General features: G+C 43.9%; 1 protein-coding gene, 1 long non-coding RNA gene and 1 pseudogene across 3 annotated transcripts; 2 read left to right on the forward strand and 1 right to left on the reverse strand.

Annotated features, from left to right (window-relative positions):
- Window positions 1-2,513: 2,513 nt before the first annotated feature.
- Window positions 2,514-7,707, forward strand: LOC308655453 (small ubiquitin-related modifier 2-like; annotated as a pseudogene). The gene is made up of 3 exons: window positions 2,514-2,550; window positions 7,306-7,444; window positions 7,519-7,707. The product of its transcript is annotated as a small ubiquitin-related modifier 2-like (transcript).
- A 16,395-nt stretch (window positions 7,708-24,102) lies between these two features.
- On the reverse strand, window positions 24,103-39,818 carry CD2 (CD2 molecule). The gene is made up of 5 exons (XM_081307625.1): window positions 39,697-39,818; window positions 39,253-39,558; window positions 33,477-33,707; window positions 30,093-30,212; window positions 24,103-26,974 (listed from the first exon to the last, which is right to left on the reverse strand). The coding sequence occupies exons 1-5, from the start codon at window positions 39,755-39,757 to the stop codon at window positions 26,661-26,663; spliced, it is 1,032 nt and encodes a 343-aa protein (XP_081163751.1). The 5' UTR covers window positions 39,758-39,818; the 3' UTR covers window positions 24,103-26,660.
- LOC308656493 lies at window positions 31,458-34,762 on the forward strand. The gene is made up of 3 exons (XR_014023734.1): window positions 31,458-31,726; window positions 33,194-33,267; window positions 34,022-34,762. It is a non-coding gene; the product is annotated as an uncharacterized lncRNA (long non-coding RNA).
- Window positions 39,819-72,089: the final 32,271 nt, after the last annotated feature.

The raw sequence follows: 72,089 nt of genomic DNA on the forward strand, positions 1-72,089 counted from the left end.
TTTAGCACCAAAAGAGTCTTCCTCCCCAAGAAAGGCTGCCCCCTGGCTTGATTCATCATCGCCAAACCTTAGAAGCAATGACGATTTCTTCCAGTAGGTGAATGGGTCAATAAATTGTGGTGCATCCAAACAATGGAATACAAGTCAGTGCTAGAAAGCAATGAACTCTCAAGCCACAGAAAGACAGGGAGGAACTTTCAATGCACATTACTAAGTGAAAGAAGCCCATCTGAAAAGGCTACCTAATTTATGACCTTCTGGAAAAGACTAAAGTATGAAGAGAGTAGAAAGATCAGTGGTTGCCAGAGATTAGGGGGGAAAGAGAGGTGAATAGAGTACAGAAACTCTTTAGAGCACTGAAAAAATATTCTCTATGATACTACAATGGTGGATACATCGCATCACACATTGGTCCAAACCCACAGGATATACAAGACCAAGAGTGAGCCCGACTGTACACTTTGGATGACAATGTAGGTTCATCCTCAGAACAAATGTGCCACAAGGGTCAGAGATGTTGATAACACAGGAAATAAGGGCAAGAACATATGGGAAATCTTTGTACTTTCCTCTTAATTTTGCTAGGCACCCAAAATGGCCCCCCAAAAAAATGACTTCAAAAAAAAAATACCTCCTTCACTCTTCTGGAAGATTTGTTTCATAGCAGCACCCGTGCTGTTAAAACAATAGTGAGCAGCCTTACTTATGTACCATTTACTTGCCACTGATGAGAAAATGCAAGAAAAACAATACACCGTGTATTCCCAAGGCTTAGAATGCCTGCCTTGCTCAGGGAAAGAACATCAGGGAGCAAACGGGCCTGGATTTGTAGTCACTAAAATGTTAGCATCTGGACATTCATCCTGAAATTCATCACCCATCTGGTGTTTCCTGCATGGAGTCCTCAGTTCTCAGGTGGCTCGTCACCAGTTCACACTGAAACACACGAAGCTTTCATAGCGGAATTTCAGTTATCACCTGCAGCCATGGGATCCATTTAGCGGGCAGCAGGGTTACCTAGAGTCACAGAAATCACACTGATGTGCTCTCCATGGTCCTGCTGAGACACAAATCTCTATGAAATATAAGAGACACTCCTTCCACCTTCCTGACTGAAGCTTCCTAGAAGATTCTTCCCTTGAGAGGTAAGTGATATGACATGCAGATGACAGGCCCACTCCCTAAGGAGCATGGATTTCTGTCCTTTTCTTTCTCCTGCTTTCCTAGGGAACCATGTTTCTATGTTTCTATGGTGTAGCCAACAGTCATCCTTGAATCCCTTCATAAACTCGGCAGGAAGCCCACCTCTCAAGACCACCACCTTGTCCTGTGTGTTAGATGCATATGCGTTTGCTTTACTAGTCTTTCGACCAGTATATGACTTTCTTCTTTGTTCCTTGAATTTTCTACTGTCAGATTTTAAAATTGTTGCTTCAGCTTTCTTTTGGATCATATTTGCTTGATATCTTTTTATTTTAAACCTTTCTATATTCTTTTGTGGTAAAGGCATCTTCTGTAAAGATATTGTTAGCTCCTTTAAAACGTCTGGGATGCTCTGTCATTTTATTGATTGTTTAACCCATTTACATTTATTATAATCACTTTGTATTAGGACAATTTCTTCCATCTTGCTTCATATTTAATTGCTGATACCTTTTTTTAAATTTTTTAACCTGATTATTTTTCACTGAGTAGTTATCATTTTCTTCAACTGACTTAAAAGAAGATATTTTGTTTGGTGGTTGCTCTTAAGACACATATTTGCTTATTTATTCATCCTATCCTATTAAATTTATCAACATCTATTGCTTTCCCTCAACAATTTAAATAGTTTAGCATATTCTCTCCTTCCTCTCTTCCATCCCCAATATACATAACAACAACAACACATTTTACTGATGTAGTCTAGATAGAATTTCAGCTCTGGGGTTTGTGTGTTAGGAATTTAACCCAGGGGCTTATGCATGCTGGCAAGTGCTCTACCACTGAGCTATATGCCCAACCTTTTTTAAATTTTATTTTGAGACAGGGTCTTGCTAAGCTGCCCAATTTGGCCTTAGTAGCTGGGATTACAGATGTGCACCACCATGCCTGATTCAGAATGGTGATATTCTTACCCTTCATATCTCTATCATTCCCTCTTTTAAAATATCTTTATACTTTCTCCTGCCTTCTTACGTAAATTTTCACCATGATCTTACAGCTTCTTAATTTATTTTTAAGGTCTATCTATCCTGCTGATTGTCCCAGCATATTATGCCTTTTGTTTCAACTATTATGTTTTTCATACCTGATAGTTGCAGTTGGTCTTTCTCGCATTGTCTTACTCATATCCTTCCTGATAGTTTTGGCAAGGAACGAACCAAGTTGTACTGCTGGCTTCTTCCTCCAAAAGTGGCAAATTATAGAACTACTGAAGAGAAAAGAGCACGAACGTGATAAACTAATATAAAACCGAGAACCTCTGAGAACACTGTAAAGTCTCCTCCAAGGCAGAAGGGGAGCAAGTGCACATGAGGGGCTGGGGTCCGGCAATTGGAGCAGAAAAAGGTAGGTCAGGGAAGAGCTTGTAAATTCAACTTTGTTTCCCCCTCTATGTGTCTGAGCTACCCTCATCGACCCCACCAACACAGCAGTCTTCTGCCACAGAATAAACAGACTGGTGGTGGCAGTGGTGGTGTGAGGAAAGGTGACCTGAAAGGAGTGCAAGATGAAAGAAATATGTGCACAGCCGATTCTTGATTCTCTTTATTTACAGTTGTTAGCTGCTACAAGCTCACTGCAAACGTTGCAAATACCAAAACATTGCTCCCAGGGGAAACATGGGGTTAGGTTCCTGTGAGCCTCTGATCACAACATTTTCATCAACCGATCAATACACAACTTTGTTTTACACATGTTTCTATTTAGAGACATATTTGAGATACATGGTTGATGCATTAACATTCAACTCATGGCCAACAGCACTGTAAACCATACCTCATGCTTCCGGGAAGCTTGTAGAACATGCATTTTCCTCCATGATGCATAGCATAGTCTTCTGCCCCTAAGACATTGGATAGCAATTGAGTACTGTCATGGAATGGATCATGTCCCCCCCCCCCCAAAATCATGTGAAGTTGTAATCCCCAGGGTGACCCTATTTGGAGATAGGGTACCTAAGGAGATAGTGAAGGTCAAATGGGGTCCTTAGGGTGGAGCCCTAATCCCAAAGCACTTCCTTATGGGAAGGGAAAGGGGCATCTGAAGAGGCATGCAGAAGAAAGACCACCTGAGGACATAGCAAGAAGGAGGTCATCTGCACAACAGGAAGAGAGGCCTATCTGGTGCTTTCATCTTGGACTTGCCGCCTCCAGATATGTGAGACAATACACCTCTGCCCTCTAAGCCACTCAGGCTTGCTGTGGCAGATGAATACGAACTCTGGGTTTCAAGTACAAAATCACCTCATCAACAAAAGAGGAAATGGAAACAAGTTTACCCACCCTCTTTATCTTATCTGGAAAACCCCACCCCTGTGCCAACTGGAGGACTCTCACTCTGTGCCTTTGTGACATCTGCTCTTGACAATCCTCTGATTCAGGATGTGGTATTCTGGGCTTGACTCCTGGGACTCTATCTCATTTTTTGAGTCATTGCTAAAAACCCCACTCAGTCATGCTGGGTTTTTCTATGGGGTCTGACTTCTCTAGCTTGAGGTCCCCTGGAGGGCTGGTGTGGATAGTCTATAATTTTTCCGTGCTTATAAAAAAATCTGCCTTGTTTTTCTTCTTCATCTTTGATAGATTTAATTTTTGTTTTTGCCAAAGCTTAAGAAGTATCTAATTTAAAGAATCGAGAGTTCCACAAAGTGTGCATCTGAGTCCGTTTTGTGGAGTCATAATGGATATTGACAGGGCGATTTGTAAAGAACACAGATTAATTTCTCTAGTTCTAGAGACTGGGGAATCCAAGGAGTTTGGCAAGGGCTTTCTTGCTGTGTCACCCCATGGCAAAAGGCAAAGGGAAAGAAACAGAGAACACGTACTGGAGAAGGTCAAACTCACGTTTATAACAAGCCCATTCTTAAGATACCAAATCCATAACACCAGCATCAATCCATTCACATCCAGATACCACAGGACCTAATCGCTTCCTAAAGGGTCTCACCTTTGAACATTGTTGCCTTTAGGATTATTTCCAACATAAACCATAGCAGCTTGTTATCAAACAGAATCCTATACCGACAGGAGCTTCCTGCTGCCCCCATTCCACATGCATCAAAGAGAAACACTTTCAACGATTTAAACTGATTGTTTTGGTATATTTATATGCTTTCTCTAAATTACATGATTATGTAGTTGCTTCTTGTGTTTTCCTATTACACATTTTATGTAGCCTTTTAATCTCTAATCCTCCTGATAAAGCAGTCTTGTAATTTTGGATATTTTAATATTCAGTGTTTATATTATTGCCAGTCATGTAATTGATATGTACTGCTAAATGGTATGATATGCAAAGATTCCTTGTCCTGAACAAGTTATTACTTTTCCTATGGTTAATCATTGTCTTTTGTTGGTTTGTTGAATAACTTCGTCTACACTTATCACTAATCTTATTCCCAAACTCTCTCTCTCAGAGGTGTAAATCTTTTCTCAGTATGCTTAATACACCAGGTGTTCTATCCATTTCCTCTTCTCCAGTAACTCTCTTCTGGTCCCCTCCCTGTAGCCGTCAGGTGACTTGGTGGCCTCTTTTGATTTGTAGCCTCATTTTGGCAGAGCACATTTACCTGGTGGCTTCCTTGTGAAGGAAGTGCATTAGTAGTAAATCTCTTTACACAGTCTGAAAACACCTCTATTCTGCCTTCACCCCTATTTGACAGTGTGTCTAGAATATAAGGCTGGAAATTCCTTGAAGTTTGAAGGCATCACTTTTGTCTTTTTAGCTAAGGTATGGCTGTTGAGAAGTTCAGTGCCATTCTTATTTCTGTACTTATTTATTTATGATGCTGGGTTGAACCCAGAGCCTCATACATGCTAGACAAGTGCTCTATCGCTGAGCTACAACCCCAACCTTTAAATTCTTGATCTTTGATGTTCTACCTTTCCCCCCCTCTCTCTTCCTTGCTTTCTCCCTCTCCTTTTCTATCTCCTTCCCAACCACCACCTGCCCTATTCTGCTTTTCTTTGTCCCAATGTTTTGAAGCCTTAAAATCATGTATTTTGACATGAATACATTTTCTGTCATGGTGCTAGGTCCTTAGTGAACATTTATTATAATTTTTTAAACAGACTCTTTTTTTTTCAGAACAATTTCAGATTCACAGCAAAATTCAGAAAAAGTTATAAATATTTCTCATGTAGCCCCTGCCTCCACACACACTTGACATTGCACTTGACGAACCTGCATGGGCACATCATTATCACTCAGAACACGCAGCTTATGTTGGGGTTCGCTCTTGGTATTGCACATTCTGTGGGTTTGAACAAATATAGAATGGTGGGTGCCCACCACTGTACTATCATACTAAGTATTTTCAGTGCCCTAAAAATCCTCTGTGCTCCCTCTCACATGAACCCTGGCACATGAGCCCTACAGTTGTTAGCTGCTATAAACTCACTGCATTGTGTCCCCCACCATTTGGCCTTTTCCAGAGTGTCACAAAGTTGGAATCATACAATATATGCCTTTTCAGGTGGGTGCCTTTTACTTAGTAATATTTTTCTCCTCCACATTTCTTTTCATGCTTTGATAGCTAATTTCTTTGGCACTGAATAACATTCCCCTGTCAGGATGTACCACAGCTAATCCATTCACCATGCAGGACATCTTCATTGCATCCAAGTTTGGGCAACTCTGAATAAAGCTGTTGTAAACATTGTTGCAAGATTTTGTGTGGACGTCAGTTTTTAAGTCCTTTGGGTAAATACCAAGGAGTGCAATTTCTGGATCGAGTGGGGGAAAGTATATATAATTTTATAAGAAACTGTCTTCAAAAGTGGCTGTATAATTTTGCATTCCTATCATCCGTATTGGAGAGTTTCTGTTGCTCTACGCCCTCACCATCATTATTGTAGTCTGAATTTCAGCCATGCTAATAGATGTGGAGGGGTATCTCATTTTTTTTAACTTGCATGTCTCTGATAACATATAATATGGGACAACTTGTCTGATGCTTACTTGCCAACTATAAATCTTTGGTATGGTGTCTCATAAGGGCTTTGATTCATTATTCATTTGGTTATTCGTGTTTCTTGTTGAGTTTTACGAGTTCTCTGCTTTGATTTAAATAATAGTCTTCTATCTGCTACGTGGTTTTCTTCTGGTCTGTGGCTTGTCTTATTCTCTTGACTAATTTTTTGCAAAACCAAAAATTTTCACTTTCAAGGAAGAAATTCTTTCTTTTGTGGATCTTGCCTTTGAGGTTATATCTATTTTTTTTTTTAAAGGAGACAGAGAGAGAGAGAGAGAGAGAATCTTTTTTTCCTTTTTTTTTTTTTTTTTTTTTTTTGTAGATGGACACAACACAATGCCTTTTTATTTTTGTACGTGGTGCTGAGAATCGAACCTGGATGCCTCCCATGTTAAGGGCGTGCTCTACCGCTGAGCCAAATTCCAGCCCCTGAGGTTATATCTAAAAAGTGATTCAAACCCAAGTTCATCTAGATTTCCTCCTATTTTGAAAACAGATCTCTTCTAGGAGTTTTATAGTTTTGAATTTTAAATTTAGGTTTGTGATCCATTTGAATTAAATTTGTGAAGGCTATAAGATCTTATCTAGGTTCATTTTATTGTATGTGGATGTCCAATTGTTTCAGTACCATCTATTGAAAATGTGATACTCTGGGGCTGGGGTTGTGGCTCAGTGGTAGAGCGCTCACCTAGCATGCATGGGGCACTGGGTTCGATCCTCAGCACCACATAAAAATAAAATAAAGATATGTGTCCATCTAAAATTAAAAAAATAAATTTTAAAAAATAATTTAAAAAAAGAAAAAGAAAATGGGATACTCTGTCCATGGAATATCCTTTGTTCCTGTCTCAAATATTAGATGATTACATTTATAGGGGTCTATTTCTGGGCTCTCCATTTTTTTCTGTTGATCAATTTGTCTATGTTTTCTTTTTTTAATCAGTAGCACACTGGCTTGATGACTGTCACTTTATAGTATGTCTTGAAATTGGATCATGCCAGTCCCTAAACTTTGTTCTTCAGTGTTGGGTTGTTATTCTGGCTCTTTTGTTGCACCACCTCCTTCTTCTGCCGCTCCGGGAGCTGCTTGTGTGTTTGTTCAGGGTGAACCTGGTACCTCTTTTGTGAAGTGGCAGAGGAGACTCTGGTGCTCACCTTGGCTGACAAAAAGCCTAAGGAAGGAGTCAAGACTGAGAACAAGGATCGTATTGACTTGAAGGTGGCAGGGCAGGATGGTTCTGGGGTGCAGTTTAAGGCACACACCACTTGGTAAACTAATGTAAGCCTACTGTGAGTGACAGGGTTTGTCAATGAGGCAGATCAGATTCCCATATGATGGGCAGCCAATTAATGAAACAGACACTGCTGAACAGTTGGAAATGGAAGACGAGGATACAATTGATGTGTTCCAGCAGCAGACAGGAAGCGTCTATGAAAAAGGGAACCCGCTACTTTACTTCAGAACTCTGTTCTTACAGACCAAGAATACATTCTCAATTAGAAAACTGAAATTTGGTTCTACCACATCCTGATTACCACAGTATGCCAATGTCTTGGCTGGGCACAGAATCACGAGCCACTCAAGCAGGAACAAAACTTTATTTTTGAAAAAGCCGCCAATCCTCCGTACGCCGGCAAGCCAAAACCGGTCCACCCACGCGCGCCTACTGGAACTGGGGGCCCCCCGGACCTCTCCCGGAATTCCCTCCTACTATCCTTCCCCAACCAATGGGAACTCTCCAGGAGTCCCGTAACATGAGTCCCGTAGCAGGCCAAGGTGAACAGCAAGAGTCCAATTTCCATATGAATGTAAATCTTAACATAATCATATCATCTCAGTGGCTAGCTGTCGTCATCACCTTACAACCGAAAGTGCCATGCATCATATTATTTGCTTGTGGCTCCTAGCATCTGCCCCCTTCTGTTTAATTAAGCAACAGGCAATGTGGCTAGGGACCGTGCCTGGTAGGTTGTCCAATTCAACATATGGTTCTTACCCGTCATGGGAGAACTGACCTTTAGGCGTCAGCTTCCTGTCTTAGGTTGAATCCACTGCAATCAGATCAACCCGTCACTGACTACCGGTCCAGCATTCGGCCATGCTTGTGGATAGGCCTATGCACCAGTGGGGGGGTGAGGTTCTTGCCTCACCTCTGTTGGCCCCCAAATTTAGCCTTGGTGCCAGTGGGGGGGGTGAGGTTCTTTGCCTCACCTCTGTTGGCCCCCAAATTTTAGACCAACAGTAGTAGAAGGGAGGAGGATACAGAAATGCCACGACACCAAGCCAATTGATGGCTCCTTTGGAAAAATTGCGTCACTGGTGACACTATCAGCAAAGATATGCCAGCATTACCACAATTAACATGGGGTGAGCTGGCAAGGAAATTGCATCACTGGTGACACCATCAGCAAAGATATGCCAGCAGTACCACAATTAGCTGCACCAGACGATATTTCACAATGCATGTAACTGATATATAGTCCAGGAAAGTTCTGCAGGCAGTTCAAATCAGAAGAGTCTATCAATATGTCCATTTCCTCCCAAAGTAAATCAAGTTCTTGATTGAGCATTACTTGTTGAGTTATATTCATTGATGTATCAGTTTATACAGTTTACTGTGATAGCTATCATAGAAGCTGTAGTTTGGTTTTATCTTAGTCTTCACCGGAACTGGGATGGAGATGGAAATTTTGGCAATGATGCTAAAGAGACATTATCCTGAACAGAATTATTAAATATGATGAAAAGGAAAGGTGAAAGTAAACAAACAGATCTGTTAAACTTCTATAAAAACAATCCTTAACAGCTGTTTACCTAATTTAAATTAAACCATATAAATCACGTGAATAAAAAAAAAATTCGGATCCATTTTTTCATGAGCGCTCCTCATATAAGAAATATGGACATACACACATACAGACATACAACACAAAACAGAAGTGTGCACACAACATACAACACATAAGACAATAGTAAATAAAGGCCTTGTAGCTATACCTAGGTGAAATCTCCATTGCAATGTTTAAAAACTCCACAGTCAAAAAATAAAACACAGTCAAAAAATAAAACTGATCAGAAAAACATTAACCTAGGTTTGTATGAGCTCAAAAATAAAATAGAACTTTATGATGTGGGAAAAATGCAATAATAAAATAGATATTGGAAAAAAAAAACACCTTGGTTAATCACTGTCGCAGATGTAAGAATAGCCAAGCTGGAGTTCTGGATATCAGCTGTTATGGATTTGAGTCAAATCATCTTCTTTTTCTGTAGAAATTATTTTGGTTAATCTCTCTGGAATCCAAATCGGCTGCTGTTCCTCCTGTGGAAAAACACAGACAGAGTCCCGACTCCAGACTATCACTGGATCCGGACCTTTCCATTGTCCTGTTAGAATATCTTTCCAAAGTACCTTAGGCTTATGTTCATTTTTTGGATACAAATGTCTTTCCGCAGCACTATGTCCCGATGAATCCAAATTTAAAAAGTTTAGAGTAAAAAGGGTTATTTTAAGTTTATCTTTGGGGGATATATATCCCTTTCCAATTCCCTCCTTTTGTTTTAATAAGTAAATTTTAATAGTTTGATGAGCTCTTTCAACTATGCCTTGTCCTTGTGGATTGTATGGAATTCCTGTTATGTGAGTAATGCCAAATGATGAGCAAAATTGTTTAAAAGAGGTGGAAGTATAACCAGGACCATTGTCCGTTTTTAACTGTTTTGGAATGCCCACAGTGGCAAAATTTTGTAAGCAATGAGCTATAACATCTTTAGTTTTTTCTCCGGCATGAAGGGAGCCCATCAAAAATCCGGAAGAAGTATCAACTGTAACATGTAAATATTTTAATTTTCCAAATTCTGGCAAGTATGTGACGTCCATCTGCCAAATATGGTTAGGTATCAGTCTTCTAGGATTGACTCCAAGATTAACTTGTGGTAAAAATGTCACACAATTTTGACATTGTTTTATTATATGTCTGGCTTGTTCTTTAGTTATTTTAAAATGCTTTTGTAAAGTATTAGCATTGACATGGAACCTTTTATGAAAATTTATAGCTTCTTCTATTGTGGAGAAAATATGTATGTCATGTGTAGATTTATCTGCTAGTTCATTGCCCATACTAAGGGCTCCAGGCAATCCTGTATGTGCCCTGATATGTCCTATAAAGAATGGATCTTTTCAGTCCCAGATTAGACTTTGTATAGCGGAAAACAAAGAGAAAACAGTAGAAGAAAGTGAAATCCTACCAGCATCTTCAAGGGATACTATAGCATTAACTACATACTGACTATCAGAAAATAAATTAAATACAGAATCTTTAAACATCATAAAAGCTTGTAATACTGCATTAAGCTCTACCTTTTGAGCTGATTGTTTGGGTACTAAAAATGTAAAAGTTTGATCAGGAGTAACTACTGCTGCTGTACCATTGTTTGATCCATCAGTGAATATATTTGGAGCATTTATGATAGGGGTTTTTCTTGTCATTTTTGGAAAAACTATAGGATGCTTAGACCAAAAAGACAACAAAGGATTAGATGGTAAGTGATTATCAAATGAAACACTAGTTTTACACATGATTATTGCCCATGTATTTAACTCATTAGCTAACTCATCAATTTGATCCATAGTATATGGAGTAATAATTTTATTGGGAGAAATCCCAAACACTCCCTTTGCTGCTTTTATTCCTTTGAGTATTAATTGTCCTACAGCCTCAGGATATCTAGTAAGAATAGTGTTAGGAGAATAAGATAAATGTATCCACAATAATGGACCTTCTTGCCAAAATACTCCTGTAGGAATATTTTTTGTTGGTAGTACAATAAATAATAAAGGCAAACATATCAATTCTATCCAAATGCATATTTTCCATATATGTTTCAATGATTTTTAATGTCTTTCTTGCTTCAGGCGTTAACATGCGGGGTGAATTTGGATCTGATGGACCTTTTAGAATATCAAATAAAGGTCCTAACTCTCCTGTTGGTATGCCTAGATAAGGCCTTATCCAATTTATGTCTCCCAATAACTTTTGAAAGTCATTAAGTTATTTGAGTTGATCTACTCATATTTGAATTTTTGGTGGATGGACCATGGTTGAGGATAATAGAACTCCTAAATAATTAATTGGAAGATTTAATTGTACTTTATCTATTGCTATCTCTAGATTATAATTTTTCAATAAGTTTGTAAGTGTGGCATAACATTCTAGTAATGTGTTTTTATCTTTATGTGCCAATAACACATCATCCATATAGTGAAATATTTGTAGTTCAGGATTTTGATTTCTAAGTGGCTGGATTGCTTTATTAACATAAATTTGACACATAGTTGGGCTGTTAGCCATCCCTTGAGGGAGTACTTTCCATTCATATCTCTGATCAGGACCTTCATGATTCAGTGCAGGGATAGTAAATGCAAAATGTGGACTATCCTCGGGATGAATTGGAATTGAAAAGAAACAATCTTTAATATCTATAGCTAAAACATGCCAGGTTTTTGGTAGAGCAGACAATTGGGGAATCCCTGATTGAGCAGGTCCCATAATAACCATCTCATTATTAATGGCTCTTAAATCTTGTAATAATCTCCATTTACCAGATTTCTTTTTAATGACAAAAATGGGAGTATTATGGGGGGATACGGAAGGTTGTATATGTCCTTCCGCTAATTGTTGTCTGACCAAGTCATGGGCTACTTGTATCTTTTCTTTATTCAGGGGCCACTGAGGAACCCACACTGGTCTTTCTGATTTCCAAGTAATTTTGATTGTCTCAGTGGCCCTTTCTGAAAACCCAATCCATGTCTATTTATTTCTTGATCTATTTGAATAGGTGCTGTCATACCTTGTTCTTGTTCTCTTAATCTTTTTTCTTTCCTAAAGCCTTGTTTAGCCCTAGTAGTGGGCACGTTAGGACTGATGTTATTTGTTAATGTCAATCCTAATTGATCTAGGACATCTCATCCCCATAAATTTATGGGAAGATGATCCAATACATAGGGCTGTATAGTTCCTTCACATCCTTCAGGATCCCTCCAATCTAATACCATAGCACTTCTATGGGGATTTTTTGCCACTCCTAGGCCTCGAAGCGTTTGAGTGGCTTGTTGTAATAGCCAATGTTTTGGCCATTCTTGACGAGATATGATGCTGAGGTCAGCACCTGTGTCCAGCAGCCCATTAAAGTCATGTCCTTGAATATTTAATTTTAGCATTGGGCGAGAATCTAAATTTAAAGACAGCATAGCTCATTCTACACCTGTGGAGCCTAATCCCTTGGAACCTCTTTCTACATTACAACTGGAAAATTTATCATGCAGGCTGGGTATTATTAATAACTGTGCTATTCTATCTCCTGGTGAAATTACTGATATACCTCTTGGAGAACTAGCTATAATTTTTATTTCACCCTCATAATCGGGATCAATTACCCCAGGACTTATCATAAGTCCTTTTAGTGTAGAAGAACTGCGTCCCAATAATAAGCCTACTGTTCCCTGGGGAAGAGGTCCTTTTACTCCTGTGGGAATGATGTGAACTCCCATCTCTGGAGTTAGTACTGCTCTGCCAGAGGCGCAGATGTCCAACCCTGCGCTCCCTCTAGTTTGTCTGATGAGGGATTTAATGGATAATGCGTCCTGGGCACTACCTTGATGGTGCTGCTGGGTTCCTCCATTGCCCCATATATTTGTGGTTTTGGGCCCCGGGGCATTGGGCCCTCTAGTCCATTTTTTGGCAATGGAGCTTGATACCTTTCTCCACGATATCATGGGTAAACACTTGGTCCTTGTCCATTTTTAGATAACGGAATACCCTCTATGGTGGTTTGAGAACGGCATTCATTAGCCCAATGTTTCCCTCTATGGCATCGTGGGCAAATACCCGGTATTCTATTCCTTTGATACCTAGTTTTGTTAAACCCTCCTCTTATGGGGCAACTCCTTTTAAAATGTCCTGTTTGATTACAATTATAGCATGTTTTTGGCCTGGCATCTAAAGCCTGTTGTACTGCTGCTAAGACTTGCCCTTGTTCATTAATGTCTCTACATAATTTAATATATGTGTTTAAATCTTCATGTCTCCATGGTCTAATGACCTCTCTGCAGCAACGATTTGCTTGGTCATAAGCCAGTTGTTTTATAAATGGCATTGCCTGTTCTGTATTTCCAAATATTCTAGAGGCTGTCTGAATAATCCTATCTACAAATTCAGCGTAAGGTTCATTATTTCCTTGTATTACCTTAGATAATTTACCTTGTAAATCTCCATGCCCCTGTAAAGTTTTCCATGCCCTAACTGCATCTACAGCAATTTGTGCATATACGCCAGGGTCATATTCAATTTGCTGTCTTTGACCCTCATAAGGTCCCTTTCCTAATAACATATCTATATTTCTTTGAGGGTAACCGGCTTCCGCATTTTGCCTAGCTGTCTCCATGCAAAATTCCTCATTGGCAACCTTCCATAACAAATATTGTCCTCCATTTAGCACAGATCGACACATGTTAGCCCAATCTGCTGGTGTCATGTCCAAGTTGGTAACAGATTCGACCATGCTTACCGTGAAGGGAGCTTGCGGCCCATAGGTTGTTACAGCCTCCTTTAATTGCTTTACTGTTTTGAAATCTAAAGCACGGTGAATTCGTTGCCCTCCTGCCTGCTCAAGTACAGGGCATGCCAATCTTTGGGGTCCTGCCTCAGAATTCCGTCCATCAACTACGGGAGTTGAGGGCCGCTCAGCTGTAGATGGAGTTGTTGGTTGAATTATGCCCTCTGGTGATAGAACAGAGTTACTAGCAACCTCCTGTTGTAATTCTCCATCTGATGGCTGTTTTTCCTCTAAGCTTTCTTTCTTTAAATTTTCCTCTGTCTGACTAGCCTGAGAGACCTTCTCTTTTGTTTGACCTAGCGTTTTTTCTACCATAGTTTGGACCTCTAACAATTTACTTAACAGTTTTTTGGTTTGTTTTTTACTAGATTCTAATCTACTATAAAGGTAACGTAACCCAATAAGATAGGATAAAACAAAGCCGAAGCAGAATGAAACAAAAATGGAGCAGAGAATGGTTGTATCAATTTTCTCTTTCTCAGGGCCGAATAACTTCAAACCTTGAGCCAACCATTTTTCCCAGTTTGCCTGAGAAAATTCTAGGGCTAGGGAGCTTGAAATAAAAGCAAAATAAATCAAAACAAGAACACATTGTTTTTTGAAATGGTCACCCATTCTGTCGCCTTCCCTCAGGGGCGAGCAATTTTACTCACCTCTAAGTTTCAGGCGTTCCCCGAACGGGCCACCAATTGCCAATGTCTTGGCTGGGCACAGAATCACGAGCCACTCAAGCAGGAACAAAACTTTATTTTTGAAAAAGCCGTCAATCCTCCGTACGCGCCGGCAAGCCAAAACCGGTCCACCCACGCGCGCCTACCGGAACCGGGGGGCCCGGACCTCCCCTGGAATTCCCTCCTACTATCCTTCCCCAACCAATGGGAACTCTCCAGGAGTCCCGTAACATGAGTCCCGTAGCAGGCCAAGGTGAACAGCAGGAGTCCAATTTGCATATGAATGTAAATCTTAACATAATCATATCATCTCAGTGGCTAGCTGGCATCGTCACCTTACAACCGAAAGTGCCATGCATCATATTATTTGCTTGTGGCTCCTAGCAACAGTATAGTTTTCTCTATTCTTTCATTTTCCCCTTCCCCATTCCTTTATTGTACATAAAGTGACTGGTGTATGTGCACAAGGATATTGCATTTTTAAAAAACTAAACGGCTGATGATATGTTTTGATTGACATCAAATGGAAATGGAATGGGGAAAAATGCTGGTTCTGTGAAAATTTTCCCCTTCTCCATTAGTGGCAGGCTCATTCAGCCTTATCTTTATATTTCAGTAAGTTATTTTGCTCTCACTATTTTTACAAAACAAAACAACAACAACAAAACAAACAAAAAACCCTAGCAAACAAACAAACAACAACAACAAAACCCAAAGAACATAAAAATCCTTGCATACCTTGTTTGTTTGGAGAATTTTAATGTTTTTCATTTATCATTATAAAACCAAGAACAATTTTATGACTTTTTTGTACGTAGCTGTTACACATAGGACAATCTGTCTTTAAATAAGGGGAAATTACTCTTAAAAAGAAAAAAAATAATTCTACATAGGGAAGAGTGGTGGGAAAGAAAAGGAGGGGGCAGGGGATTAGCAAGGATGGTGGAATGTGATGGACATCATTATCTAAAGTACATGTGTGAAGACTTGAATTGGGTGTCAACATACTTTATATACAGAGATACGAAAAATTGTGGTATATATGTGCATTAAGAATTGTAATACATATCTCTTTTGCATATAAGGTATGTTGACATCCAATTCAAATCTTCATACATGTATTTTGAATAATGGTGACCATCACTTCCCGCCTCCTTGCTAATCCCCTTCCCCCTCCCTTTCCCACCCACCCCTCTTCTTTATGTAGAAATAATCTTCCTCCCATGCTCTCCCTCCCTATCCCACTTTGAGTCATCTCCCTTATATCAGAGAAAACATTTGACATTTGTAATGAAAAAAAAAGAGTACATGTATAATGGCATAATTTGACGTGAACACACTTTATATACAGAGATATGAAAAATTGTGCTGTATATGTGTAATAAGGATTGTAATACATTCCACTGTTGTTGTATACTTAAAAAATAAAAAAATTAAAAAAAAACAATTGTAATGCCAAAAAAAACAACAACAACAAAGTACTGTATAAAGGCATAAACTGGTGTGAACATACTTTATATACAGAGATACGAAAAATTGTGCTCTATATGTATAAGAATTGTAATGCATTCCACTGTTGTATATTTTTTAAAAATAATAAAATCAATAAAAAAGAAAAAGATTCTTAGTTTTCCCTTCAAGTCAAGCGTCTTGTTATTTAAATAAATTTCTTGTTTAAAATGAAAAAAATAAAATAATACACCTTAGAATATCCAGAAAATAACCTGCTGGGATCTTGACTGGAATCAAATTAAATTTATAAGTCAAATTGGTGACATCTTGACAAAATTGAGTCTTCTTATCCACAACATGAAGTATCTCCCCATTTATTTAATTTTTCTTTGATTTCTTTCATTAATTTTATGTTTTTCTTTTTATTGATCTCATAATATTTTGTTAGAGTCATACCTAAGTATTTCACTTTTTTGAGTTCTAGTATAAATGATATTTCATTATTCATTTCAAAATGCATTTATTCATTATTAGATGTAAGAAAGTGATGGACTTTTCTATTAACCTTGCATCTTGCAACCTTAGTATAATTTCTTATTAGTTCCAGGAATTAATTTTGTTGATTTTTCAGATTTTCTACAGAGAGTCATCTATGAAAAAAGACCATTTTATTTTTCCTTTGCAAGCTGTGTACCTTTTATTTCCTTTTCTTGTCTTATTGCATTAGTTATGATTTCTAATATGATGTTGGAAAACAGGGGGTAAAAGGGATATGTTTACCTTGTTCCTAATTTTAATGGGAAAGCTTTGAGTTTCTCACTATTAAATATGATGTTAGCTATATGTTATTTTTTTGTAGATACTCTTCACCATGTTAAGGAAGTTCTCCCCTAGACCAGGTTTTTGAGAGTTTTTACATAAATGAGTATTAGATTTCATCAAGTTCTTTTTCACATGTTTATATGATAATATGATTTTTCTTGTTTAGTTGGCTTATGTGATGATTTACATTATCAATTGTAAATGTTGACTCAATCTTGTATAACTGGGATAAGTCTCATGTAGTTTTGGTGTATAACTCTTTTCACACATTGTTGGTTTCAATTTGATAATATTTTGTTGAGAGTTTTTGCATCGGTGTTCATGAGAGATATTGGTTTGTATTTTTCTTTTGTTATAATGTCTTTGGTTTGGCCTCATAGATTCATTTAGAAAGTTGATTTGATTCTGTCTTCTGAAAGAGACTTTAGAGGACTGGTATAATTTCTTCCTCAAATGTTTGGTAGAATTCATTGGCAATCCTTTTAGACTTGGTACTTTCTGTTTTGGAAAGTCATTAATTATTGATGCATTTTTAATGGAGATAGGCCTATTCTGATTGTCTGTTAATTCTTGTGGGGTTTTGTGTGTGTGTGTGTGTGTGTGTGTGTGTTTGTGTGGTGCTGGGGATGGAACCCAGGCCCTTATGTATGCAAGGCAAGTACTCTACCAACTGAGCTATATCCCCAGCCTCTCGTGTGAATTTCGGCAGTCTGTTTTTTAGAGTTTATCCATTTCATCTAGGTTATCACTATTTATTGGTACAGAATTATTTTTAGTATTTCTTTTAATAACCATAGAATCTGCAGTGATGTCATCTAATTTCTGATATTAGTACTATCTCTCTCCTTCTCCTTTCTCTCTCTCTTTCTCTTTCTCTCAGCCTCCTAAAAGCTTAACAATTTTATTGATCTTTTCAAAGAAACAGTTTTAGTTTAGTTGATTTTTTAAAACATTTTTTGTCTTTCCACATTTTTTATTTGTTTGTTATAGTTGTACGTAATGGTTTGATTTGTTGTTACATATTCATGCATACACACAAGAAAACAATATAATTGGGCCAATATCACTCCTCAGCACTTCCCACTCCCTCCCTACCTCTGGGTTTTTTTACTTTTATCTATTTATTTCTTGTTTTCAATTTTCTTGATTTCTATTCTAATTCCTAGCATTTATTTTCTTCTGTTTACTTTGGACTTACTTTTTCTAATTTCCTAATATTGAAACTTAAGGGATTGATCTAAGATCTTTCTTCTTTTCTAATAAATGCACTCAATGCTATTAATTTCCCTCTAAACACTGTTGGCATTGCTCTCACAAATTTTGATAAGTTGTGCTTTGTTTTCAACTAGTTAGAAGTATTTTTAAATTTATTTTGAGATTTCTTCTTTGACAAATGTGTCATTTAATCTCCAAGTCTTTTGTGATTTTTTTCCTAGATTTTGTTTTTGTTTTTGTTTTTGTTAATGATTTGATTTCTAGGTCAATTTTATTGTGGTCTGAAAGCAGACATTTTATGATTTCTGTTCTTTTAAATTTGTTAGGATGTGTATTATGGGTTAAAATGTGAATGTTTGAAAGAACATTTCATGAGTTTGAGAAGAATATGTATTGTGCTGTTTTGGGATGAAGTGATCTATAGATGTCCATTACATTCAGTTCATGGATGATTTTGTTAAGTTCAACTATTTTGTTATTGATTTTCTTCCTGTAAGATCTGTCCATTACTCATAGAGTGGGGTTGAATCAACTACTTTGAAATCATCTCTTCCTCCTTGCAATTCCACTAGTTTTTACTCCACGTATTTTGATGCTCCATTGTTAGGTATATGCTCACTAAAGATGGTTGTGTCTTTTTAAGAATTGATCCCTGTATTATCGTGTAGTACCCTCTTTGTCTCTGATGGCTTTTCTTGGTCAGAAGTCTGCCTGCCAGACTATTGCTGCTACTTCAGCTGTCTTTTGATTAGTGCCAGCAAGGTAAATCCTTCTCCATACTTTTTTCCTACATGTGCCTTTATATTTAAAGCGGGTTTCCTGTAGACATCATGGGTTTGGGTCTTGTTTCTTTTCGTCTCTGACAATCTATGTCTTTTTTTTTTCCCCCTTTGTACCAGGAATTGAACCCAAGGGTGCTTAACCACTGAGGCACATCCCCAGCCCTTTTAAAAATATATATATATATATATTGTATTTAGAGACAGGGTCTCCTTGAGTAACTTAGGGCCTCACTAAATTGCTGAGGCTGGCTTTGAACTTGGGATCCTCCTGCCTCCACCTTCGGAGCTGTGTAATCACAGGTGTGCGTACCTGGCAGTCTTTGTCTTTTAATTGGTCCATTAAAACCATGGATATTCAGGGTCACTATTGATACAGTTGGATTAACAACTACTGTATTTGTTACTGTTTTCTATTTGTTTTTCTTATTTTTTGTCTCTTTTTTCACCTTTTATTGTAGTTTTGACTGAACATTTTATGTGATCTTTGACACATAACAAGTAGTTATACTACTTCTTCGAGTGTGTGTGTGTGTGTGTGTGATTGCCTCAGTGTCTGCGATATGTATTTACAATAAATCAATCCAAATCCATTTTCAAATAACACTATACTATTTGGTGAGAATGTGAGTTCCTTGTAATAACAAATTCTAATTCCTCCCTCCCCTCACCTGTACTGCTTTCTCTCAGTTCACATATACATAAGCATATATATGTGCATACACATATATATGAACATAAAATCGTTAATCTTTTTGCCATTATTTTGAACTGCTATCTATTAGAACCACTAAGAATAAAAAAGAAAAGCTTTTCCTTTACTTATTCATTCTTCAACTTTCTTCTTTTTTGTTCTATTATTTTTGGGGGGAGGGCGGTGGACAAGGTATCTCTATTGCTGACCAGGCTGGACTTGAAATTGTGATCCTCCAGTCTCAGCCCACCAAGGGGCTGTTTTACAGGTGTGTATCACGGCACCCAGCTTCTCTTCATTTATTTATATAGATCCAGGTTTCTGATCTCATCATTTTTCTTTTCTCTAAAAGATTTCTTTTAACCTTTCTTGTATGGCAGGTCTATTGGCAATAAATTCTGCCAAGTTTTGTCTGTCTAAGAAAGACTTTATTTCTACTTTGCTTTTAAAAATACTTCTTCAGGGTATAGAATTTTAGGTTGGTGCTTATTTCTTCTACCTCAACACTGAATATTTCACTCCACCTTCTCTTTGCAGATTTTCTCCTTGTTTTTCTATAGGTATTTTTTTTTCTTTCAGCCTTTTCTCAGGCTATTTTTACCTTTATCTTTGATTTTCCTTACTTTGAAATAATAAACCTAGCTGTGTTTGGGGGGGGGGTATTTTTGTTTTGTTTTACTTTTATAGTGGTTGATGGTCTCTGACCTTCCCCTGGATCTGTGATTCAGTATCTGACATTAATTTGGGGAAATTCACACATCATTATCATTCCGAATATTTCCTCTATTTCTTTCTCTCTTCCTTCTCTTTCTAAAATTCCCATTCTGGGTAAGTCTAATGTTTTATATTTGTTGTGCAATTCATTTATATCCTGTGCTGGGCTTTTTTGTTTAGTTTTTTTTTTCTCTTTGTTTTTCAGTTTTGTTAGCTTCCATCAAGATATTCCCAAGCTCAGAGACTCTTTCTTAGCTATTTCCAATAAACCCATCAAAGACATTCTTCATTTCTGTTACTTTTTTTAAAAAATCTAGCATTTCTTTTGATTTTGTCTTAGAATTTCTACTTCTCTGCTTTCCACGGCCTATCTTTTCTTGCCTTCTGTCTATTTTATCCATCGGAGCCCTTAGCCTCTTCATCGTAGTTGTTTTAAATTCCTGATTAGATGATCCCTTCATCCCTACCAGATCCGAGTCTGGCTCCCATGTCTGCTCTGTGTCTTTCAGATGGGTTTTGTTTGGTTCTTGCTTCTTAGTAGGTCTCGTCATTTTTCCTCATTCGCTACATGTGATGTCCTGGGTAAAAGGGACTGCTGGAAATAGACCTTTAATGATGTGGTGGTACGTTGTGGGAGAAGGGGAAGCATTTCACAGGACTATCAAAGGTGTCCTGTCTTGTAGAGAGCCATACCTCTGCACTGTGAACTCCATGTGTGTTTCTCACTTTTCCTGACGAGGGTTTACCAGAAGTGGGTATTGCCTTTCCCCCAGTCCAGTTAGGCTCTGATGAAACCAGCGTAGGATCTGGTTTAATAGCTTCTCCTGTGGGGAGATCTTGTTAGGAAAAACAGAGTGCTTTGGCACATTTCAAATAACTACTTTCCCCTTCCTCCTCCCAGAAGCATGAGAACATTTCTCTCCAAAATCACTGCGAGAACCTGTTTGAACTCCTGCAGGTAAAATTCACAGGAGTCTGGGGTCCCTCCAGTGTCTCTCAAGCTTGACCATGTTGAGCCTCGCAAGCTCTTCAAGCTCTTCCACCTCGACTGGTTCTCACAGAGTCCCCTGCCCGGGCAAGCCTGGTGTTTTTGCAATTTCTTGTCATTCTCTTCAGTTGGGGCCTAGTGGTTGGCCTTGTGGTTCCGTCTCTCTGATGGATCTTAGATTTGCTGATTTGCTCAGCTTTTTAGTTGCTGTTAGAACGAAGTGGTGACTTCTTACATGTTGAACTAGAAATCAGAAATCCTTAGTGGACTGACTCTCTTAATCTGGAAGCTGTCCTTTGCGATTCTGAAATCATCTCATGGACAATAAATTCCTTTCTTTTCCCAACCTTCTCATTCTAAAACGCCGCTCAGATTTTGGACCTAATGGACTTGTGCTGCTATTATATTTGTAATTTCCAAAAGCCCTCTGTATTCTTTGAATATTCTTTATATAACGCTCTGTTCTTTTTTTTTTTTTTCCCTGTGGATATGATGTTTTCACATGCTTTGGAGCATATGAAGGGTAATTTGCTGTTTGAACTTTTCTCTCTTGCTTCCAATGTTTCTGCTTGTTTGTTGAATCCTCTCATGTTGGAGGCTTACCCCATTTCCATGGAGATCCTTGACTATCTGCTCCTATTTAAGAAGGGATCGAAAATGACTGAAATCTCCCCATGAGTCCGAGGAGCTCAGCGATTGCAGGATTCACTCCAGGGCCACATAGCTGGGTGGTTTTATTGGGAAACCCTCGATGTCAGTGTTATTAAGTCTCCTCTACTGAGCTGATAAGATTTTTTAGAGCAAGTATTTTCTAATATCCTGCCTGAAACATAGCATGAACATTCTGCCTGATATTTGCCAGCTGGGGATGGTAGAAGCTCAGTCCCAATATTTAATGGAAAATTTTACTGAATCCCTGTGTGTTGAATGTCCTCCCCTGCTGTCAACCATGCATGGCATCCACCATTCAGAGACTGTCCATCTACCATCCCCAGAGCATAAACCCCAGGTTCCTGCCGGACAGTGATGATCTTCATGGTACCGGGAAGAGAATCTGGGGTCTAATTACCTCTGAGACAGAACTTTCACCTGTCCTTCCAGCGCAGCTCCACCTTATTCCTCCATCTAGAGGGACCCAGTGCCACCAAGACCTATGCCTTTTGTGGATTTTAGGGATGAATTAGTTTGCACCTTGACTTTCCTCATTGCTGCCTTGGGATTGATTCGACTCCTGAGATCCTGCTATTGTTTCTTCCCCTGACCTCGGTCCTTGTGGTTTATGTCTTATTTTTATTAAGTTTAAAGTAATTTTTAAGGGTTTCAGTGAAGAGTAAAGCCCGAGGCATTAGTGAAGTTGCTATCTGTAACTGAAATTTCCCTGTCTACTATTACCCCTTCCCCTGCCCTGATGGCAGCTCTGTGCAATCTAGGTACCCCGTCACTGTGGTGGGACCCTGCTGTGCCCGTTGATTTTGGCCCTCTGGGGCTGGTTGACTATGTGCTTGAGTCTCTGAAGGTTAAATTATCCACCCCTAAACACTAGCTGTGAGTACTTCTCTTAGGCCATCTCTGACCAGCGGATGGATCTAGTTCTGCTATTGAGAATCTGCCTTTGCCCCTAGCTCTGGGTTGCCAGGAATAAACTGTAGGGTGAAGTCCAGATATGATATCAGGACCATCCTGTTTAAGGCACAGGGAAGTAACAGCAGGCTGGTGGCTCAGTCTCAGCTCTGTGACATAGTCTCCAGATCCGTTCTCTAGCTTTTGATTCAGGTGTAGAACTTTCCCCAGGTCCCAGGTGATCAATGTTAGGAAACGGATTCCGATGAATCAAACTCAGAGAAGACTAAGCCACTTTAGGGAGTATTTATTTATTAATTTATAACAGGCTATCTGTTTCCCCAATAACTGAAACATTTATGTCTGTAGGACATTCCTTCTTGAAATAACAATCAAGTTTTCAGATATATTCTGTACACAGGGATACACTAGTTACATTTACAGACGTTGGTTTCCATTCAGAATAACTCTGCGAGGTGTTTTCCTGGTTCCATCCACCAGGAAACCATGTATTCACGGAGGCTGAATTAACTTTTCAGAGATTACAATGTCAGAGAGAGACTCGGAACTCTTTGGCTCCAGGGTCTGTGGGTCAGAACTTGAGGGCCACAGAACCAGACACAGAATGAGAAGGTCTCACAAGAATCCCGCTGTGGTGGAATTTAGGAGTCAACAAAGGTCTTTCTAAAGAGGACCTGTGGCTGTCTTCAGAGAAGAGAGAGGACTGGTGAGGGGGCAGCTGAAAAGAAAAGGCAGTGGGAACAGCATGCGTAATGGTCCTGAGGTGGCAACACTGGTGCACTTAGAGTGACAGAAGTCCAGTGAGCAGGTGAGTCCTGAGCCGGACTGACACTGGAGAATGAGTGATAGAAGACGGACAGGAGGACTGACATGAAGCCACCAGCTTACAGCTGGGACCCCCTTGAAGCTAAGCTGACCCAACAGCTAGGAGGAGACTGCGATTTGGGGGGATGGTAGGGAGGCTGTCCCCCACACCACGTGTTCTATCTTCACGTGACCCCGTAGGATGTTCCATTCCTATAAATTATGTGAATACTTTTCCCCAACATGGCCAGCTTCCTTGTATTAGAGAGTTTCTAAGAATTAGTTAAATGTGCTATAACTGTTTTTCTTTTTCTCATAATAATGCATTCTCTATAAAATCATTGTTTTGAACAATCATTGATAATTAATAATTTGAGGGCCAGTAGACCTGCGGTTCTCCAACTTGAATGCCTGTTGAGATTATTTTTAAAAGAAATACAGACGTTGGACCGGGGTGTGGCCCTGTGGTGGAGCACTTGCTACCACAGGGCAAGGCTCAGGTTGGGTTCTCAGAGCCACAAAATACAAACAAACAAACAATCAAAAAAACCCCAGGTGCTTGGTCTCCTACCTAACCTACTTGAATCATCTGTTGTTTTTTTTTTTTTTTTTTTTTCCTCAAGTGTCACAAGCTGTTCTTATGCAGCTGGGCTAACCAATTGTCACGCTCTGTGTCAGGGACAGTGGCAGTTGTACAATGTCAAACAGGTGAATGGTGGCAGAACGAAGCTCAGGCCAGGCCTGTTTCCTGCCTCTCAGTGGAGACTCCAGCAGGGCAGGAGTGTGTGCGCTGTAGACGCCGTACATTCCCTTCCCTTCCTCTCGTCAGGACTGTACTCACCCATTGGCCAGGTGGCTCAGGATACTTTCAATATGGCGCTGTGGGCCAAGTTGGGCGATGGTCACTGTTCTCAAAAACTGTGTATTTCATTCATTCTAAAATGTGCTCTTTTCATGTTTTCACATCTCCCATAACAGAGGTGTGCCTACAACTTTTATGGTACCTTAGCACTTGCTATCGTGGAACCGAGAGTGTTTTTTCCTTTGCATGGTGTATATGCTACTTAAAATGATGCCTTCAAATGGATGAAGCACAGTAGCTGAAGGAGGAACAACATACTTGTGCGAACAGGTAGCCAACATAAGCCTTGCCGTTGCTGTTCCCTCTGCATGGACAGTCTTCTAGCACAACTCAACTCAAACGTCACCCCCTCTAGGAAGCCCTCTGCGTCACCCAGTCCTACTAAAAGTCTAGACTAAAAGGCTTTCTCTGGGCTCCTGTGCTTGTCTCTGACCTTTATCTATCACACTGTGTTACACTTGCCCCCAACTCCATGTGTCGTCCCTGAAAGCAGAGATGTAAGTGTATACCTCTGTGTCCCTCGAGCAGCCTACCCCGGAGCCTGATGCATACTAGAAGTTCAGCAACTGTGGAATGAATGAATGGTGAAGGACTCAAGAGTTACAGGCTGTATATGTTCTGTTACCGCATGTCACCCCAGGTAGCTATAGAAGAAAGGCAGGGTATAGGGCTGGAGGCCAGGGAAGGCTTTGTAAAGGGAAGGATAGGAGCTCTTCTACCAGGACGGCCAGTGGAATAAATCACTCAGGACTGCAATGAGGATTGAGACAGGCCAGGTACGGAAGTGTACCCCTGTAATCCCAGCTACTAGGGAGGCTGAAGCAGGAGGATCGCAAGTTCGAGGCCAGCCGCAGCCACTTCGTGAGACCCTCAGCCTCCGTGAGACCCTGTCTCAAAATTTTAAAAGTCAATAAATTAAAAAAGGGCAAGGGATATAGCTTAGTGGCAAAGTGCTCCTGGGTCATGGGTTCGATCCCTGGCACCCAAAACAGAAGAAGACTGAGACAGAGGCAGCGCCAGGACCCACATACTCCTCCCGCAGACGCTGTAAAGAGTGTTACCCAGCGGATTGTGTGTGTGAGTCTCAGGAGCCTCTGGCGTTCAATTCATCACTGCCCTTTATAATTAACTCTGGGTTCTGAAACAATAGATGCCCAGATTCAGAGGAAAAAAAGCCTTTCAACTCTCAGTGAGCTCTCACAGGAAGTCCTGAACATACTTTGTCTTTGTGGTCTGCCCCCAGAGCTTCCTGCCAGAGTTAACAAGGTTTAACAGGTTCAAGGAGCCCAGGAGAAGGTGGGCAGACGGCACCACAAGCCTGGCACTGACGCTTCAAAGCAGGAGTCCTCGCAGCCTCTTGTTTTAGAACTGCAACCAAAAACTCTTCTTTATCTCCCCACTTCTTCCAAAGTGCAGCTTGCAGTCAGCCGGCTGGGGATGGCCTCTGTCTTCTTACTGGTCATTTGTGAGACTCAGGATTGGTTTGATCGCAGTTGTCTCAGCCGGCCCTCGTGTGTGTTGCCTGATGAGCTCACAGTGCCTCGGATATTCCTGGATTCCTCTTTTCAAGGATGACTCCACAGATCATCCAGACCACTAGTGATGGCTCAGGACAGGGAGGCCCCAACACTTAAGCTTTCTGGTGACTCACGTTGAAGTTTGTGCTTAGAGGTGTTGGTTCATAAATCGCCACGTAGATGGACCCAGCTTTGCTTCTGAGACCTGGGGAGGGGCAGGGGAGAATGTTCTGGCCACTCTAGTGGGGATGCTGGTGGCTCGGGTGATGCCACACCAACGAGGCTCCTTCTCATCCTGCAGCTTCCTCCGAGTAACACCCAGCTGTGTCCTTCAGTGAGCAGACCCCAGGGTCAAAGCTAAGCTGTTATTTCACTCCTCCTCAAGGATGGGGAGCAAGTGTCCACCAGGAAAGCTGAAAGTCCTTTGAGCAGATGGGAGGCCTGTAGGGGACACAAACCCAAGTAACCCCGGGGCATATGGCATCTGCACGGGATCTGAGAGGGAGACGAGATTGCCAAGAGTTTTGTGCACTGTCATGAATCATCCTCACAATCACACTCCCATTGTTTCTCTCTTCTCGGTGACACAGATCTATGAAGAGGCCACGGATCTTCAACCACATGGCTGAATTACAAAGGGCCAGCAGGACCATGGCCTGCAAGCCCTGGGAGGTGACAAAGTCTTACGTGTTGCCAACGTTTGATGGAAAAGTGGACCTGCACACCCAGAGCTGAGAACTCCAAAGAGCCTTTTCATTGGAAAGGACAGTTTTAATCGGAGGAAGGGGACGGTGAATTTTCTGCCGCTCCACGGGGAGGTTTTGGTTGCACTCGAGGTCTGGGGAGGGGAGGGCCTCTCTGCTGGCGAACCTGTGTGCCTGATGGGGGAGCCCTCTTCTGTGGCTGGTGCTGGACACGATGAGCAGGAGGCAACGGACGAGGACCAGGTGTCTGGACACGATGACCAGGTGGTGGCGGAGGTTGGGAAACTGCTGGATTTGGAGGAGGTGAGGTAGAGATCTGGCTGGGCTTTGGGCTTCTGTCCTCAGAGGTGGTTCTGTGAGCTTTTACCTCCAGCTCCTCATCTGCAATGACAAAATCACTCAAGAGCTTATTCTGGCAAGAGGTGATCCGGGGAACTATGGAGCGCCTCAGAGGGGCAAGGCTTTGGAGGAAGCCAAGAGGAAGCAGGGACAGAGCTGTCCCTAGGCTCCAAGAACTCTCAGTCTTGTTGGGGCAGGAGAAATGCTGACCACAAGCTGGAGGGAGACCCCAGGGCTTTGCAGAATTCAGGGACACAGAGCGGGGAAGGCACCTAGCAGGGAGAGCTTGGTGCTCGAACCAGAGAGCAGACAACACTCAAACCCAGGTCTGCCTCGGTACCGGACCATCCTAGACACTGGGTCCTGAGAGCAAACCTCGTGATCAGAGTCTGTTGTCGGGGAATCTGAGTCGTCTCAGAGGAGCTACATTCCTTCTGACAGGTCTCTGTGTGGATATGCTCCTACTCAGTCTGTTGTCAGGCAACCTACATTCTGACAGGTTGGAGCACACACAAGGGGCTTTTTAGTCCTCAGAAATTGACTAGTTACTTGGAAATTTGTGCACAAGACCCATCCTCTTGGGCCAAGGAGGGAAAGATTCTTCTTCCCTCACCCTTTTGGGATTTTTCTGCTTTGTGTGACTTTAGCCCATGAAGACAGCCCAGGACTAATCAGAATATAGTAGTTTTTCCTGTACTGCTTTCAAGTCACAAAGGAAATCTGTGAGGCTGCCTCGCTGCCATAGACAGAGGGGGCTCTGCTGGCCCCCTCTGGCCTCCAGGCTAGGAGTTAGGTATTCCAGTCCCATGTACAAGACCATCCTCACAGGCTGCAGAGGCAGGCGGGAGTAGACCCCCCCTGGGGTAAATTAGCGATCTCTTGCACCTTTATGGTGCTGTGGCTTGGGAAGCACAGTCCCTCTGAGCATCACCTGTAAGTGCAGGCAGATGATGCCAATCCAGTCAGACTCCGCCGGCTGCTGGAAACACAAACATCAGGCGGCTTTGAACATGAAGGCTCAAAGTCAGATAATGTGGTTTTGACATCTGTGTGGCCCAGGTGCTCTAAGCGCCTAGACAGAAGGGCCCAGAAAGGACAGAATGCATCCTGTCTGCCATCTTTGGTGCCCAGTGGTAGCTGAAGTTATGCTCAGGAGGATGCAGAGAAGACTTTGACCCTCAGTCCCAGTTCTGGGTATGGAGCAGTGAGCTGCCCTGCTTCACCGCAGGTGGCAAGCTTGGGCTGCCATTTGTGATTAGTGTCTGTCCTGCTTCTCATCTGTTTGCTCCTCCTACACTGATTGCTGACCTCCTAGGTGTTAGGCACTATTACTAAGTGGCAATCATGACTCAGACACACTGTCCTCAGGAAGTCTAAAATCACGTAAGACAAAGTGAGGACAGCAAATCACAATACCAGTCTCAGGATTGCACAGGGCCACCAGAGAGGTGCCAAGAGCCACAGTCGCAGGGTGAGGAGTAGGGTGTGGCCTAGTGGCTAAGCTCTGGGGCAGGTTCGGACAGACAAATCAGCTGTGGCTCTGCGCAACCTGCCTGGTCAGAGCAGCACGCCGGTCCCCAGCATGTCCACTCCAGTAACGTCCACACCTGCTCCCAGGAGTTCCTCTCGGCTCATCGGCCCTTTCCTTCACCTGCATCTCCTTGTTACTCACCCAGGCTTGGCACTGAGGTGAGACAAAGGAAGCGCAGAGGGTGTGGGATTTAAGGAGGTGTCCACTTCCGGGGCATGCAAGAGGAAGGCGAGGGCCTCCTTAAAGGTTGTGCCCTTGGGCTCCTGGCCTCCCCCTGATCCTGACTCAGCTTCCTGGTCACAGAGCTTGAGGCAAAGAATGTAGCCTCCCTGATGGGGGTGAGGCTGTCACCTGAGCTGGTGTTTTCTCTCCCAAGGCCACTGGAGGCTGGGTGGGAGGGTGAGTGCAAAGCCTAGAGATCAGTTTCTTTGTCAACATGAGCTAATTATCAGGTGGGTCCCTTCAGCCTGGTGAGATCAGGGGTTGCTCTGTCTTGGGGAGACCTGGGAGGTCTACCTTGGAAGACAGCATGGTCGTTGACCATGGGTGATAAGAAAGGACCTTTGTAGGGAAGACAGGCTGAGCAAGGCACAGAGCTGAGGAAGCCATGGCACTTGAGGGACTCACCAAGGAACTGTTATAAATTTAGAAAGACGTGCCCAGCTCCCCCGTGGGGTATGGTGAGGGGGGCTGGGGGTGGCCACCTGAAGGGGTGGCTGAGGGAGAACTGTGGAAAGACGTCTGAAGTAAGGCGTCAACGCCAAAGGGTGCAGGGCCTGAGGATCCTGGGTGGCTGCACACCAGGTCCCCCGGGCTGTGCGGGAAGCAGCTGGTGGGAGTGGCCTGGTGAGGGGCCCGCAGTCCTGCTATGAACCAGAGATGACACAGGACTCCACGGCTTGCCTGCACAGCTGCATGCCCAACTGTGGCTGATACCCCAACCCTGCACCTACAGGGACACCTGGTCTGTCCCTCCCTGATGTGATCTGCCTTAGGTGGTCTGGATCTCCACTCATGAGCATGACCTTTTCATGTTTGGTGGGTTGCGAGACAGGACTGACCCAAGGAAACAGCACCCCCATCCCTAATGCATCCCTCCTGAACAATCAGTTAGAAAAGGGGGTACAGAGACCTGTTTGGGGGGTTTTGTTTTTTTGTATTGCTGGGGAGGGAACCCAGGGCCTAGCCCAAAGGCAAGAGCACTACATGAGCCACACCCCTAGTTACCTAGTTCCCAGGAGCTTGGTCTTGACCAGGCTGTGGGCCACTCAAGGTCTGCAGATGGACAAGGTATTTTCGAATGAATCTTTCTACCCACCTGGAGCTGTGAGTCCCTTTGGCATCTCTCTGCGCCAGCCTTAGACACACTCACCCTCAAGCAGGGATTCCGATGAGACCAGCCAGGATGTAGCTCCCCAAACTCCCTCACTGTGGGCCCCAAGAATGCTTTTTTTTTTTCCAGAATTCAAGCTAACCACAAAATGGAACAAGCTCTAGCTTCTGGTTCCCCGCCTGATGTTCTGAAACCATCTCCTTCTTTTCTTTGAAGACCCAAGGTGCCATCCCCTTGAGATGACTCCATGGGGATTTTGCTGCGGCCTGGGGTGGCACAAAAGAGGGGGAGCTCACCATTGCGCCTGCTGTTCTGCTTTTTCCTCTTGCTGACATAGAAAATGAGCAGCGCCACAAAGAACAGGAGGAGGCCTCCCGCACAGACACCAGCGATGAGATAGATGTTCAGACCTTCCCCTGAAAGAGAAGAGACAGGGGGCTCAGTGGGGAGGAAGGGGTCCCGGGCAGCCCATTTCATTGCTTCAGGCTAAGGACCCCAGCTTCCCACTTGAAGAAGAAAGAAGAGCTTGATGGTACCATTCAAGGTCACAAAGGGCCAAGCTTAAGGAGGGTGGCGAACTGGGTCCATGCCTAGAAGAGGCCAAGGGGTAAGTGGCCTCTGTAGTCCTTGGGAACCTTGAGACTAGAACTCCCTGGTTGTTCATGCCCCGAGGCCTGTCCATCCCTGCCCACTCGCCGAGGAGAGCATCATGACATTTTATTCATTTTTTAATTTTTATTTGTCTTGGTGAGGCTGGGGATGAGACCCCAGCCAGGGTTTCACAACAAGCTAGGCAAGCAATCTGCCACGGAGCCACTTCCCCAGCTGAGCATCACAGAATTTTAGACCAGAGTAGTTTAGAGATAATCTAAGTGTCATCTCTATAGAAGGAAGGAGGATGAGTTTCAAAGATAAGGTCCAGAGAGGGAGGATGAGTTGCCTGAGGCCACACAGTATCTGTTTGTGACTGGTTCCTCTAAGCAGCCTCTGGTCTCTGGCTGTCTCTGCTGTCTTCCTGCTCTTTCATCTCTGGCTTCCCTCTGGGGCCTATTCTTTCTTACCCTCTTGATCAGGCAGTTTCCAAACACTCAGGGTAAATTAATTCACTGATGCAACCCAGCCCTCTCTCCTCCCAGACTTTCCCCCAGACCCGTGAGAGAAGTTCACCGAGCCCGCAACAGCAGTGGCTGGGATCTTCAGTTCCTAGAACTTCAGTCACTGCAACACAATAAGGAAAACCAAGACTTCAGTGTTCAGGGAAATGGGGTTTGGTCCGGGTCTTTTAGACAAGAGCTGTGTGACCTTTAGCAAGTTACTCCACCTCTCGGAGCCTCCTTCCTTCTTTGTAAAATGGAAACAATGAGACCTACATCACAGGGTGGCTGTTGGAAGTCAATCAGATAATGGATGGAAAAGTGCTTTATAAACTGTAAAACAACACACAAATGTGAGGTCTTGCTTTTACTAGTGCTCTTTGCACTAGTGTTTTTCGCAGCAGTTTCCCAAGGAGGGCTGCTGGGCCATCTGCCCTTGGTGAGTCAATAGCAGTTAAAGAGCAGCAGCTGGGGTTGGGGGGTCAGGGGACTGGAGCTAAGCCCAGCATCACAAAAACACTTCTGCAGCCAAAAGATCCTAGGAGGAGGCTGTTACACACAGACCCAGGACGGGCCCCAGGGATCCCGCCAGAGGCTCAGACACCAAACTGAACAGGGTTTCAAACTGTGCTGGTTTATTCATCCTTGACTGTCCTTCCTGCAGTCTCTCTCTCACCCATTCTCTGCCTGCCAATTATATAACCTCTCTGAGCTCTGCCTATGAAGAAGCGTCCACTAGATAAGCAGCCAGAATCCTCTACCATTGAAACTGGGCCAGGAAAGAATCTGGGGTCTCTGTCTCCTGCTAAGCTGAAGACTGCTCAAGATTGACCCAGGTAGGGAAGGGCAGGCCTGGGGTGAGCTGGGGACACGTGTGTAGGCCACAAAGACACTGGCCATTTTCCCTTAGAGTCTGTGGGTAGGAGGCTCGTCCCCTTAACCAAGGCACACTTGGGAATGCAGATGGTGCCTCCCACAGTTCTATGCTCAGGTCTGTCCAGTATGGTCCCCTGACACCTGGTAGTGCTCTCTGTAGGGACATTCCACCTTGCCCTAGAGGCAGCTTTGGTTTGTCATTTAAAAACGGGTCCTCACAGTAGAATGAATCGGACGTGACCTTCCTATGTTCATATGTGACTACAAGATCAGGGTAGCTCCACATCATGTCCAACCACAAGAATGGGAAGTTATACTCCATGTATGTATGCTATGGCATAATGCACTCTACTGTCGTGAGTAACTCAAAAGAACACGTTTTAAAAAATTAAACAACAACAACAACAAAAAAAAAACCCAGGTTCTCGGGTTCTCTAGATGCAACCACACCTCCCTCCTACACCTCCTCTGTGCATGAGTTTGTGGATGGAGTATTTCTTGTCTAATGTGCTAATTCCTCCCAGGGTCTTAAGTAGACCTTATTCAAGCTAAATGGTTAGCATCTGCCACTGATCCTCTCAGTCTTGGCCTTTTAGAGTGAAATGTCCAAATCCCTTTTAGGGTCTTTAAGGGCAGCCCATTCCTTCTCTTCCACCCGAGGTGTTCCTCCCATCTCCTCAGTGGCCATTTCCTGGACCAGCTCCTGCTCTGCACCTTCTACAAGGGACATGCGTGTGGCTGCCTTCCGCCCTCCTTAATGGTGGGATCTAGTTAAAACAAGTGTGAAGGGTGGGATTGCCAGACAGAACACAGGTCAGTTATATCTGAATTTCAAATAAACAATGAATGACTTTTAGCATAAGTATGCCACGTTTGGAAGTACGCCATATTTTTACTTATTAAATCTAGCATCTCCAACCAAGGCCCTCCTGAAGTGGAGGATGGGACACAATGGCTGATGGTGGCCCACACGACGGGGCAGAGTGACACTGGTCTAAGCTTGTGGTTGGCTGACCATCTGATTGATAGTCGGCCTCCAGTGACCCCTGCCTCCTGGCATTTCTGCCTCTGCGCCGTCCCCTCTGAGTGTGGGCTGCACTTACTGCTAAGGCATAAAGTCCAGCAGAAGGGAGGGGCTATCAAAAAGGAGACGAAGTCATAAAAAGACTGTGGCTTTTGTTTCCGTCACTCACTCTTGCTGTCTCTCAGAAGGCTCCAAAGGAAGCTTAGAAAGCCCTGTTTTCAGGCAGCCCAACAGCCCATGCAAGCAAGCCTGGAACTAGGCCCAAGAACCCACTCCTCTGATTGTCTTGATCATCACAGTCACTAATGAGCAGAGAGGTGTTGGGCAAGTCAGTCTGCCCCTCAGGGAAATGGGGGTTTGCAAGGCCATGATCTCTGCCTCTCCTTCTCCCTCTTCAATACAGCAATTGTTTTTCCTGGAAGAGGATGATTGCGACTCTCTGCGGTCAAATCACACACTCCCTGGAAGTCTCCTGAGGTGGGTCACATGGAACACCCCTTCCTGAAGGCTTCCCTTGAAGGCTTCTAAGAGGGAGAGGTACACCTGTCACTTCCCATCCTGAGCCAACGCTGTCTCCCACCCCAGACACCTGTGCCCTGGGCAGAAGTGGCACCTGCCACTGTGCCCACAGGCCTGGCAGACTGTGTTTGTGAATCTGGGACACCCTGCCCGATGCCCCCACGTACCTGAGCAGCTGATGGCTGCCACGGTGGACTCCTCACTGACTCCGTTGCTTGCCGTGCACTTGAACGCTGCATTTAGGTTGGTCAACTGGTATCTAATGACCTTCAGATGACCTTGAGTGAGCTGTTTCCCATTTTGATACAGAACTAATTCAGGGTTAGTTCCTTTTATTACCTCACAGGTCAGGTTTGTGCTGTGACAATCCCAGGAGATCTTGGGTGTTGAGACCTTCTCTATAAAATAAATAAAAATCCCAATATATTAGTCAATTTTCTGATTTTAATATTTAGACAGTGGGGAATGGAGTCAGTTTGAGACAGGGGCACAATTTTTGAATTCCCTAGCAATTTTTTGAAAATAATTTGTTTTTTATTTATGTAGAACATGCAGAACAAACTTAACTTCTGGTGAGTTTTTAGATACATTATACTGTTTAAAAGCATATAGTAGTTATTGTTTTTGTACTGTTTTGTACCTTAAAACAGTTTTACATACTTGGTATCATTTCGTTATGACAGAGAGGCTGAGGTTTTTCTTCCCATGACAGATGGAAAGTCCTGGACTCACTCTTGAGAGGTTCAATGAGTTGTTTTAGGGTGCTCATTTAAAAATGGCAGATCAAAAGAGGAGCCTGCCCCACCCCAAGTTCAAGTTCAGGAGTACAGTTAAGAAGTTACCACATCCTGCCTTCCTTCCAGAGCAGCCAGGGACCCTGCCCTGGAGGAACAGGTAAACCTGTGGCCTGGGATCTTGACCATGTACCCCCCCCCCCCCCGCTGGGGTCCTGGGAGCAGAGAGCCAGGTGGGCACATGGGTGCGTAAGGAGCTCAAGGCTTACAGAGGAAGGGCTCAAGTTGGGAAACCAGAGACCTGGCTCTGTCCTTTCCCAGCCCAGAGCTGCTTGGTCATTCTCTGTGCCTTGCTGGACCTCATCTTTGAGAGAATGATAAAAAAAAAAAAAATATTCCCCACCTGTCACAAAACGATGACATGTGACAAACCCTGGTGCACATAACTGGTAGCAGTGCTTATGTTCATAACCAGAAAAATCCCTGCCTCTCCTTTTCTGAGGTGATTATATTTAAGGTCTGATTCAGAAATCAGCCCAGCGGTGGCCTTAGGTAAGGCAGGTCTTCATCCCAGGCCTCCTCTCCCTAGCTGGGTGACCTCTTTTCTTCTCCTCTGTTCTTTTTCTTGCCCTTGACTCTCTTGACCCAGTCTTCCCTTTCATTTTCTCTCCATTCGTTATGCAGAGAGACAGCTTATTTTTTCACAGTTCCCTCCCTCTCTGTCTTTCAGATGAAAATACTTTCCAACTCAGTCAAATTTCATTGCTGACCAAATATGTATGGGCGTGCAGAAATGATTTCTTCCTGTCCTGAGATTCTGTGTAGCCCAGGATGAAGAAAATGGAGATGCGTCACCACGCTCTAGAGTAGTAGTCTAGGGCTGGGGTCAAGGTGTCTATCTAGAGTCTCCTAATTGGTAATATCCCATCATGGTAAAAACTGATAAAATATAAAATAGTTTAAAACACACAAAAAATATTACATGCAATTTCACTACCCATAGTTAATAATTATTAGTATTTTTTTTTCTTTTTTTGGTACCAAGATTACCAAGTCATTTTTATTTTGAGACAGTGTCTCACTAAATTGCCTAAAGCCTCACTAAGTAACTGAAGCTGGCTTTGAACTCTTGATCCTCCTTCCTCAGCCCCCTGAGTTGCTGGGATTACAGGTGTGTGCCTCAGCGCCTGGCATTGAATATTTTGATGTATATCTTTACTAGCTATTTCCTATGCATGAACATGTATATCAATGATATTTTAAAAATTAAAACTGTATTATTATCCCACTCCTGGGTTTATACCCAAAGGATTTAAAATCAGCATACTATAGTAATGCTGCCACGTCAACGTTTATAGCAGCTCAATTCACAAAACATAAACTATGGAACCAATCTAGATATCCTTCAATAGATGGATGGATAAAGAAAATATGGTGTATATATAGTCAATGGAATTTACTTAGCTTTAAAGAAGAATGAAATTATGGCATTTGCCGGTAAATGGATGGAGTTGGAGAATATCATGCTAAGTGAAATAAGCCAATCCCAAAAAACCAAAGGCCAAATGTTTTCTCTTATATGTGGAGGCTAATTCACAATGGGGTGGGAGCAATAGAGAACAATAGAGTTACCTTAGATTAGGTAGAGGGAAGTGAGGGGAGGGGAAAGGAGTAAAGGGAAGGGAGGGGTATAGGCATAGGAAGGATAACAGAAAAAAAACAGACATTATTACTTTATGTATATATATGACTGCATGACCAATGTGATTCTATAACATGTACAATCAGAAAAATAAGAGGGGCTCAAGCGGTAGTGCACTCGCCTGGCATGCACGGGGCGCTGGGTTCGATCCTCAGCACCACATAAAAATAAAATAAAGATGTTGTGTCCACCGAAAACTAAAAAAAAAAAAAATATTAAAAAATTCTCTTTCTCTCTCTCTCTCTCTCTCTCTCTCTCTCTCTCTCTCCCCCCCCCTTTAAAACAAAAAAGAAAAAGAAGAAATTATAGGGCTGGGGATATAGCTCAGTTGGTAGAGTGCTTGCCTAGCATGCACAAGGCCTCTGGGTTCAATCCCCAGCACCACATACACACACACACACACATACACACACACACACACATACACACACAAACTGGCAAATCTTACTGTATGTTAATTGTACCTCAATAAAACTGACAACAAAAAATTGTTAAAAAAAAGAAAAAGAAGAAATCATACCCATTTATGTATACTATATCAAAGCTCATAATTGTATTCTACTGTCATATATAATTAATTAAAACAAATTACAAGTTTTTAAAAAACTGGATTATGTGGTTTTATAGTCTGCCTTTTTCCCTCTCAGTAGAAGTTATATTATGAAATTCTTTCTTTCCTGAACATCAATAAATGTGCATCTCCACCATTTGATGCATTCTTGACATAGTTACTAAGTTCCTAACTGCCAAAGACTTCTCAGTCCACACAGTATCATACTAGTGTAAACAATGCAGTTACAAATAGCCTCGAACGTGGGCTGGGATACAGCTCAGTTGGTAAGGTGCTTGCCTCACATGCACAAGGCCCTGGGTTCAATCCCCAGCCCCACCAAAATAATAATAATAATAATAATAATAACAACAACAACACAAAGTCTGAAAAAACAAATAGCCTCGAATGGTGAATCTTTGTACATGTCCTCACTGTAAGAGAGTGTTCTAGGAAATGGCCTGACCTGGTTAATAGCAGCAAATTGTTAGGTACTGCTCATAGATGAGAACACCTTAATTCTGGGCTGCTAGGATTAAGTTCTGCTCTGCTGATATCTGCTTGAATGGGGCCCTCCACTGCCTCTTCAGCTAACAGGAGCAGCCTCCTCAGTAAGTAGATGCGGGTACCATGACCGAGGCTGCGAGTGGCATCGAGGAACTAAGACAGGGGCCTGGCGTTAGCACAGAGCACACAGGGGTAGCGTCCCAGGCCGTCTAGGGCACCTCTTCATACACGGTCTCATTGAATATCCCTTGAAGTTATTACAGGTGGAGCATCCCTAATCCTCAAATCCAAAATGCCCTAAAATCCAAAACATTTTGAGCAATGACAAGGTGACATAAGAGGAAAATTCCACATCACACATTCACAAAGTTATTTAAAATGTTGTATAAAATTACCATTGGGCTATGAGCACAAAATGCATATGAAACAAACGAAGTTCATATTTAGACTTGGGTCATAGCCCCCAAATATCTCATTATGTCTATGCAAATATTCCAAAATCTTAAAAAAGCCCAAATCCAAAACACTTTCAATCCCATACATTAAACCATATTGGGAAAAATCAGACTCAGACCAGACAGGCATTTGCCAAAACTATGGGACAAGTAATGATGTTGGACCACAAATCAAATAATGACATCCAGTAAAGTCGCTGTCTTTAAAGGGTGCAGGGTTTTTTGGGGGGAGGGTAACAAAAATGTTGATTGTCGTGATGGTTGTAGAGCTCTACGAATGTATGTAAGGCTATTGAATTTTACATGTTAAATGGGCAACTGGCATGTATGAAGACACGAATGGTGTGACTACTTGTGTACAACCCCCCGACATGAAAAATTGTGCCCTCTATGTGTAATATGAACCGAATCACATTCTGCTGACATGTATAACAAATTAGAATAAATAAAATAAAATAAACAAATAAATGGGCAACTTGGACGGCACATTGATATCTCGACCAAATTGGGAGTTGGAGGGAGGGACCAGTCCTTGCCAAGAGGACCCCTGGGTTTGAATCCTGACTTTGTTCCTGTCAAGAAACGAGAACTTGAACAAAATTCCTCCTGACCGAGGCTGTTTTCTTATAAACAATAAGGGGATAATGACTACTAGCTGTCGGGATTCTTGGGAGCGTTAAATAAGATTGTGTCAGCAAGCCCATGACACCTGGAAGCCATTATGATCACCATGATTCTAAATACGGTCCAGATGTGATTGTACCAGCATGGACACCTGAGCCATGCTAGGGGAACTCAAGACACCACAGTCCCCAGAGCTCAGGATCAGAGGCTATTCTTAGTCCCAGCCAGTTCCTCCAAGTTTCTTTCCAGTCAAGCTTGCAGAACTAGGGTGTTGGAAAGGGATCATTTTCAGGAGAGTTAACAGCATCTGAACTCTGGGAGGGGGCTGCTGCCAGGTTTGGGGGCCAACGGAGACCCTAGGCAGGAGGAAGGGACCCTGTGTCTGGTGATGACATTTCCTGGGTGAAGCACAGAATTGTTTGTTTGCTCACGGAAGCAGCTTCCTCCCAGCTTCAGTGGTATTTCAATTCCCCTTCTTCTTCCTACTGCTTCTCACCCAATCCCCCTTGCCCCTGTATCCCCACACATGACCCTCAGCATCACCATCCCTTCTCATTCCATCCTCAAGACCAGGGATTACCAACTTTGGCTACTAAACAGAACCACCTGGGGAGCATTACCACGTACTGATAATTCTGATATACATGGTCTAAGATGGGAAGCCGGCCCTGGTCATTTCTAACAGCGTTCCTGTTGATTTGCATGGGTAACCAAGGTTAAGACCCACCCAGCAGCCCTGTGCACCTTGCTAGGATTATAGCAGCAGTTTTCCAGCCAGTCTCCCCACCTCCCACATCACCCACCACTCCTACCCTCTCAGCACATGCAGATGCGACAGGCAATATGTATTTTCTTCACATATCAGCAAAAAATCACCTTCCACCTCAATTGCCATGCTATCGAGCAGATTGGAAACAAAGGCTGTTTGTCCTTAAATCCATCATTTCCTGCCCTTTCCTGCTATCTAAACTCTTCAGGGTACCCTCGCCTGAAATTGGCTCTCCAAGCAGCCTGTCCTTCCCAGCCCACACCTCGCTCACGGGGGACAGCCAGTTTTCCTGTGCCCACCTGTCCCCTTTCTAATTAATGCCACCTTCATCCAGATTCTTTACCTAGCTCCACATCCTCAAAGCCAAAGAGAGGGCTGTAGGCAGATGAGGTTGTTTTTCTCCATGTGTAGACCCTACCCCCCCACACACACACACTCACAGGACTGGAGTCTCCACAGGGCAGGAGGGATGCACTGGATTTCCCGTAGCGCTACCCCAGAGCTGAGGCCAGGATTGGGGACGTTTCACAAACACTAGTTCCCAACTTGCTAAAGAGCACCCCTGTTAAAATGAAAAAAAAATGTAGACAATGGAGACTTACCTAGAATCCTCAAATCAAATGATTGTTCCAGCACCCTTTTTCCATCTGTATCATATACAACTACGTTGTAGGTACTATTATAATATCCCTTCAGATGTTTAATTTTCAGAGTTCCATTTGCTAATATCTCGTAGGTTTCATTATGCCGGGAAGGTTTCCTGCCTCTTCTGAATTGTGCAACCATGATCCCTTCTTTGTCCCATCGTATGTCATCAATAGCATCTCTCATTTGAAAATTGGGGATGTCCAGGTTGATCTCTTGATCCAAGTCACTTCGGACAATCTTGATGGCTTTAGAGACTGAACCTGTAAAAAGCAAGACACTCATTGAGGTCTTCAGGCTCCCTACCAGAAAGTGAGGCTGTGAAAACTTTGATACTATTTCAGGGTCTCCAAAGAAGCTTCTCACAGTGACTGTGAAGACCCACACACCCACTTACTTACCTGGGTTGGGAAAGTTGAAAATCAGAAGAACGCCGACCAAGATTTTACACCGGTGGCTCATCTTTGGGATTAGTTTCCTTGTGGCAGTTCTGAGCTCTTCTTGAAAAAGGAACTGAGGTTGAAACTGGTAGAGTCCACCCCACTGAATGCTAAACCACGTGCCTCTCCTTTGTGCTTTTTTTTTTTTTGACAACATAGAACATGCACATACACATTTAGCACATACAGCCTTTCTGATGCACTCCTTTGCTGAAACAGTTGTGGTTATGAGTCTGTGCTTTGTTATCACACTTTATTTATTTATTTACTTAGTACTGGGGATTGAACCCAGAAATACTTTACCAGTGAACTACATCCCCACGTCTTTTTATTTTATTTATTTATTTACTTAGAGACAGGGCTTCACTAAGTTGCTGAAGCTGGTCTTAAACTTGTGATCCTCCTTGCCTCAGCCTCTGGAGACGCTGGGATTATAGGCATGAGCCACCACATTTTGCAAGAACTATGCATGCACCACCACACCAGCTCTTACCACATTTTAATCCTCACCAAATTAAAAAAAAAAGGGGGGGGAGGGAATCAATCCATTGAAGAGAAAATTAACAGAAAGGTTAAGTTGCCCAGGATTGTTCTTTTGTAAGCAAAGAGCCAAATTCAATGATCCAGCCCATCTTCTACCCACTCAGCTATCTTGCCTCTAACAGAACCACCTAGAAACATGGGTAACTGTTCTTAAGTGAATAGAAAAATACAAATATTTATCCTATGATGATAAATACTGGAAAATGTATACACATGAAATGATTAGGAATGGATTTTTCCTCTTTCCTGAAAAGATATTTTTAATGTTCTAAAATTGTTTATGTTATAAAAAGGAAGAAACACAAATTGAGTCTCAGCTGTAAATGCTTAAAAATCTCCAAATCTTCTGTTTAGCACATATTTTACAACTCTTGAAATTCACTGTTAGGTAAATAAAACCTTGTTGCAAAACATGTAAGAGGCATGGAGCCTATGAAAACCAACCAGATCGAAAAATATCTAAGGTGGTCAACATTGCAGATGGTGAAAGAAAGGGAGCGAGAGGGAAAAACAGAGAACGAGAGAACAGGGAGGGGAAAGAGATGAAATTTGTGACACTGAGAGAAAGTGATGCAGAGATGGGTGTCTTGTGAAAAGGATGCCCTGTGAATCCGGCACAAGAAACATGGAGAGCCCAGGAACAGATTTCCAAGGGAAGTTTTCAGTTTGAAGATTCATCAGGACACAGTGAGCAAAAGTTTTAAAAGTAGTGCTTTTTTAGGTTTTGTTTTTCAACGTCAGGTACAGAAACAGATATTATCTCTCAGAAAGTTGCCCAGGAAATGCAATGAAGTCAAAGCAATGGATTGCTACTGCTGTGTGAAAGGAAGCCTAAATAACGTATTCACCTCCTGTTGTGTAATAAACCCCTCACTCACAACACTCATGATGACAGATGACAATTGGATTAAAATTTTAAATGCTATAAAACTGTAATACTGCTTAAAAGACAATATAGAAAGACGTTTTTATATCTTTGGGTACAGAAGGCCTAACTACATGTATCACACAATCCCAAAGTAATAAAAAAAAAAAAGATGAATATCATTGACTACATAAAAAATGTAAAATTATACTTTTCACATATATTGCAAATATTTTGTCACATCTTTTCATTTTTTACATTATTTCTTGCCTATACATAAATTTTTAATCATCAATGAGAAAAAAAAAGCTTTTAAAATGGGCAAAGGATATAAATTATCAGCTTATAGAAGAAACATCAAACATGACTCTAACGTCACCCAAAAATAGAGATATCCTAGTCATAAAACACCATCTTTACCATAGGGTTTGCAAAATTATAAAAGACAATAATTTACATTATTATCAATCCGTGTTTATGTGTGTAGTGCTGGGAATTGAAACCAGGGCCTCATGCATGCTGGGCAAGCATTCCACCTTTACTGACATGAATGTCGGGGGCTGAAGGAAAAGTCTCTTTTTTAATGTATCAATTTCTGTGAAGTTCGAAATTCTGTTAAAGGACACCAACTTTTTTTGTAATAATTTAAAAAAATAATACAGTAAGCTTAAGGCACACATTTTCCCCCTAAAGTATATGTAGACTCTGAGAAATAATTAGCATGTAGCTTATTTGCTTGTAAGTGACTAACCCACCAGCCACCCGTCTAAAGCTAGCCCTGGTGACAATCATTGTTTAGTTTACTTCTGATCAATCTATTCTATCTCTTTAACTTTGGAGTGGGGTACTAGGGATTGAACCCTGGAATGCTCTACCACTGAGCTATATCCTCAGTCCTTGTTATTTTTTATTTGGAGACAGAGTGTCTCTAGTTTGCCCAGGCTGGTCTTGAACTCGCCACCCTCCTGCCTCAGGCTCTGTGGCATTAAAGGCACGTACCACCCTACCCAGTGTGCCTCTGCTTTTAAGACAGGTTGCTTCCTCTTCCTCTCATTTGCCTGATAGTTTCTCCAGTGCTCTCACAGAGCAAATGGAAAGCTGCTTTCTGTTCTTTTTTTTTTTTTTTTTTGAGACTTTAACTCTCCTCCTCTCACGTCTAAATTAATTGGGAGTTATGAGCATGTCTTCAAGGGCAGAAACCATGAAAAAGAAAGGGATTCATAGGTATGACTGTAAAATTTTAAACTTTTGTATGTAAAAACCTATTTAAAAATTTAAAGGCCAAGTACTAAAAGAGACAAATTATTTGCAAGATACTTGACAAAGGCTTAATATCCTTTAAATTAATTTTTTTCTTGGGCTGGGGCTGTAGCTCAGTGGCAAAGCACTTGCCTAGCATGTGTAAGGCACTGAATTTGATCCTTAGCATCACATTAATATAAATAATATAATATAATATAAATAATATATAACATAAATAAATAATATAAATATAATAACAATATAAAGTAAATAAATTATTTTTTCTTGTAAATGTAGTAAGAAAAGATAGACACCTTCTTAATAATATAGGTCAAGGTCCTAAAAGGAGAAATTCACAAAATAAAATACACAATTAAGGGGCTAGAGATGTGGCTCAAGTGGTAGCTCACTCGCCTAGCATGTGTGAGGCACTGGGTTCGATTCTCAGCACCACATAAAAATAAAGATATTGTGTCCACTAAAAAACTAAAAAAAAAAAAAGATACAATTAAATAAGAACTCTTGAAAATACAGTTTATTTATACAGAGATGCCCATCTTAACACAGATACATTTTCAATTTTCATTTAAAAAAACACCCAGTGGGCTGGGGATGTGGCTCAAGCGGTAGCGCGCTTGCCTGGCATGCGTGCGGCCCGGGTTCGATCCTCAGCACCACATACCAACAAAGATGTTGTGTCCGCCGAGAACTAAAAAATAAATATTAAAAAATAAATAAATAAAAATAAAAATAAAAAAAACACCCAGTGTTGTTGTGGGTAAAAATGCATCAGTAGAAAATGCAAATAAGTGTGATTGCTGGTGGACAATGTGTCATGTGAATCAGAAGCATTGGAAATATTTGTATTCTGACCCAAGTCCACAAGAATAATTTTTTCATAAGAAAAAAATGAAGGATCAGGACTAAGATTTGACTATAAGCTTATATACTACAATATTAAACTGAAATTGGAAATAATGTAAATGTCTAAGAAAAAAATGAATAGGTAAATCATGGTATGAACAAGCCATGGAAATATGAAAAAATCAGGACCCAATTGTAGGAGAGAAAAATAAAAACGTTTTCTTCTACCCATCTTAGGTACTCCAGCCTTGTGATTACACTGGAAAAAGACTGATTAACAAGAGAAAAACACCGAAGTACATGAACATGTGCATAGGGGAGCACCTGGTGAGGAGGGGTGGTTAGAACCTGGCTTATATACCACATTAGGCTAAGTAAGTAAAAAGGGGCTGAGGGATCCTGGGGGTTGGGGGAAAGCAAGTCATGGGATGACCAGGAAAGATATGTTAAACAAGGGCTGCTTAATGAAAGATCTGTTTCTAGACTGAACTCAGTCCCAGAAAGGGAGTAGCCTTTCACAAATGAATGCTTCCTTTATCAATGTAACTTTCCCACCCAAAAGGAATCTTGGTGCCCTATGTTTAGAGCTTTTCCTGCCTCTGCTCATTCTCAGTGGCTTTTAGTTCAGAATAATCCATGTTCCAAAGAGGTGTGTTTCAGAGCCTCATGTCCTGGTACCCTTCTCAATAAATGATGCAATCTCATTTTATGTATCAAAATAGTGTGTGTTGAGTGTATGTCTTTTGGAATGAGGTCCCTGTGTGGTGGGATAAGGACTGTCTTTCTGCTGTCTTTGGTTGGTGTTGCTATTCTATTATTTCTCCATGGAATCCACTGGGTTTTGGTTGATTTTTAACTCTAAGTGGGCTTTGTAACAGCTCCAAGGGTGGAGGGTGGGTGCAGTCCCGCCTGTGGGTGCGAGTGTTTCAGGAAAACATCTGGTCGATGACTCGGTCCAGCTTCTCAGTAGTCTAAGGGCTACCTCCTGCTCTATCTCCACCCATCATTTTTTAAATTCAAACTAATCCTCCTGGGAGGTGGACTAACAGGAAGAGACCAAGAAATGGAGGAGGAAGACAAAAACATTCTCAGAGGTCTTGCTTTCGGATGAGATCCCTGACTAGCAATATGCTGAGAGTCCAGCTTCACTTCTTCCTATGCCAAGGGAACTCTCTAGCAAGATTTAGGTCTAGAGGACACAGTAGTCAAACTCCATTTTCTAATTCACATCCAACTGAATTTCTTGAATTGTGAGATTTCAGAGGAGAACAAAATTCAAAAGGGGATCTCTCTACAATTCAGTTGAAGAAGGTTCTAGGGATGCATCTGCCCACCTCTGCCAACCCAGTGCCCAATCCTCAGCTCCTTGAACCTGTGCTACAAACCCTGGGACCCTCTGGCTTCATCCTGAGACCTCCCGGCCGTCATTTCTGCCTCTTACACCTGGCTTGCCCCTACACAGGGATCACTAAGTCCTACCCACCAAGCTATAGAATGTCCCTCCCCTCTCCAGTCCAGCCACTTGTGCCCTCACAATGCCTTCCCACAAATTCAAAAAAGCAGCCCCATGTGTAGCACTTTTTACTCAAAACTGGCTTCAGTGATTATCAGAAAGCCTGCACCATGTGTCTCTTTGCAGCCAGGTCCTGTGGATGTCGGGCTTGGTTCTATCTAGGATAAGATCAAGAGCTGCATCCGCAGCAGATTCCAGAGGTGTTGTCACTGCCTAGGGATGTGCTGGGTGTCTTCGCAAAAGCAGCCTCCTGTCATCGTCCGCCAATGAATTCCGCGGCAGGAGACAAGCTCTTTTCCAGTTGAAAACCCTCTCCTCTACGAGAGCTCTTCCTCTGCCAAGTGTGAAGTCCTCCCAGGCAAAGGACGAGTTTGCTTTCCCCTCTTGTGTTTCCCACCCACACAGCAGGGGACAGAATTCTGGGTGAACAGTTCCTGGGTGAACCTGAGCTCCTGAGAGTTCCCACCCTGGAAGTTCCCCCAAGGGCTATATGCCTCCCAGAGAGGGAGAACATGTTGGTCACCTGCTGTATGATCATGTGATTTCAGAGAAAACAGCTCTGAGCCAGCGGCCCCAGCCCATCACATAGGAGCTGTGCACATCTGGGCACATCCATTCCTATCTATGAACCTCAGTTTCAAGGTTTGTCAAGGAAGATAAATGCTTCATTCTCAAGGATATTGTGAGTCAAAGAGAGGCATAGTGCCTGGCTCCTAGGACATCCTCGAACAATGTTGGCCTGCTTCCCTGTCAGCCTCTGTTCCAGATGGAGAGGCCTACAGCAGCTGCCCTTATCCAGGGCCAATGTCCCAAGACCCCTACCAGGTGCCTGGAACCACAAAGAATCCTGAACACTATATATACTTTGCTTTTTCCTATATATACTTAGTTTAATCTATAAGTTTAAGCACAGTAAGAGATTAACAATCATAAAATAGAACAAGTATGACAATACATTACAATAAAAATTATGTCACACTTACAAATTGTTTGTTTCTGGAATTTTCCATTTAACATTTTCCGACTGCAGTTGGACCTCTGGTAACGGATAGTTCAAGGATAAAGGGGAACTACTAAGAGGACTAGGGAAGGGATGAGATGGAGGAGATTCGCCTTCACAGCCAGGAAAGCTCAAGGTACTTGGGGCTCCTGAAGGCCATCTAACAAAGAAGTCAGAGACTTTAGACCAAGAAGTCAGGAACTTTGGGCTGAGGGTGTAGCTCAATGGTAGAGCACTTGCCTACATGTGTGGGCCCCAGGTTTGATTCCCCGGCTCTGTGGGGGGAAAGAAATCCAACTAGACATCTTTAAAGTACCCTTAAACAAACATTGCTTTTCTCTGCTTTTTATTTTATTCTTTGAAATCCTCTTCCTGGTTGTTTCTCAGGATTTCTCAGCTATAAAACCAGTTTTGAATATACATGGAGATCTAGGGGACATGGGGAGACAGAGCACTTGTCAGCTGCTAGTTTGGGAACAGGAGGCTAAGGAAGGGGTGACTGCAGCCTGCGTAGAGGAAAGCAGACTGAGGCCTAGACTGAAGGAAAGGGGGCAGGGGACATCAGTAGGCCAAGGCCAGGGGAGGGGCCTATGGTGGCTTCACAGCAAGAGCCCCCCAAATTGCTGGCTGTGTGGACAATGGAACAGAGGAAGTGATGGAAGGACGATGTGAGGGTATCCAAACTAGAAACCCTGCGATTAAAATGTGAATTCTAACTTTTCCTATGTGTTCTGGGTGATCTTAAAAGTAACCTTCCTAGGCCTCGGTTTCCTCAGGGCTAAAATGGTGAGGTGGGAGATGGGGGATAATTCTGCTTGCCTAATTTAGCCCCCCAATTTGTGGCTGACTGGGTGTAGTGACACACACCTGTAATCTCAGAGACTTGGAAGGCCGAGGCAGGAGGATTGCAAGTTTGAGGTCAGGCTGGGCAACTTGGCAAGAACCTGTCTCAAAAAAATAAAAAGGGCTGGTGATGTAACTCAGTGGGAAAATACCCCTCGGTTCCAGCATCACAAATAATATAATAATGATGATGATGATGATGATGATGATGATGATGATAATAATAATAATAATAATAATAATAATAATAATAATAATAAATTATGGTGAAAGTTAGAGTATAATAAGGTCAGTGAGAAACCTAAAACCCATGCTGTGTACTAAAAATTGCAGGTTAGTATGGTCTGTAAAAAAAAAATCTGGGGACACTCACAGGGAGGTGTCTGGGGTTTGGTTCAGCCATGGCCAGATCCCACACCAGGGCAGAAGACAATTCCTTCATGGTCAGGGGACCTGAGCAGAAAAGAGTGCACTTATCTCTGGAAACCCAGTTCACTTATCCCTTTCTCTCTGCTTCTAAGGCTGCCTTATTTCAATGAACCTTGGGGCAAAGTCCCTGCCTGCTGCTGCCATCCACTGGCCACAACCTGAATTGCACCCTTGCTAATTTCATCAATCACAGATTTGTTTGCATAGTGTTTTCAGGTTTACACTTTTGCCCCCTCAAAAATTTTTTTTTCTCAGTACTGGGGAGTGAACCCATCCTATAATATGCTAGGAAAATTCTCTAGTACTGAGCTACATGTTTGGTCCTTTTTAAATTTTAAGACAGAATCTGGATAAATCACCCAAGCTGCCTTTAAATTTGGGTTCCTTCTACCTGCAGCTTCCCAAGTTGCTGGGATCACACCCTGAAAAAAGTAATATTCTTCCATGCACACAATATCCTTCTGCCATAAACATTTTTTGCAGATAAAGAAACCAAGGCTGGGAGAAATTAAACAAATTGTTCACAGAGACAGTTAGATGAGGCCACAATTGTTATCATTAGTAGTAGTTGTAGTAGTAGTCAAGTAGTAGTAGTAGCAGTAGGAGAAGTACTGGGAATTGAACCCAGGAAAGCTTAACCACTGAGTCATATCCCCAGCCTTTTTTATATTTTACTTGGAGACAGGGTCTTGCTGAGTTTCTTAGAGCCTCACTAAGTTGCTGAGGCTGGTTTTGAACTCACAATCCTCCTGCCTCAGCCTCCCAAGCCACTGAGATCACAGGTGTGTACCACCACACCCAGATGAGCTCAAGACCTTTGATTCCAAGTTCTATATCCTTTACAGTATCACTAGCATGTGTTGGTTTTCTCGGCTGCTATTATAGTACTTCTCAGACTCAGACCCAATCCTACCGCCTGGCCTTGGAGTTAGTTCTCCTGACCTCCTCTCCTACCACCCGCCTCCACCTAACCCACAGCCTCCCATCCCCCTTTAGATGGACAGCTGTCTATGGGCTGAGGATGCCAAGATCAGGAAATAGGCACATGTGACCTCTCCAAGGGGGTCTCAGGTGGATGAGGGAGTTGGGGCAGGCACCCAGGGACCTCGGCACCTGTGAGAAGTGACATAGATGGATGCAGGTGGAATGAACGGAAGATGAAAGGCACTGCAGCAAAGAAGAGGGGGTGCCCCAGCTGGTCCTTCAAGACAAACACAGTGTCAGTCCATAAAGAGGTGGATGAAGGACATCTCAGGTGGAGGAATTCGCCAGAGGAAAGTTTCCAGGTGCTGGAATATACACACACACACACACACACCCGCTATACCCTCCAGGCTGGCAGAGGAGGGAGGCCAGCAGCGAGGTGGAGAGGAGGCCGGGTGGGTGGAGGGAGATCACAGCGGGATGATGCTCATGCTCCTTCCTGAAGGCAGTGAGAAGCCATCATTCTTCATGTCTTCTGTCTATTGACCTAACAATTTTTTTTTTTTTTTATGATAGGCTAGGCACATATTCTGTTTGTTTGTTTCTCAGGATGTAGCAAAAGCAAACCTTTGTTTCATAATATGTAGTTATTTTTTTGCAATAAATACTGACTTCCTGCTTTCCTGGGGTCAGTTGCTCTTCTGAGCCCTGGGGAATTATCCCATATTGAACATCTAATCGGGGGGAGACAGATGATAAATAACAGGAATAAGCCAAATATAAGTACTTAGAAGTACTCAGAAGAAAAATAATCAGAAGAAAAATAAAGTAGGAAGTCTTCCTACTTTATTTTTCTTCTGAGTACTTCTAAGTACTTATATTTGGCTTATTCCTGTTATTTATAATATAATAATAAGAAGTTGCGAGTTGTAGTGGGGGATTTGTGTTTTTAGAGAGGATGGCCCCAGAGGGCCCACTGAGGAAGTGGTTCTGAATATAGATCTGAATAAACTAAGGGAGACATATGGGAGGGAGGGGTGTCCAGGCAGGAGGAACAGAATGGGCAAAGGCCCTGAGGTGGGAACATACCTAGTATATTTATGGACCAGAGAGGAGGCCAGTTCTGCTGAAGAGCAGGTGAGGGGAGGTTGGAAGAAGAAGAGGTCGGAGGTACAGTGGGGGACAGGCAAGTGGAGAGGAAGTCCCAGGAGGCTTTGTTCAGAGTGGGAGCAACTGAGTGCTGACTGCCACAGAGTCTAGAAAGCACTCACTGGTGAGCCACTGGCCCAACAGGAGGATGGAAAAGAAGCTTGTCTCCTGTCTGACCCAATAGATTTGACTGAGGCCTGGGGAGGTGCACAGGGGGCTGGGCGTGTCTCACTCTGGGAATGCACACAGGCCTTTTTTAACGTTCAACCCTCACCTTGACGTATGCCCTGGTTACTATTTTGCACAACAATCTACCACACAGTGGCATGAAACCAACCACCATGCTGCTGTGTTTGTGGAGTTCACAGCGTGACCCCTGCTCTGTCATGTCCTTAGAGAGATCCAGGTGCCTGGGGTGCTGCAAATGGCTGGGTGCTAGGTGAACTGGGGCTGGTGGCTCCACTCACAGGCCTAGTGGCTGAACCTGCAGGTGGGGGAAGGTGACCACAGTATGGCACATGGCTCCCCACCTCCCCACCCCCTGGGGGACTGGGGCTCCATGCAGTGCAGGCTTCATTCTGAGAAGCATCCAGAAAAGAAGCTTCCAAAGAGCAAGCGATCTTGGAGAAGCAGGTGGAGCTGTCTGCTCTTTTTACGACCTCACCTCAGGAAACCTAGAGTATCCTTTCCACTGAATCCACTGGTCAGAGGAGGTACAGAGCTTAGGTTTCAAGGACCTAGACCTACTTCTTGATGGGAACTGTGTCAAGCAGTTGGTAGTCTCTTTCAAGACCATCATGAGTGTCATGGGTGCTGCCTCTACCTACCCCACCTCCACCCCTCTGCAATTCCTCCGTCCATAGGTCAGAGCTCTGGGTGGCTTGGAAAGGTCTGTCTGTTCACTGCAGCCTCTAAGATGTGGTGGTACGTCAGAGCAGTACATACAGGAAGGACTTTTGGTCCCAGATCATGTGCTTACATGCCTATTGACGTCAGGTCTGGAGCAGAGGTGTGGTAACCAACTCTGGCTATTCAGATGATGATGCTCCTAGGACTTTGGTACCTGAAGAGCTGGATAAGACCTGTGACCTTCATCTAGTGTCTAGTTTGAGCATTCCATCTGAAATACTTCAAGATCACCTTAGCGGACATTGGATGCACTCTCCTTGCAAAAGGGCTCAGAGCCGGACTTCACCCTCCTCAGGTGTTCGGTGTTGCTGACCTCACTGGTGAGCCATTAGTCCAGCTGGGTGACAGACCGGAAGCAGTGGCTTCCAGGCTAAGATGGAACCAGGATGTGGCAGAGCCAGTCCTTGAGCTATCCAAGAGCTGAGGAGACAGAGCCTCACAAAATCCTGCATTGTGTTTGCACACTTTTCTCAAGTAAGATCACACCTAGCGGCCCAAAGAAGCACAGTGATGATTCCACACCGGTGGAGGACCGCAGGGCCATGTGGTCGCTCATTCACTTGTCTGTGCAGTTCTGGGGCCGTGGCCAAATTAGAAGTTAGCTGAGATCACTTGCAACACCTTTTTCTGCAAACCAGTTTACACCGTGAACCAACAGAAAAGCTGATGCGTAGAAAGAGTTCCTGTAAAGGAAAAAGAAAGTTCCCATAGACACCTTCCTCTGCTTTTCAAAAGAAGGTGTCTGCCCACGTGTCAACAAGCCCTTCACCAAAAGCAGGCCCAGGATGCATCTCGAAGGGCTCCAGCTGGGTCTCGATAGCTGTTGTGGCTTGAGTAGCTTTTTACCCCCAGATGGTGGTCACTGGTTCTCACCACCCTCCTGAAGTCTGTTGGACACATTTGCAGTGATCCCGAGAATGCTGAGGGCTCTGGCCTGGGTTCTCTGGTGTGGCTCCTGGTGACAGTGCAGTCGAAGCTGACCTCTCCCAGTGGTTGCATCTTTGAGTCTTGAGTGACTGTCCACAAGCCATTTTCTCCAGTAGGTGAGATGCCTCTTCCCCACATCCATAAAATCCCTCCTTTTCACCCATTCTGGGATGAATGGATTTAGCATCTTTTATTCATATTTATTTATTTACTTTGAGATTGTATTGTTGACATCAGTTTTCTGTGTTTCTAGGCTATGCAATAATATAAGTAGTTATATCACTTTTATCCCTCACAAATTCCTCTGAGAACTGAGGGCTGGGGGACTGGATTGAATCTCTTCATGTACCAGGAATGGAGCCTGCAGAGTTTTACTCAGATGCTGGTCTGACTCATGGGCTCATAACACTCTTTTTTTTTATTGTGAAAAAAAAGTAAACCCCACAAAGTCTTTTGGTAATTCTAAAACAATAACAACAAAACACAGGGGAAATAGTCTCCTACGTAAATGTTGAAAGATCATATCTTTTGCAAAAAAAAAAAAAAGTAATAAGACTGTGTGGCATTACAGGACTCATAGAATAGTTGAGTTGCTGAATACAAGAAAATGCTCCCAGGTACTGACGTGGATGGTGTTTTTCTCCTGTGAGGGATCAGGTGGATTAGAAATAGTTGGTAAAGGGAATGAAGTCTGTGGGGTTGAAGAAACGTTCACTGGCTGTGCCTCGCTCGAGTATGATAATTTCGTAATTACAGGAAAATGGAAATCTTATTTGTTCTTCTATCCCAAAGATGCATTCTATGGAGCAGTCAGAAAGACCAGAATCGTAGCTACTAAAACTTGTCATTCGTAATATCAGCAAACCATCCGTTAAAAGATTTTTCTGTTTTTCCAAAACAAAAAAGCCCAAAACCAATGTGCCTTAGGTCAAGTGTGAGCAGAGTTACTGTAGACCTGACAGTTAGAATTAGAAAGAGAACCCCAACAACTTTAAACCTGTGGCCTCATGCAAGAGTCTACTACCTATAAGTCTCTGGACTTCACCCAAAAGAACGAGACCGTGGGAAGTTACTGGCCACTTGTATCTCTGGCCACATGCATCTGTTAGCATGTAACTAACCCCCTGCTCCTCTATGGGAGATGGAGCAGTGTCATGTGCCAAACTTGTGCCAAGTGTGTGTTAATCGACCCTGAACCCAGTTGGCAGCTTTGCGGTTTTCTGTGGCCCTTTTGCAGCTTGCAGAACATTTTCCGATTAGAAGCCCCTGCTGTTTTATCTATTACACGTGAAACCAAATAAGTCTGCTCGGGTCCACTGGGGGTTGCCGAGTAACATCAGAGTGTGCAGCGAGGGGGAAAGAATTAAAAAGGGAGCTAATGGCATCCGTGGGGAACAGATGGGGAAGGAAAAGACCTCTCCGGAGGAGGGGGGCAGCCATAGATTTTTTTTTTTTTTTTTGCAAGGCAGGAGCGCATATGTGCGTGTGTGTCATCTGTGGCCCCCAAATGTAAAAGGCAGCTGCGAGGACAGCTATGCCACAGCCTGATTTATAGAGGGGAAATTTTTATCTCATAAAGCAGATTCGATTTCCTGAGGGCCATATGCTTGCGTTTCTTCTTCCCAAAGAACCCGCAATCTCATGTGGGAAAAAATTCAGAATTTTATTGGCTTTCAGAGAAGAGGGAATTGGAAATGTTAGATAAATAGAGACCACATGGAACCGAATTTCATAGCTTTTCCCCCAAGGCTGTGGGTGAAGCTGCAGATCTGTGGACAAAAATGCAAACTGAGATGTGTTAAGAGCTGTGGGCTGGGGACAAGGATGTGGGGCTCCGGTCCCTGCTCTGTTGTTTAGCTCTGCCAAACCACATTCAAACTCCCTGTTGTATGTGGGGAGGGCGATATTTGTCCCGTTTATCTTGAAAACCAATGTGAGGACCCAAGGGGGGGTGGGGGCACCGTATGTGGCAGTGTCTTCTGATGCAACGGGGCAGACACATGGCAGATACTGATTTTCTATCAAAATAGGACATGCAACTCAATCAAAGCTAAGGTATTCATTTGTCTAGTGTTTAAGCAAATATTAGTCGAATGCCACACTAGAACACTTTATCTACATGTGGCAGAAACTCGATGAAAAATACATCGCTCAAATTAAGATAGCAATTAGCTCATTCATTCATTCATTCGTTCAATCGATAAGTTTGACAATGCTCTATTGAGTGCTTGCCATGTGCCTGTGGCTGTTCTAGGAGCTTAGATTCTTAGCAGCAAATAAAACAGCTCAAGTTTCTCATAGGATAACTGTTCTAAGAGGGATACATAAATAATAACAGCCACATAATTTTGCAGCCTGTCAGGCTCTGGTGAAGCGCTATAAAGAAACATAAAACTAAGAAAGGGTACACAAAGTGACAAGGAATGGAGTGGGCTGGGATGGCCCAGCTGAAAAGGTAACGGTTGAGCAGGAAAGAGGGAGCAAACCATGCAGCTCTCTGGCAGAAGTGTTGCAGAGAGACAGAACAGTAATTGCAAAGGTCCTGAGGTGGGAGTTAAGAGGCCAGTGAGAGGAGGGTGGGCTGAGCTAAGGTGGAGGGGAAAGAGATGAAGTCAGAGGAGCAGACAGATCATTCAGGCTCAGAGGGTCAGGATAAGGATCTTGGAGTTGATGCAAAGTCTTTAGAGGGTTCTGAGCCGAGCAGTGGGATGGTCTGCCTCAAGGTTTTAAAAGGACTCCCCAGAGTTCAGTGGAACAGGAGTAGAAGCAGGAAGCTGGTAGGAAGTTTGCTACAGAGGCCTGAGCAAGAGGACGAGATATCCACAGCAGGCATCAGGAAGGGGTGGGTTCTAGATGTGCCTCAAAGGCCACGGTGGTGGCCCTTGCTGATGGATTGGAGGTAGGACGTGAGTACATGAAAAAGGTCTAGGGGAGGTTCAGATGCTGCTGATCCGTGTGCACAATCAAGACTCCTGATCTTTCTTGGCTTGGTTCTATGTTGACTTCATTTTCAGGTAGGTTCCCCCCTCATGGTGGTAAAAATGGCCACCAGCATCTCATGACTCACTCTGGAAATTTCTCTCCAAAGACCAAGGAAGCTTTGTGTTCCATAAGGCTTTGATAAATATCCTCTCTAGTCTCATTGGCTCAAATTGTGTCACGAGCTCACCCCCAAGGCAAGGAGAGCAGCCAGGGGATGGGTTACACTTACCGGCCTAGGCTTAGGACCAACCTCCACTCCTGGACTTATGGGCAGAGTTGGCCTCCCTTAAGTACTTGGGGAAATGTGAATAAGAGAAAGAAAACCAAGGCTGATTATTGAGAGGAGGGGGCCAGATGTGTGCTGGCCACCATCATGCCCACTGCAGCCAGAGAAAATTTTAATCAGGAACTAGTGTGAGTGAAGAGGTCTGTTTTGTGTGGAGGCTGAGGGTGAAGGAAGGCTGGAGTTGTTTCTAGAATAACTTAGACGGTGATGCTGATTGCAATCCAAAGCATGTTCAGGTTGCAAAGGAGTGAGACAATGAGTTAAATTCCGGACATGTAAAAGACACAAGGACGACTGGCCAAAGTCTAGGCTGAACCAAATAGATGTTAAATGTTAAATAAGAAGGACAAGCGGCATTCTCAGAGGAAGCTGCAATTGTGGTGCCTAACAGATCACAGAAAGCGAATTGGACCATGGTCAGGTGGATGTTTGGATTTGGCTCCCAACAAACCAAAGGTGATGTTTCATTCACTGCCTTTTGACAATGAGCACTTAATTATCATGGCCACAGAGTGTGCTATTTATCCAGCATTTTTTTTTTTTTTTTTGGTTAACCTCACCATCATCCGTGCACCAGAGCTGCTAATAGGAAGCCCATCTGACTGCACAGCTTCCCTTTTCCTTCTTGCCCCAGGCACAGCCTTCTGTTCAAGCAGTAAAACGGCCAGGAGAAGAGTCACCTGCCGCTGAGGGGCTCAGAGCACTTTGTTTGGCTGCAGAGAGTAAAGACTGGAGATCCTGAGTGTTTTTCAGGGAAGGAGTGTGTGTGTGTGGAGACGGAGGGATGCACACATAATTAAAGTCCAGGCCAGGACTTCTTCTGAAAGAAAAGCAAAATACAATCAATGCAACTTCCCCCAAAGACTGGTTGAGAGATCCATAGAGTAAGAAATTCACTCTTGTCTGCAGAAAGGAAAGAAAAAAAAGGGGGAGAGAATTAAACAAGAATACGCTGCATCAGTTAAAGTTTCCTGGGAAAAGATAAGGGTGGTGAAAAATCAGAATTAGATCACACCAGCCAAAGCAATTAAGGAGAATAAGATGTGCTTTTACAAATATCATGGGGAAAGGAGATTATGGAGAGGAAATAAGACTTAATAAATGCAGAGGACCATGAAATTAATGATGACCACAGACAGCTCAAATACCCAATTCATTCTTTGTTAGCCTTTAACTAGGAAAACAAAGAAAAGAAATTGAGCAATTAAAAAGTAAGGACGACTTGAGAAAAAAGTTAAGCAGACCCCAGCAGGGAGGATGTGTCTACCCGCCGTGGTTGTCACACTTTGCAGACACTTTCCTGGAACACAGACGCACCATGGGATCTTGTAACAGCTCCAACCCCAAACTGGCCCTGGGCTGGTGTGCATGTTGTACTGTTTCCTGAGTTTAAGGAAGTGACAGTGCTGGAGAAAGAGAATTGAGTGGAGAGAAGGATGAGAAGGAGAGAGACCCAAGCCAGGTCCTCCCTAGTGTTGGCAAGGTTGGAACCATCACGATGGGCCCAAGTTCAAGAGCAAGAGAGGTACAGCTGGGCTTCAACACTGCCCCTCAATTTCCCTTCTTCCTCCTTCTCCCTTTCCTCCTAACTACCCAGTGCTTACTATCCTGTGCTCGGTGCATCTCTATCGGGGTTTTCCCTAAGAAAATCATACCTAAAAGATTGTCATGTCTTTGAGAAATGAAAAAAAATACGGAGTAATGGGAGCAAGCTGAGTGCACCAGAGCCGCTTATCCTTTTCTGCTGGAGAGAAAGGACCAAATGATTCCTTTAACTTGCAACCCAAAGTCCTGCTGCAGCCAGGTTCTATGACAGGCACTGGGGATATCCCACAACCCACCATCAATCAACAAAGGATCTTGAGTAGGGACGACTGGAGATGCAGAAAAACAGAGACAAAGAAAACACAGAGACATATTCAAGTAAGGCTGGGATCAGGTGGGACACTGCACTCTAATGGAGGAACAGTGACTCAGAACTAGCTCCACAAGTTTATTCTATAAGGTCTCATAATCAGGAAGTTCAACTCTAGGAGCATTGTAAATTGTTCAAGGCTCTGTAAGTTGCCAGAGGCTTCTTTGTGCACTAAAAATTTACAGAGCTAGAAACATTTTTTTGCAGCTATCCTACTGTTGCAGTGCTAGGAGCATTCTGCTGCCCCCAGGAAACCCATCCTCCTGGGATGTCTGATAACTGTTAGCATCAGAGCCGTCCGAGGCAAGAGTCAAGGCTGTTAATATCCTCACCTTTGACAAGGAAGGTTTCCCGGGCTTGGCTCACCTGCTTTCCATGAGGATACAAAGATGTCAGGCATAGATACTGCTTTCCAGGAGCTCATGCCCAGGAAGGAGACATCCACACACAACTTTGCCAGATGGTGTGTGGATGGACAGCATACCTTGATGGCTCAGGGGAGGGAGTGACTCCACCCTGTAGGCCAGTAACGGCTTCTAAAGATCTCTCGTGCCTGTTTGTGATGAATGACTAGAATTTTCACAGGTGGCAAAGGAGCACTTTTCAGACAGCAGGAAGCCCGTAGGCAAAGGCCAAGAGGCAACAACAGCACGGGGCGTTCAGTACATGAGCCATTTCCTTTCCTTCCTAAGCCATAACTGCTAACCCTCCAGCTGCCTAATATTCTCTTGTAATTTAGATATTTCTTGCTGGAGAAAGAGCTTCAGGAGTAGACTCAACTCAAGCATCAGGGACACTCTTACCTCCCTTCATTGCATTACAAAAAGAAGAACAAGAGGACACTATTTAGCCACAGCGATAGGTAGCCACTTGCAGGTGGTAGGAGGGGACTTGGGGTAGCCAGGGAGAAAATTCAAGGATGGAGAACACCATACCAATGCCCACCACCTATGTCTTATGGAGCACTTGGAATAAGCCCCTCGAGCACCTGTTCCCATCCACCCTCCAGAGGGTGTGGTGCTGGGCAGAACCAGACTGCTGCTCACCCAGGTCCTACGGTGCACAGAAGTATCAGCTCATCACAGAAACAAAGGTACACCCGACTGCTGGGCACAGGATGCACACCTGTAATCCCAGTGACTCTATAGACTGGGGTAGGAGGATCTCAAGTTTGAGGCCAGCCTCAGCAATTTAGCAAGACACTGTCTCAAAATAAAAATAAAAAGGGCTGGGGAGGTAAATCAGTGCTGGAGCACTCTCATGTTCAACCTTCAGAGTTACAAAAGAAATTATAACTGAATAAAAGCAGTGCAGAGAGGTAGAGAAGTGTGGGGGTCATGCTGTGAACCCTGGGCAGAGCATCAGCAGAGGCCTCCCTTAGGAAGTACCACTGGCCTGGGATGGCCCTCATCAGGCCAAGAGGGGTAGAAGAGCACTCCCTAGGGCAGAGGGCCAAGCAGAGGTAAGGGCCCCAGGGAGCGGGGTGGGGGTGGAGGAAAAGTGGTGAAGGGAAAATACATACGACTGGAACCGAGACAGCAAAGAGTAGAGCGGGGTGGCAAAGGAAAAGAGCACAGAGAGAGTTCCCAAGGTCAATAGCAACCGGAAGCCACTGAGATTTCTAAGTAGTCCATGATAGGGCGGGCCCTGCGTTTTAAAAAGTAATCTCTCTGGTTTCAGGTGTCAGTCCAAGTGCCAGGTGAGTCTGAGGCTTCAGTTAGGGCAGAGGCAGCGAAGCTGGGTAAAAGGTAGGCAGGACACAGGGATGGTCTGTCTCTGGTGATGTGGGCTCAGGGCATGGAGAAGAAGGTATCCAAAAGGGACACTCAGATTTCCATCACATATCTAGATGGAGGTGCTACTGACTAGGATGGACAGTCCAGCAGAGGACCTCGTATGGGCCTCATCCAGCTGCAGCCCACCTTATTCCTACACATGGGCCAGCCCCAAGACCTCTGGGGGATACCAGTGCTGTCGCCATGTCCCACTGACTTAGGGACCCCCACTTTTGTTTTCAGTCCTGGGAATTGAATTCAGGGGAATTCTACTACTGAGCCATATCCCTAACCCTTATCTTTTTTTTTTTTTCATTTGGGATGGGGTCTTGCTAGCTAAGTTGTCCAGGCTGCCTTGAATGCGAGAACCTCCTGCCTCAGCCTCCCGAGTGACTGGGATGACAGGGGTGCACTGCCATGCCCAGCTCAGCCCCTCACTTTGATGACCAACCGGCCACGAGATACCCAGCTTCTCCAGTGGAGGGATCGAGGCACATCAGACCACATGACCTCGGAGTTTCCACTGTCGATTATTGTCCTACAGGGGCTTCTGTCAACTTTTAGGGGAGAGGCGGTGGGAAGAGAGAGAGGCTAATAATCAAGATAAAAGAACTAAAAGGAGCTCTCGACTTGGCAAAACATACTGAAGAGTTATACGATCAATCAATCATCGGGTGTCAGAATTGGAACTAAAAAAAAAAAAAAAAAAATTCTCTTCCAGAGCAACTTTGACAGCTGTTCAAACACGCTCTGCTTCAACGTTTCCCAATCCCTCCGAGCAAAGTGTCTCAAAAAGCAGCCTCGTTCCATTGTCAGAGGGCTCTCTGATAGCAGCAGAAAGGGTTTTCTTGTATTGAGTCAAAATTTATCTGTGAGCAACTTCCACCCATTTGTCTTGGATCCATTCTCTGGAGGCAGAGCAGGTCAATGTCCCTTTTAAAATGTGGTGCCCGGAAAGCTACACAAAACTCCAAATGCAGTCTGATTTAGTTAAAGCCCTGTGGGGAACTGAGGGGGGGGGGAATAATAAAGCCACTGAGTTAACTGGCTTTAAAAAATGACAGTCATAGAAAACTCCCATAAGGGGAACCTTAGAATCATAAAGGAAAGGGAGCTTTTGAAAACACCCAGCTGGTCTCTTCCCCCGCAGAGGAAAATCACACCTAAACCTGTCCAGCCCAGAGACGCTGACCTATTTTTTAAGATCTCTTAAAGAAAGGGTTCCGTGGAAGTTGATTGCAGAGAGATTTCTTAGGAATCAGTCATTGTGAAATATTTTCAAATCAGTGTTTTCTAGTAGCCCAATTTGTCTTTACATTTCCCCCTCTCTTTTGCCATTATCTCTCCCATCACATAAATTGTCTTCCTAATGAAGCCGTTTATTGTATCATATTCCGGAGTGTGTGTTCGTCTGCTCCTGTAGTGTTTTGGTTCCTACTGCATTAATTAACCACACTTCCTCTATTATTTTCCTTTTTTTTTTTTTTTTTTTTTTTGCAAGGGATCCTTATTTTGTTGCATAATGCTTTGTGCAATGTGCAATGGATGTGTTCTCGAATTATGTGCAAATCTCATCTTTGTAAATTGAGTCTCTTCAACTAGAAGTGCCTTCCAAATGCATTTCAAGTGTTCATTATTTAAAGTTGCCCTGTGAAAGGCAGCTTGGTAAAATGGGAAACATACAGCCTTTGGAGCCAGGGAGAATGACACCTAAATCCTGCAAGCTGTGTGACCTCAACTAGTGACTTGATCTGTAGGAACCTTTGTTTCTAACCTGTGAAATGGGAATAATAACTCCCCAGCATGCTGTTGTAAAATAAAATGTTTTTAAAGTGCATGCTCTCCTCAACCATCTATTTTGCAAGTTCAGATGTCCCAACATGTGTTCTTAAAGCAGGACACAAACATCCATTGATGTCACCCTCTGACTCTGGCAGCTTTCCATCAAACCTCTTCTTGGGTTCCCCTCTGTGCTAGTCAGCTTTTTGTCACTGTGACCAAAATATCTGACAAGAACAACTTAGAGGAGGAAAGGTCTATTTGGGCTCTCCGTTTCGGAGGTCTCAGTCCACGGTCAGCTGACTTTATTGCTCTGGGCCTCAGGTGAGGTAGAACCTCATGGCAGAAGAGTGTGGAAGAGGAAAACTTCCCAGGTTAGGGAAGCTGGGAATCAGAGAAAGAGGAAGGGGCCAGGGACAGACAGAGTCCCCGAGGCATGGCCCCCCAGCAACCTATTCCTCCAGCCCTGCCCCACCTGCCTACATTTACCACCCAGTAGACCATTCAAATGATGAATCCACAGTGCTCATGATCCAATTTTTACCTGAAAGCCCCACCTCTGAACCTTGCTGCATTGGGAACCATGCTTTCAGCACATGAGCTGTTGGTGAGGACATGCCAACCCATAAGACACTTCTCATCTGGTCCACCATGGAGGACAATATCTGCGGTGCTAATGTCAGTCTTACCAACTCCCTGCCCTTACCACCATGCCCGAGTTCTTGACTCATAAGTCACATTCCTTCTATTCTCATTATCATCTAAGTGCCTCGGTCTGATTGTCCTCATCAGCTCTTCCCACATTATTTGGCACTTTGGGCTTCCCCAAAAGTACTCCTCCTGAAGAGTTAGGATTTTGCATCCATTGGAATCGCCATCTCTCTGACTTTGAGGCAACACATCCACATACTAAGAGCAGTGCAAGAATGAAAGCCTAGTGACCCTCCCTGGGTAGCTCCTTCGATGGCCTGACACATGCAGCAAGATATCTCAGTTCTTTGGGATTCCATTTCCTCATCTGTAAAGTGAGGAAGGACAATGGTATCAGTGGTTTGCAGGCTGGCATTTCCCATCCTCAGGGATCCATGGCAATAGAACTGGAGCAAAAGAGGAAGCTGTTACTGAATTTTTTTTTAAGTTCAAAAGAAAGTGTATTTGCCAATTAAGGATACATGGACTAGAGCAAACGTGATCTTGTTGGAATGATGTCAACTCTATGCGGTATTGAGGGTAAAATCACGTTGCTCAGACTGAAAAGAACCAATAAAAAAAAAGTCACAATGCTCAGCATGTGCATCTGTCAGGATTCTCAGTTGCGAACAATAGGAATCAAGTCTGATTGACTTAAGCAGAAAATATGTGCTTGGAAAAGATATCATCTAGTTCCTGAACACATGAAAAGGCAGGAGGACCTGTCTGTGGAAGTGGGCAGTGACCAGGGAAAGCCGAGGGGTAGGGGTTCTGCCATAGTCACAGCACAAGAACAGCCTGGTTGGAGTGCCACTGGACCAAACCCACCTGGAGCCACCACTCCTGCTGCAGGATGCTCCTGCCCAGCGGGATGCATTCCAAACCACGGCTGCTTCTTTGTTTGACTCCAAGAGCAAAACCATCCAGTTGGCAAAGCTCAAGTTTTGTGTGCTGATGTCCAGCTGCTGGAGGACATGCACAGTATTAATCTTCAGAGACTTCAGATTATCAGGAAAATTCCCCAAAGACATGAAGAGACTCACCTACTGGACAGCCCCCCCCCCCAGGTGAAAAATGTCTACCATGGTTGTTACATGTTTTTCATGAGAAGAAAACTGGTAGAATTTAATTGGTGATGGAAAAACTTGTTTTTAAACATGGGATCCATGGAAGAAAAAAATAAATAAAGCATTGGCTCCATTAAAAAAAAAAAAAAAAAAAAAAGGCCAGAATAGATGATCAAATGATCTCTTTTGTCTTCCTGGCTTCAGCGCCCCCTGCAGGCAGGGTGGAGAAACAAGGACTGATTTTCTCAAAAGTCTTTCATGCAATTTATGCCTTAATAACCTGGAATTGTAGAATTAATCACTGCTCAGGAATAATTAGCTCACGACTGCTACATGAAGAGAAAACAACACGATTAACACCTTAACCATGCTATAGAGGTTGCTTTTACATAAAATAAATGAGGAGGGCAGTCTCAGGCTGGTCTGGAAGTTTCCTGGTGTTCACAGCCTAGAGCTCTTTTTTTTTTTTTTTCCTGCTTTGTCATCCTTTGTAGTAGTACAAGGCTCCCACCCTCAAGGACACCTTCTCAAAGCTGCCAGATCTCCAGCCGTCACGTTTTCATCCCAGATAGGAAGTCAGGAGAAAAGTGAAAGGACGAAAGGCAAAAGGGCACATATCAACTGTGTGGCCCTTATAAAGGATCCCACAAAGTCTGGAAACCCACATTCAGATTTCCCAATGTTGGCAAACATCTTACTGATCATCCCTACCTATAAGACAGCCTGGAAAATGGTCATTTTGCAAGGCACAAGGCTCTCTCATGCCGTTCTCCCAACTGCTCCATGATGCAGGTACAGTGGGGTCCATCTGTAATGCCAGATTCGTGGGACCCCAATAGACCTCCAGGAGCCGAATCCGATGCAATCACACAGGAGTCTTTATTGCAAGCTCGAGCCTGGACTCACAACCGTTTCCGACGCAGCAGTCCCAGGGAGTGAGTCCTGGTCCTTTGTTCAGTGAGATTTTATAGGTTTTGGGGGATACTCTATGTGTCACAACATCACACAGCAAATCATTCCACACCACGGGAAAGTCAAACAACTCTTAACATTGATTAGCACATTCACTTGTGGGAATAAGTTGGGGAGGGGTGATTGGTTAGTACAAGAGGGGAGTTCCTTTGAACTGATTGGTTTAAGCTTCGAGGGGTGTACATGCTGAACTACATGGTTTCCCAACACGTTATCAACCACCATAAACTACTGGGAGGGTCATCTGGCATCCCAGGTATTTCCCTATCTCATGCTGATTGGTGGTTGCTAGGGGGTTGCTATGGGTCCTCACCTAGCCTAACTGAGTCAGGGACACCTGGCGCCTCAGACCTCTCCTGTTATTTCCAGACAAACAACTCAGCAGGGTGGGTATGTGCTTAGGAGTGCTCTGTGGATTTTTCCAAGGACAAGGGTCATGCCCCCTTCCTTGAACAGGCTTTGCTCTGAGGTAGAGGCTGGTTTCTCAAAAATGGAGTCACATCGGGCTGGGGATGTGGCTCAAGTGGTAGCGCGCTCCCCTGGCATGCGTGCGGCCCGGGTTTGATCCTCAGCACCACATACAAACAAAGATGTTGTGCTAGCTGATAACTAAAAATAACTAAAAATAAATATTAAAATTCTCTCTCTCTCTCTCTCTCTACCTCTCTCTCTTAAAAAAAAAAAATGGGGTCACATCAGTTTCTCACATCCTGAAACTGAGAGGCCGAGGATTCCCAGCAATAAGTTAACTCGTGTGGTCACAGTTTGTAGGTAGAATCCAGGGTAGGGGCCCAGGACTGTCTAACTCCTGAGATGAGCCTCCAGCCTCCTGCAGCTGCACCATCCTACACAGAGTCACTGACCACAAGTAGCTATGAACATTTAGACCCAAATTAATTGAGGTGAAATTAATGAAAAATTCAGCTCCTCGGCCTTCCGTAGCCTCATGGCAGTTACCATAATGAACAGCAAAGATGGAGAAGGTCGCCAATGCTGCCAAACGTTCTGTCGGCCAACACTGTGACAAGGTGGGGAGACGGTCTTGTTGAGAGCCACAGACAGTTGGGATGGCGCCTGGCATTTTGCCAGAAGGAGTGGTTGAGAGGTGACGCCAGCGAGCCATTAAGATGATGATAATTAAGTTAAGTTGTGTATAATTGCTGTGACTGGATGATGCTGGATTGAAACAGGCTGTGCATTCAGTTGTATATAGACCCCTGCTGTCCGGCAATAGGGCAGCTCCTGTTGCCTCAGGTGCCCACTACTTTTGAGTTCTCACGGAAATTCCCATTGAGTTCCCGTTGAGTTCTTGCGGAGCCCTGTGGAGGGCTGAGAGAGTTCCCAGGGAGTGTGCGTGGAGTGCCGGTGAGAGTTTGGGCAATAAAGGAGTTCCTGTTTGAACCTACAAGTACCTTGTGGCGGCTTGGTTATTTGTGCTCAGCCAGACTGGTTATTTGTGCTCAGCACAGTCTCTTCATTCTCTGGCCTCATTTTCTGTTTTTCAGGCGCCATGTCTTGTTATACCACCAGCCCCAGCTTGCAAAGAGAGGGAAGGAATTCTGAAAAGGAAAGTACTGATGAAATTTGAAAGCAGCAGCTTGTGATAGTTCTGCTGCTGTGATACTGTTATGGTTTAAATGTGAGGTGTCCCCCAAAAGCTCATGTGTGAGACAATTCAAGAAGGCTAAGAGGAGACATGATTGGGTCAGGACAGCCTTAACCCAATCATTAATACCTCCATAGGGATTAAGGAGTGGTGACAGAAGGGCATTGGGGGCATGGCTTTGGTGTATCTATTTGGTATCTGGCAAGTGGAGATCCCTCCCTCTCTGCTTCCTGATCATCACGCGAGCCACTTCTCTCCACCACACTCATCCACCAGGATGTTCTGCCTCACCTGACAAGGAATGGAGCCAGCTGTCTATGGACTGAGACCTCTGCAACTGTGAGCCCTCAAATAAACTTTTCCCCCTATAAAGTTGTTCTTGTTAGGTCTTTTGGTCATAGCAGCAAAAAAGCTGACTGAAACAGATACTTTTAACTTTAGGGCAGGGGCCACCAGGGAGGGCAGCCTACCCAGTTGTAGGGCCAAGATGCCTCCTGGTGTTTGCAGTCAGCTCAGCTCAGGGTGAACCCTAAACAAGCTGAATTCCTCAACATGAAGGCACAGCCCTCTTATCTTTCAATTCCTTTCTTTAGGTCTTATTCTCTCATTGTCCCATGGTACATGCCAAATGTGTTTCAGTTTAAACCTGCTCTTTTAAAAGGTCGCAAGGCCCCAGCTGCTGTGAAGTCGATTTTTAAAAACACATTTGCATCTTTTCTCAGTTGCTGCCTTAATTACACATAATAAAGGTATTTAGTTATAGAAGAATAGCTGATGAGCCTGGAGTATAATAAAAAGGTCTTGCCAAGAGCCATTTCCTTTGTCAAGAGAGAACTTGCTCCCAGACAGGAGGAAGCTGTGATTCATTCTTATGCCACAAGTGTTTTCTATAAGAAAATTGGTTTGTTGGGAGTGGATATCATGCAAACTTGAAGCAGTGACAACATTCAGAGTTCTCGGTCATCTTCTTCAACCACCTCCAAGCCTTGGCTAGAAGGGTTTCCTGAGAGAAGACCTTGGGGCTGTTTTGACAGAGACCAGCAACCTTCGAGGACAGTGAACTTCGTGTTTTTATAAATAAAGTTTTATTGGAATGCATCCATGCTCATCCATTTACATTTTTTCTATGACTACTTTTGCATTTCAAGAGCACAGTCGTGGGCTGGGGTTGTGGCTCAGCGGTAGAGCGCTTGCCTAGCACGTGCAAGGCCCTGGGTTTGATCCTCAGCACATAAAAATAAATAAATAAAATAAAGGTATTGTGTCCATCTACAACATATATATATATATATAAAAGAGCACAGTCGTGTTTTTGGCAGACACCATATGGGCTGCAAAATCTAAAATGCTCATCATCTGACCCTTTGTAGACAAAGCATGCCAGCCCCTGGCTTAGCAGTCAGGAGTGGGAATGATAGGGGGGTCTCAGCCCTGTCCATTGTGCATCTGTGTGACAGGGCTTGAGTTGGCCACCAGCAGCCACCAAGAGCTCCATGCATGACAGTCCTCTCCCCTTCCTGCTCACCTCAGTCCCCTTTTGGCCTCATGCAGGCTACTCTCACCACGGCTGGAGGGCCCCATTGAAACCTAGGCCATTTCACATCCCTCCATTGCTCAAAACCCTTCGAGGGTTTCCCATTTCCCAGAGAGTAAAATCCCAAATCCTTAACGTGGCCCATCAGGCCTCGCATCGTCTGCCCACTGCACAGTGTTTTACCTCTCTGACCCATTGGTCCTCCTGGGTCCATCTGCCCCAGTCATGGCGACCTTCATGCTGAGCCTTGAAAGGCCAGGCACTTGTCCAACCAAAGGGAGTGGGCCACCAAAAGTGCTCATCGCAGTGTTTTCTTGTTGCTGGAGGCAGCTGCTCTCGGTCTCCTGGGCATTCAAGTGTGGCCACGTCCCTGGGTCTCACCAATGAACCGTAACAAGACGTCATGCTCATGGGGGTGAGGAGAGTCTTATAGTGTTTTAGTCTTAGAGTGTTTTCTTTACTCCCCACTTTCCCACTTAATGGAAAAAACTTCAGTTTGCTTGGAAATGGGGAAGTTACCCAATAGAAGGCATTTGGGTCTTTGGACAATGTAACACTGGGCTGGAGCATGAGCAAGAAGTAAACATTCACTCAACAAGCTTTATTGGGAAGCTTTGGGCTTTGTCACAATTATTTTTACTCTGACCCATGCAATACCTTTGCACATGCTGTTTTCTTTGCCTATAAAGTTCTTCCCCAAATATCGGTGTGACTTTTCCCTTTAGATCTATGTTCTAATGTCATATTGGAGTCTGGAGGAGTGGCTCAGTGGTACAGCACTTGCCCAGCACACGTGACGTCCTGGGTTCAATCCCCAGCACCGCAAAGCAAAAGCCTAAAGAAACTCCGATACATCTTACCTAAGAGGCTTTCCCACGCTGCCCCACATAAAATAATCACGGACCCCAGCATCCCCATCTGCCTTGCACTCTTGATTTCTTGACAGCACACATCATATGACATGGGCTGAACTTAACAGCTGATTGCCCAGGTGCCCAAGTTGTTTGCTGCCTTTCTCACTCTGCTAGCATGTAGGTTCCATGGAGACCCAAGCTTGTCCAGCCTGCTTCCTTCAGGTCCCCGCCATGAGGCATGGTGGCGGGTGTGATGGATGAATGAGTAAATGAACAGCCTGGAGATTCTTTCTAGGCATAAACACAGGAACCCGTGGGGGAAAAATAACAATGGTGGGGAGGAGAGAAGAAAACGGAATGACACAAGAGGGATGATTATTTTTTGCAATTTTTAATATTAATTATTATTTGATGCTGGAGACAATATGTACCACAGGCACACGGCACCGGGCCCTGCCCTCCAGGTGCTCCTTGATGGATGGGCAGATAAGTGGGAACAGGTGGCATCTCATGAGAGAACTGGTGTGTCACAGGGAGCCCCAGGTGCTCTGAAGCTCGGGGGGGGGGGGATCTCAAAATGAACGTGAGGGGTCAGGGGTGCCAAAGGTGACACCCAGGAGGGGTTGGCTGGAGAAGAATCTAAAGGGGAGTTCCTGGCCTAAGCAAAAGCCAGTGACACACTACGGCCTGGTGGGTGAGTAGCGTGGGTACACCGTGAACTGAGGGGCAGGAGGGAGAGCCGGGGCAGAAAGGCCTGTGCGGCCCTGGTCATGAACAGACTTGCCGGTTATGCTAAGGAACTTGAACTGTATCCTGGCAGCAATGGGCACCGTGCAAGGGAGGTCTAAGCAGGCCCGTGGCCTAATCACATGTGCGATTTATGAGTCTCTTTCTGGCAGCGGCTTGTAAACCAGGTTGCACGAAGGTGAGATTAGAGGCCAGGGGAGGCAAAACCAGAAAGTGATGCGCCCAGCGGGGGTCCCAGACAGACCCCAGCCCCTAACTACTGGAGGACAATGTGAACTACGTGGACAAGGGCTAGCCTGCGGAAGCCTGGGGAGCTGTTTGCACTTTCTTCTCCGGGTACCAGGTGAGGAGGGCGTGGAGCCATCAAGGTCTAGCTCTAGAAGGTAGTGGTGTCCAGCTGTGAGCCTCGGAAACTCTGTGCTCTGTGTTCTGTCTGCTCTCACATCCAGAAGGGACGGTGGCACACCCCGATGAAGTGCTGCTACAAGCTGGTGCTTTTGACCATGCCAAAAAACTTGGGTCCAGTTGAAATGGAGGTTGCTTGGGAAGCCCCAACATCAGGTGTGTCCATTGTCAGCTAAGTGTTGAGGGGATTAGCATCTAAGAGGTGACCAGAGAGGGGACATTTAAGGTGTGAGTGCAACAGCATTTCAGATGATTGGGGTTAGCATTCTCCAGTTAGGAAAGGCCAAGGAAGATGGGGAGACGCTGGCAGTGGACGTTTGTAGCTACCCAAATGTTAGCAGTACATCTTTTAAGATTCTTGGTTTGCTCTAGATGCCTGGTAGCTTCCACGTGGCAGGGTCCACACAGCAGCAGAACCCTTGATACTTTCCTTTCCATCATCCTCCACCCGCTCACCCACCTGTGGCGCACTTGCTGAGGATTCTGGGTATATATGGGAGGGAGGGTAGACTGATGTCCCTTAGGGTGTGCAGAAAATGCTCAGAGCGGAGTCACAGGTGAACTGTAGGCATCTGGCTTTCAGCAATGCATGGTGAAAACTGGAAGATCAAGACAGCCCTTGTTTTTCACGTGGTTGGTGCAAAGCCACCGTGCTATGAAAGAACATTTTGCAATCATAGAACCTACAGGAGTCTAGAGGGATCGAGTGAGAAGTCCAAGGGGGTGGATGTGTGAGAGAGGCTGGAAGCAGATGAGACACAGAGAGACACAGCCTGATAAGCCAGATCAAGGAGCCCGAGACAGAGGGTGTTATTGCCCATGACTGGCTTTTACAGGCTCTCTGTGGCTCTTATTATATGAGTGGCATGGAGGTTTGATGTAGAAGCTTAGAAGGACCAGGCAAACCAGGTTGTTGAGTGGGATGGACAGAAGGAGACTGGCCTTCATCTAGAGGGGAGCTGTCCTTCACTTCCAGCCACATGTGTGGCATGGACCACAGGGCCTGTGTCACTGGCTCTTCTAATTTGTGGAGAGAAGTAGAAGAGCCAGACTTATGTGATAGCTCCTCCTATCAGTCTGGTTTTTTTTTTTTTTTTTTTTTTTGAGGCTATGACAAGAAACAGCCCCCAAAAGCAGTTTATAGACACAAAGGTTCATTTCTGATCCTACTACGCATTGGCAACTGTGGTTCTGCTCTGCTGGTCTTCTTGCTCCAGGATTCAGGCTGAAGAGGAGACACAGTGTTGGACATGCCTTCTCATGGCAGAAGGGAAAGAGGACTCAGACCCACACAGTGTCTCTCCCAGCCAAGCCACTCTTCCCAGATGCCACATTCGATTCATAGGGCCAGTCACCTGGCCAAGCCAGAGTAAGGGGGAAGGTGGAGCACTCCTGACTCTTACCCAGCTGGGAGGCATTGATGCTCATATGCCCCCTGGTGGGAAAGCAGGGGATACCTGGGGACAAGAGTACAACCTCGGATTCAAGGAATCAGAGGTGCCATGAGCAGTCTCACACTCTCCTTGAAACACACGTACTGTCTCAGAATCCCCTGAGTATAATAGTTTTTTCAAAAAGGGAAAAATGGTGATTTTACCTTAATATTATGAATTATCTATACTGGCTCCTAGCAATCACTACTTCCTTTTGTAGGTACCCATAAATCCCCTTTCAAATAATGCATTTATGAATATGCCAAAAAATGTATGCAGTCTGCCTTCCTGTATTTTGAGAACTCACCTGCTTTCATTTTTGCACTCTGTTTGCCTGGATCTAGTCTTACTTGGAAGGACTGTTGATCACAGTCCCTCCAAGATTACTGGCAGAACTCAGCAACCACATGTGTGAGATCTCTTTGTACCCAAGAAACTTGACCTCACTTCCAAAAGCAGGAAGATCTTTTCTCTCTCTCAAGCTAGTCCTTAAATTGGATGTGTCCTGGGCCTTATCATTTTCTTGCGGGAACACTATGGGTTGCATCTAAAAAAACTGCCATTCAAAACGGCATCAATCTTTGTTCAGAAGGAAGGCAGTGTCTTAAATCCATCCAGACAGTACCCTGGGGTCACACTTCATGGGTCTTTTTGTTATGCACATACATAAAACATGAAGAAAGTGCCCAGTGTGCTCTTTGGAAGACTTATAAAGTCATCTTTAATCTGGAAGGCAATTTCACATTTGGAAGATAAACGTTTTGTTTTGGTAGTGTGTGTTTTTGTAAATGTTTGAGCCTTGGCTACATTCTGTGATTCTCTTGCATTCCAAGAAGGGGAGAGAGATTTTAACTCTGTAGGAATGTAGTGAATTACAGTGTTTGCTTATTCTTTCAGAGTCAAGATTGCTTTTACCTGAGCAATTGTTTGCAAGACCCAAGAGCCCAGAGGACTGTGGAAGGATGGCGTTCAGGCAGAATGTTCGCCTCTTTCCGGAAGAAGGACTATAAAAGAGAAATAAGGACATTGGGAGCAGTGTAACTGGGAGGGGCAGTTTCTGTCCTTTGTGCGGCGTTATTGAAGACTAATGAATCCAAAGCCTAATGAATCCAAAGCCCTCGGGACTATTGTGTTCTGAGGAGACTGTTGTGTTGGGTGCCACAGAATGAGGTCACAGGCTAAGCTGAGAACTGGGATTTCCTGGGGGAATGGTCCCATCACCAATCACCGGAGAGTAGCAGGTGCTTCGGCAGGAGAACCATAGAACCACATCTCATGGAAAGAGGCCTGAGATCTCCTTGCATGAGGTGAGGCAGGGGCTCTACGCAGAGGGGCCTTTGCCTCAAGGGAACTTGCCATTGGCTACTTGTGTTGGTTCATGTCACACAGTGGCAGGATGAGAGCCCTGGATAGAGACACTGTCGCCTGTACATGGAACAAAGGCACTTGGCCAAGGGTGTACCAGCAAACCATGTGTCCAAGTACAGGATCACATCCACACTGGTGAGAACTGGCCCTGCTGAGAGATAGGCAAACCTTTTTCTTTATACAAGGACACCACCTACTAACCAAATATTCCACCATAGGGACATGCCCACCAAGTAGGATCTCCTTCTAATGCACCTGCCGATGTGAGGGGTTGGGGAACAGGATGCGTACTTCTATTTTGACAGCCCAGTGAAACTTTTATGGCCATGAAGGAAGAAGTCATCTTCTACATGCAAAACCATGGGTCCACTCAAGGGAGGTGCTTTTGTGTAACGGATACAAAGACTTCCTAAATCTGACTCTGAAGATCCTCTAATTTGCAACCTTTTAGCTGTTATTAGTTATTCTCTGTTTTCTTCTTCTTTTACTTTTGAATGTTTAATAAAGAGAGCTCCTGGATCTGCCAGGAACTGCTTCTGGTAATAGGTAAGTGGGGAGGGGGTGGGCAGACAAAAATCCCTGTCCCCCAAGCAGCTTGTGTTCAAGGGGAAGGATCAGCTAACCTCAGTTGTAACCTGGGCTAGAATGGGAAGACACTGGACCCAGCATCTCTCATTCCAAGTTTCAGCTGACCTGGCAGCACTAAAGCCACCAGTCGTGGCCTGAGGAGGTCCAGTCTCCTAGCTTTATTAGTAGTGAGGGAAGATTTGGGGTGGTGGAGACACATTCAGAGCCTGAGACCCTGGAAGAATCCCCGGAATATCTGAGGAGTGCTTTGAGGGGGTTAAATCTTACTGGGTCATTTAAGTATGTAATGGGTGTTTAACATCTGCTCATAGCAATTATATATGGCTTCAGTTCCCCCAAGAGACATTAAATCTGCCTTTTCCAGTGTGAAAATCAGTCTTCTGGATGGAGAATTTGCAAGTAAAGCGCAGTAAAAGGAAACTTCTTTCTTGCTACCACCTGCTAAGGAAATGCGATGAATCCAATCAGCCAGCCTCCTCTTCCTCTTAAGCCGAACCCTTATGGAGACTGTCTGCTAGGGGAGTCCTCCTAACTCTTCCTTAAACCCTTCCTAAAACGTGTTTTCCAAATGGTGCAGGGCCCTCCTCTGGTTAAGCCCTGAATGTCACCAACTTCACAAAGGCCAGCTCTTCTTGGGTCCCTGTCACTTCCACTTTTGCAGAGCAGAATGCGCAGAGTTATCTCAGCCCTTCTCATTTCTTTCTTTCAGCTTTGAAGGATGAAGCTGTCAGCAGGAGGAGAACTTACCAGACACCCCGTGTCTAGGAGAATGAGATTCCCAGCTATCACCACTCTATCTTGCTGCCGTGCCAGCGTGGACAGATGTGTCGTCAGAAGGGATGCTCATGCCTCGGAGCCCCGAGGGCAGAGCCACCGGTTTGAGGACAAGCAGGAAGATAAATGACAGCTCTGTGGCCAACGACCATCTGGTGAAGTTCCAGGAGGGCCTGCATCCATGCACCCCAACTGACCTGGCTTCAGGTCGTTGGCACCTGCTCCTGGGTGCCTCCCTCTACCTGTGTCTGTCTGCTCTCTCCAGATTTGACTCACTCATGTCACCTGACTTCTGCTCTTTGGTTGACCTTAAACTAGTATTTCTCTGCTCTTGAATCATCAGTTTTGCTTCTACACAGTTCCTGTCCCCA

The sequence above is a fragment of the Spermophilus citellus genome (assembly GCF_964194105.1).
Source record: "Spermophilus citellus genome assembly, chromosome: 9".
NCBI classification, from domain to species: domain Eukaryota; kingdom Metazoa; phylum Chordata; class Mammalia; order Rodentia; family Sciuridae; genus Spermophilus; species Spermophilus citellus.

Excerpts from the sequence above, each read along its gene's own strand:
- CD2 (XM_081307625.1), bottom strand. The coding sequence starts at position 39,757 with ATGAGCCACCGGTGTAAAATCTTGGTCGGCGTTCTTCTGATTTTCAAC. Across the intron at positions 33,708-39,252 it reads ATTTGATTTGAGGATTCTAG|AGAAGGTCTCAACACCCAAG; the intron begins GTAAGTCTCCAT and ends TTTATTTTATAG. Across the intron at positions 26,975-30,092 it reads GCAGAACAGCAGGCGCAATG|ATGAGGAGCTGGAGGTAAAA; the intron begins GTGAGCTCCCCC and ends TTGTCATTGCAG.